Below are 63,245 nucleotides of genomic sequence, written 5' to 3' on the forward strand. Positions count from 1 at the left end.
TTTGTAATTGATGATGTACACGATTTTTGTATCTGAAACATATCACATAGCGCCTTCCTTTATAGCTATTTGTATAGCAGTACGCTTCATCAAATAGCCCGCAGAGAGGAATTTTTGACTAATTGCGAAAGGGTGGAGCCTCTTTAAAAAATGTGTAACGGGCGGGGCAATATGCGACAAATTGCAGTTGTTACAGTCCATTCACTGAGGTGTATTGACCGAGTCATGAACAAAAGTACAGTATGAGTACTTATTATCCGCAAAATTGTGACCATATCACTAACAATATAAGTTGTGTCCGGGGACATTACATTATATCGGTAAAGATTACTTACCCCATTTAACTTATCATCAATTTCCTGTAGGAGGTTGTCACAGATTTCAGGGTAGAGGACTAAATGGTACATGAGGAAGCAAAGAGTGTTGGAGGTCGTGTCATATCCGGCAACGAAAAACAGTGTAGCCTGGGCTGTTATCTCCTCCACAGTCAGTGCTAAAACACATAATGAACAATATATTAAGGAAAATTCAAACTAAATTAAATAGAAAATGTCATGGAAGCATTAATTTTACATCGCAAAAATAATAGAATTGTACTCAAAAAATAAAAGTGCTGTAATAATATTAAAACAACACAATGCAGTGCATAAATGCGCTTGGAATATGACTTATCCCAGCATATTTATTAGAAACAGATAATTTCACGACTATTTAAAAAATAGACAGTGTTAATATATTATGCTCCGTGCTATATTTCTATAACACGAAAAAGAATGTTGTTTTTGCTTATTTTTACGTTTTCAATGTTTTATTTGTTTTCATTTCCAGGTTCACAACGCACTTTAAAGTCCTAATTCCAAGGTGTTTGTTAAAGAGGTAGAACAGCCAATGGAATAGCTCACGGAACGTTGCCTCGTGTCTTTCCCCGTAAAAATATAGTTCGTGGAAATAAACATTATAATATCGATACAATCTCCATACTTAAATCAATTCATATATTCAATTCCCATTAAATAATAGTCTTACATAAAACGGTGAATGTCATTGAATTATAGAGGTTTTTGGGTTTTTTTTTTTGCTTATCTGCTTTCTTGTGGGGAGGATGTACTCATGTGTTATTGTCTCATAACACGGAACTGGCCTTGGAAGTGTTATATTGTGGCAATGCAGGGCAAATGTAAATATATGTTTATAAAGGATGTAAATAGAGCCATGTAGCCTTACTCTTGCGCGTCCATGTTGACGATGTTTCACTGGCATCATTTCCTTTGAGTACTCCATCTTCTTTCTCCTCCTCTGTTGTCTCATCACCTTTTTCAGCTTTAACCATTATTCCGAGAAAATCAAAATGCTCCTGCAAAAAAAATTAGTTGATTCTTGTAAATTCTAAATGCAGACTATAAACAAAATCGACTGGTTGTCTAGGTTGTCCTTACAATTAAATGCTTGCTTTGCCATCAAGTTTAATTGCTTCAGTTTTCTAAGTAAATGGTTATATAAGCAGTGATTGTAATGAAATTAATATGATAAAGAGCAAATGAGTATTATTTTTTCTATATTAAAGTATATTGATTGTTTTTTAATACTTTGATATATGAAATTGTAATCTAAAATAACTTATAACGAATGTCTAACGATTATCAATGTCTAACAATCTGAAGCAAAGCATAATCGCTAAAATTGTTTATTGATTTATCTTAGTTATTCTAGTCTTTTTTGTTTGCCTCTTATCTGGTCACTGTAAACGTCAGTACACGTCCTAAAAGAACAAATTAATTAAGTTAGTCGTCAGCTAACATGTCCAATATCAATGGGAAAATATGTCATGACTTTTCCGTTTCTTGATAGCATATTATTGGTGATTGCATTTTTGTCGGTCAATTTGAGACATGGATTTAATAAATGAAATATTTTATTTAAACCTAGAGATCACTGGATATATTTGGAATATTTTAATTGACGGACATTTTCGTAATTTGTCAAATGGAAACATAGAGAAGCAATATCTGACCTTTTCAAAAATGCATATGTGTAAGCATCTGATGAATGATTATGGGGATTTGTGTATCCGATGCAATCAACGCAAGGACTTTATACAATGTGTATACATGATAGGAATGTTGTTCTGAAGGTTGCTCGGATATTGATAAAACGGTTCCTGTCAATGTACATGCATATTTATTATCGATTTATGTTTCTGAGTACAGACGTATTTCTTTTTATTTCCTTTTCTTCCTTAAACTTTATTTTTATGGTTGTCGTTATACATGTCCATAGATTAAGTTGGTGATTGCTAAATATTTGAATAAAAATCCGTTTGTAAAGGCAAGTATACATACATATTGTATGATTGAATAATTATATAATTGTTTCGTATATATGAGGAAAAAAAATCAAACCTACTCCTGGGGACTGCCGTCTTTCCGTTAAAGCTTTGTCAGTCACACGGGCGAAAAAGTTCATTGCAGTTCTCACTTTTGTGAGGTTGAATCCAAGAAACGCAGATAGTCTCAAAATCCACGCAAGAAACGGTAGAAAGACTGAAAGAATACAAAGGCGTGAAATCATGACACCTGCCAAACACAGAATCTCTTGTCTGTGGAGACAGACAAATGCATCAATTAGCAATTACAAAATACGAGAATAGCAATGTCCATACAAATGTACAACCAAAGAGCCAGTGATTAGTATAGCTGTTTAAATACAAGAAAGGTTGATCAATCTGAGTCGATATCGGCACAAAATCATGGCCAACAGTAATCTTGTGGCAAATAACGGACAACAACAAACTAATACGATACATTTGCAAATCTAAAGGCGCACAGAACTGACGTGCATTAAATCAACTTACATGTAAATGCAGAGTTTAGTATTACTTCACACATTACATGTAATGCATGCTTTCCTCAGTAATGACGGGTTCCATTTGTAATGAAGTGAATTGAGAGGGAAGTTATGGAATACATGCATTTGTAATATTTGTTTTTATATCTTTTTATGACACATGACTTTTCTAAAACTTTAATCCGTATGTACGTGACTGGACACCATAATTACATATATGTACATACCCATGCTGACCCATACTGGGTGATTTATCACCACGGGTACCTTCTAACGTGGATACCCGTTTGCTTTAGCACATGTTCAGGTAACACACCAGTTAAGTAATAAATCAGGCATCGGAGGTTTTGATGCGATGATATGATAAACACGGTAGTATTATGACAATACACAAGTGTCGATTATCTACGATTAGGCGTCAAGGTTCCGAAATTTGCATATTTAGAGCCTCAAGTTATAAGCGTCGCGGGCATAGTCAGAAAGACAAATACTAAACAAAATCAACGCAATGGCCTGCAGATATTTGCATGAATTGTCTGTCAAAGTTTTCTGCGATGGTAGCACATCATGATTACAAGTCAACACACCTACAACAAGGACTGTTGGTGTGAACATCGAAATAGCCAAATACCGACAGCAATTAGAGTATTACTTTTTGTGGCCAAAATCTGTATTCGAACGTTCGAAATTTAAGGCTGGGTCTGAAATAAGATGACTGATTATAAATATTTTCAATGTGTTCAAACTCTGCTGATTTGAATAAATAGATGGTTGACCTTTATATCATTAGATCACGGGTTGACCTTTATATCATTACATCACGTTTAAATACACATGCTTTTATTTTAATATCCTTGAAAACTTTAACAAATGAGTTAGAATAACCACTATCATTATTGCGTTTACTTACAAACAATGACCACCATCACTGCCATAGAAGTTGAATCTGAGAAACATCTGGCATGTTTCGTAAAAGGATTATCCGGGTTATTTTGACTGTTAACGTCCAGACCAAATGCAGTGCTAGCAATCACATCCATAGTGAAGCCTCCTATGAACCTGCGTGAGAAACATAATTGTTGGGCTTAACATTACGGAAAGGTAGATCCAGAAATACGTCGCTACAGCTGGATTTGTATTCCTTTTTAATTTGTTTACTTTTATAGTATGTTGAGCTTATTAAACGTATGAATATAGAATGAAAGCAATAATTCATATACCAATATATCAATTAGTGTGTTATCCTGGTTAGGTTAACCTAATACTACACCAGCGAAGGTTTATTATTTTCTAAACAAATAGCGGAGTGATCTCAAATGAGATATGATCTTAAGTTAATGCCTCTCTATCCATTAATTATTCCAACCTTCGTTTTGTGAATATCAAGAGGAGGAAAATTTCGTCCAAAAGTAATGCATGCTTTTTACCCTTTCATATCGATGTCTTCATCTTCTTTGATCTTTTGATCGATGTGTTCCATGAACTTGTCAGCAGAGTTGTTAATTAAAGGTGTCATCTTATACAAAGTAAAATAGAAAAAAAATACATGCCTAGCATTAATAAGACAAGGTTAATAGCAGACATCAAAGTCGATACCAAACCGACATTTAAGCATCCGGAGAGACATCGTGAACTTCACAAAAACTGAAAAGCTTATAGAAGATATAAGTAATCATAACTCAATGTGTATCATGAACGACGTGGAACACTGGATGAGGTGATCAAATATATATAATAGGTAACATATATTACAGGGTAACATGATGCATTGTTTATCCATAGCGTCAAACATTACAGCCTACTTAGATTGATGCAACATTGTTTGAACGGCATATACTGTACTTTATTCGCTAACGTATCACCGTCTCATGTTTCATACTTGATTTTATGCAATGTATTAGTGACCTATGTAAAATATACTGCCTCTCATTTTGATAACATTTCCCAAAGTTAACCATTCAACGTAACTGAATGCATTCCGCAGATGACGTACATTATTTGCTTAATAGATATTCTCTGTTTACTGTTTACTTTCAACATCGTTAGACAGATGTTTATTATAATAGAGACCCTTTTTTTAACTACGTGTAATATTTATGTCGGGTAATTGCAATGAAAAAGTATAAGGATAGAAGTGACGGGAGTAGAAAGACGATTGATGAATGGAGAGGGATAGAAACAAAGGGCGATGAGGGGTTCAAGGGACGTGGAAATAAATGGAGGCAGGACACAGATTAAATATGAAACACAGGAATGAGAAATAGATCGATGGGGAGAATAAGATTGGACAGGGTAAGGAGGTGACAATGAAAAAGGATTGGAAACGGAAGGTATTCATGAGGAGGGAAAAGACCGGGGTTATTCAAGTAACTTAAGATATGTGAATGAACAGGATAGATAGAAAAAGGTTGAGACAAACGGGAAAGGGTGGCTGGAAACAGTATGGGGTGAATAGTTTGTTGGAAATGTTAAGAAGTATGAAGAACTTATAATATAATGAAGGAAACTGAAAGGGAAAGAATAATTGTAATTTATTATTGAAGGCTTAATAGTGTTTCTAGGTAAATCATGTAACTCGTGTGTGAGGGTACGGAGCTTGAGAATCGGAATATCCCAGGAGATCTTACAAACATGTATGATATAGCTAGACTTATTTACCTGTCGCAACTTCTTGCCACTAAACGTTGGGCTGATGGTATTTCGAACAAAACGCCAATGGTCATCCTGTAGTTGCGTGAGCATGGAATTCATTTTGGAATCGGAAAATTTCTTAAATGTGTCCTAAACGTGAAAAAAAGAATAATTTAATCTTCGTTTTGTAAGAGGAGGCAACTTGGTCATACTGCAAAACTCCAACAAATGCTTTTATCAATCCAACAAGTATTCACTCAAATGACATTAAATAGGTTTTCAGTACAAACTCTTGCTTTCCGCTATCGTTAATTATAATTAACAGTGCATTTTCTGTCATTTGTATCGCTCGTGAACGAATACTTCCATAAAAGATAAAGTTAAGAACGTAATTAGGTACATGGAAATGATGTTTAATTTAATAATGCATACCCTCCTGTTGACAAAGTTTTTGAAGTCTTTCACCATAATATCCTTAAGAAGAGCGGGATCAGCGATGTACAGGACCGGGATATACGACTCATACATTCTGTGTCATAAAATAAAAATTATTTGATATATTCACGATACGTAAGAAAAAATCAACATATGTGCGTATGTAGTATGGTGAAATATATAACTAGGGAGAGAAAATGTTGGAAAAAATAATGAAAATAATTAACGAAGACTGCTTATGTCTCGAGTTCATTATTTTCCTATCATTTTTGAATCCCGAGTTATATTTTAACTGTTATAGATAAACATATATTGATATTATCTATCCTTCCACGTAAAATATAATGAAAGTCTTTTCCGTATCTACCTCAATGTCCAAACGCTTTGACAAGAAGGTGACCTAGATAATATAATCATTAAAATTAGGCTCTTCTTTGTCATGTGATGCCTTTTGTCTTAATTTTACAATAGGTTTATATTTCATTTCTAACTGTGTGGGATCAATTTCGGAAGGACGAAAACAATGAACATTGACTGACGTCATACTTTATGCCAGGTGTTTATTTTACTCAATCCAATCCACCAATCTATCGACATCGCTCATCAACACATGACATTAGCATTTGACAAATATACAAACACTGTTTCAGGGTTTTTCGCAGTCAGCCTGCCAACTTTTTAGATATAAATGAGGTTAACGTCAGCCGCGTGCGGAGACCCGTGGAGTGATTGGCTGGAAGTGCAGTTATTTATTTCGCTTAACCAACCAACACTGTATGTTTCGGCAAGCGCTGTCCTCAACCTCATTATTATTCAAAATAGTGGCAGGCTGACTGCGAAAAATTTTAAAACTTTGAAATGGCGTGTTTTTTGAGAATACATTTTACGTGCATATAGGAGGTTTCTAAAAAATGTATCCATCTTTCAAACGGTATTAAGCATTTTCCCGTAGATCAGCTAGAAATGTTTTTTTTGATACAAGATAGTAAGGTTGGGTCGACATTTCGACATCGAGAGCTTTCCTCCATTCTCGGTTATATGGCCATTGGGGTGTCATTTTTACCGAAAGTCGATCTAAACCCCTAAAACATGTCAAATTACTCTGAACACGTTAGTTTAGGTCCAAATATAGCTGTAAAAAATTCTCAGGTCCTGTGGTTTAAAGTGGATCTAGAGGTAAAACAGATTTTTTTGTGTTTGTCCACTAGCAAATCTTCAATACCATACAATAGCCTATGGTAATTAACCAGTGTAAAATGTTGTTACACCGAAAGTGTGGCAGAATTAAGCTTTAAACATGTAATAAACTAGCTAATTAATGGAGATAGGGAAAACCGAAGTACACTGTTCTCCTAGCTGCAAAGTGGGATCTGGTTGTCAGTATTCGTGGTGTATTCAGTATACTTCACGCATCAGTTTATCCATCGATTGACATAGACGTTAACGTGTGTGTAACAAAATGATGTCTACTAGTATGATAAACACATAGTTACTATAGGTAAACATGGGCATTTAGCTTAATAGAAACACAAGAGAAAAACATATTCATTGACAATGACTCGATTCCCTTCCCCGCCATCCTATATGACAGCACTGTTCGACTCCCTAATGCATTAACGTGTAGTAATGCATCAAAATACATGTGTTTGCTTAAAGTAACTGAACATATCAATAAACAAAATAAATGAATAACAAATAGCTTAGTTATATCTTCATTTATGTCAATACGCATCAAGGGACAATAATTCGGTTTATAAAATTATAATCAATATTTTCAGATAATCGTAAATTATATTCATAAACGAATTATGCAGTCTGCATAAAATGAATCAAGTTCAGAGTATAAGTTTTTTATTCAATCATTTGTTTTTACAAAGACTTACCCAAACACTTTGCCATATTTGCGGTACATATCTAGCTCTGTTTTAATAATCCCCTGGAATATAAAACAAGATGACTAGTTAAACACAAAGCAATTTCTTTAGTGTATAAGCCCATTAACCCCACATAAAAAATATAAAACTAATAACACATACTTTTAGATCCCTCACTACTAACCACAATCACCACGGTTTTTTGTTACGTTTGAATTTAGAGAAACATTTCAATAAAAGACATGAACCAGAAAGTGAGAGATTCAACTTTATAACCCCATGTGATTGGAATGAAAGAATCACACCTGATTGTTTGGCAATGCTAAGTATTATACATTGTTTTAAGGTAGGTGGGATACGTCCATACCGATCTTGATAATCATTGGAAAGTAACCTGCAAATGGAATGAAATCAAAATCTGACTCGAAACAACCCCAACTCAATCAAGACCCAACTCTAAACCCCACAGAAACGTTAGCTATTATTTGTCTGGTACAGGTAATTCGGTTCGATTAACAACCAAGTTCAGGATTAAGTAAAACTGTTTTATCCTGATTTCAATTATTTAGTATAAAAATATGTTTCAAAGCTTCAGAAAAAGCGGAAATAATACTTTTTCGCGCAACACGCACTACTTAAGTCGAATTTCTGCCATGTACACAAATACTCTCCTACCCTTATTGCCATGTACTATACATTAGTAGTGAACGGGGTTTACTTATTGTACATTGGCCATTGTCATCTCTCATTATGATACATTATTGGTGAAGGAGATATATTTCATGTACATAAACACTTTCCAATTTGTACCTTCATTCTGTTTCACTTGTGTAGAGGGATTCATTTGAAGTACATTAAGACTTTTCAACTCTCATTATAAAACATCCTTAGTTAATGGCGTATATTTCATGTATATCAAAACTTTAAAATTCCTATTATCATATTTAACTAGAGTAGGTGATGTTTTAATGCACATTAACATTTCCATAATACACATTAATATTTCAATATCTGACACATCAGTAGTATAGGGGATATGATATGCACAGTTAGACTTGCATTATGAAACTTTTTAAGTATTACATCATTACCCGACATTAATGAAGTGAAATAAAACGCTCACGTGGTTATAACTACTTATTCAGTGTATATTCGTGTAAAATCAGACATCGGGAGATACAACCCATTGAAACAGCCTTTCGATGCTATGCTAGAATGGATTAAACACCGAACACAACAATTGAAGTTATACCCATTTAAAACAATTGCTCGAACAAAATGATGTAAACATGTAAAACACATGTGTATAGAAATACGTATAAGATAGTGACCGTTTATTCACCAAGGGTCATTAATGGATATGGTTCAAGTGTACTACAGCACAAATCGACAACTGTATGGGTAAAATGATCAAAAGTGTTAACAAATATACAAAAACATCTCTGATTGTACATCATTATTTATAATCACATTTAACACAAGTGTTTTATATTCTTACCTACTGGTTGTTTAGATCAAAAACAGTTGACTGATGTTTATAAGATTTTTCTAACTTCAAAGTTTCAAATTTTAAGAGAAACGTGCTTTAACTTTTTTGGTTCCTTTATGAATAACTGACAAGATGAACATAATCACGCTCTAGAGCTGTCACGAGATTTGGACCTCCCTTCCACATAACTTTGTTATTGAGTAATCGATACGGTTGTTTACAAATGGGACATGCCTCCTAGTAATATTTTAGGAGTGATACCCACGCTTGTTGATGGATTTGCAAAAAAATAAATAGCAAAATTAAAATCAAATTAACTTTGTCACCAAATATCGCGAGACGTAAAGTCGACAATGATTTACCCATCAGAGCTTCATAATATAAACGTATTCAAACATAAATTTAACATGGAGCGTGCACGTACATCCTTGATGAACATCCTCATGTTTCCAAATACTGGATTAGGCTTAGGACCGTCAATTCCCATCTTCTTAAATGTGTTATGATCCCAAGACATGTATCTACAATTTATCAAACAGAAAATATGAATCATAGAGTTCACGCATAACAAAACGTACGGTCACGTGTTCTTTCGTGACCTATGATATGACCGCAGCTTAACACTGATAACTAAATCACTCGGATGTCAGCAGTAAAAACATTGTTTAGTGACACTAACGTTATACCCAGTAAAGAAAAATGTCCGTATAATACAGTTCACACAAAAAAGATAAATAAATCAGATATATACATAATGAAAGTAATAGGAAATACTATTCACAGGGGCATGGATCGCTTTACTTGTAATATAAAAAATAGGGGTCTCCTATACTAATATATACAAAGGGATATAACGACAGACTGAAATCCGTTACCCCCTTTTCTCTTTCAGCTTGTGTCAATCACAAATCTTTGTCCATATTGGATATACCTCGATTGAATATTGAAGACAATTGATTTATTTACAAAATGAAACCATAACTACGACTGTCTGACACATCGTTATCCACTGACACCGCTTTAAAGTCGCAATTACATCATTAAATTGCGACCGAACCAAATTCTATACTCACGAGAAATGCCCAAGTTTCGCGGATAATCTCTATGAATATATCCAAGGAATGGTTTAAATCCTTATTTAATATCCTCAAACCAATACATGATGTCCCGCCCTATCTTTGGCTACCTGTATGTATGCGAAAGGGAAGCTATTCCAAAAATGTTACCTCATTTGTTTTCCGCCACTGATAGGGCGGGACATCATTCTGTGCGGAGCGTAAAATAATTCGAAAGAAAATGGAGCCTATTTGTCGACTGCTGCTGTGTAATGCAGGTGTGCGAGGGGGAAAATCCCCATATACCACTTGTCATGTGTAGAAACTGATCGACGTAGTATTTCAGAGAAGCTGGCAGCACATATATTGGATTGAGAATATTAATTATAAGGATTTATCGAGATTATCCGCGAAACTTGGTCATTTCTCGTGAGTATAGAATTTGGTTCGGTCGCAATTCAATGATGTAATTGCGACTTTAAAGCGGTGTCAGTGGATAACTATGTGTCAGACAGTCGTAGTTATGGTTTCATTTTGTAAATAAATCAACTGTCTTCGATATTCAACTGAGGTATATCCAATATGGACAAAGATTTGTGATTGACACGAGCTGAAAGAGAAAAGGGGGTAACGGATTTCAGTCTGTCGTTATATCCCTTTGTATATATTAGTATAGGAGACCCCTATTTCTTTTATATTACAAGTAAAGCGATCCATGCCCCTGTGATACTATTGTCAAAACGCCACCATTGTAAAGTAGAGCCTTGAATCTACCTTTTATACCCAACAACAATTGTTTACATCGTGGTTTCACTTACAGGGACCTGAACATTTGTTACATTTATATTTGGACCTAAACTAAGGTGTTCAGAGTATTTTCACATGTTATGGGGGTTTGGATCAATTTTCCGTAAAAATGACACCCCCAATGCTCATATATACGAGCTTTCGGTAAATACGATCATATATACGAGTTTCTCGTAGATATGATCATTGGGGGTGTCAGTTTTACGGAAAGTCGATCTAAACCCCTAAAACATGTAAAATTACTCTTAACACCTTAAATAAAGTCCAAATATAGCTGTAACAAATTAGCAGATCCCTGTGCACATATCCTCTCCTGTGGGTACCAGCGCCCACAGACCTGTTCATGGTGACTAATTTAACACTATCAATCAATACTTACATGACGTAGGTCACCACCAGCCCGACCAACAACATCACCCATTGAAGCCATGTCGGAATATCCACCAACCCCAGCACCTCCATTGCCTCCAGTTAAGTTCAGCTCACAGGGCTGGAGAGACACAGTGAAATACTAGGTAAACAATTAAAGGGACAGTTAAGGGAAGTAAGTTTCTTATAACGTTGTGACAAAATTCTTCATGATTGTATAGGTTGATACTCCTTATTAACAATTCATGTCGAGAAATTGGCAAGAGACAATGTTTTCTTGGCGTACAGTTGTACGTTTTAGCGGCAGCAGTCGTGAATTTCTAGCTAACAAAAATGTCTTTCCAGCCGAGGAGAGATTTCTCGCTTTATTAGTCTAGCCTGTCTGGAATACAAGTATATGCATTTATTTTGAATAGAAATCATCTTCCAACATCATCTTAATCTCAAACATCGTTATAAATGATCGAGTGAGCTATTGATATCGTACCTTCCGCGGTTTGAAATTCTCCCTGCAGCACCCTCTCAGTGTGTGCATGCTCTCATTAAAGCTGTTCGTTTTTATTTTAATCCAAATATGAACAGAAATATCTAATTAGAGGTATATATTATGATACTTATAATTCTTACTTGCGATATATTGTGTACGCTTCTAATTGAATATTACGCTATTTTCTGTCGTAGTTAGTTTTATCACAGGCTTTCCCAAAAGATGAATCTGACCACACTGGACGTTGAATTCAGGTCATGTCATTATCAACTACGTGCACTTTCGTTAGGAGATATCGACTCGATATTCAGGTTGTCACTTGACTAAATAGCCCCTTTAAGGTCATACATTGTACAGGTATGCACATAGTGGTACCAGCAATGTTTGCAAAGTCTCATTCAGTACATTATATCTATTGGAACAGAATGTGTATCTGTATTCAAAAGTCATCGGTTTTGAGTTAAAATAACGTTTCTGCTTTCACTTCAGAATTTGCAGTTCGGCGGTGGGTAACGAAATTACTTCCTCTGCAATATACCGATTTATGTCGTCAAATTATGGGATGTTTTAGCAGTAATGCTGCCTTAGAAAAGAAATCGACCGGAAATGAAAACTGCAAACACAATAGGATAACTAAGATTTAACAAAAACGCTTTGAGAGACCTCAAAACTGACAGACACGCAAGTGTGACCCCTATCGCCCCTATCGTCGACTATTATCAATGATTAAAGCTTTTACGTAAGCTATTGTTTTTAATGATATATTCTAACGATCTCGTACAATTGCCAACAAAATATCTAGTTATGCACATATTTCTTTTCTTATACGACTATACAGCTTTGAAAAAACGACAGCAAATGAAGATTTTCAAACAAAATGACACATTTAAAAAAATTACGGTAGCTGCATGATATACTGCCGTTATGACTGTCCTCCTATCATCGAATAAAATTGATGTTTTATGAGATAAAGTAGACTTTTATCGTATGACACCATATTTTTATTGTTCTGTTTAAAGAGTCCCCGTACTATTGTTTAAAATGTAACTGTGTATTTGGAACTTTTTCCGGCATGGCTATAGCTAGGGTATGATAGAAACCATTAACTTGTGGAACTATACAAAGTTCAGTCATTTCATTGTAACAATACAGTGGAGCAGTGCGTTGTCACTCGAACCACCTGACTTATAACTGGTCAATGGTAGCATTCTCGTCCTCTCGCGCTTTATTAATAACCAAAACGAAATTACGGGAAGGTTACTGAAGGAACGAAAAATACAGCGGAATAATCTAGTCCTTCGCCAGCAATGGGACAGGGACCCTTAAGTGTCACCCTCGCTAATTGTACCGTACTTCCTATCTGCTGCCGAGTCGACTAGGGCAGACTGTGACCGCTGTTAGGACGAGCACTATAACCAATAGGTTTACATTCAATCAATAAAAGCACATAGCAGGTACACAATGTACTTGTCAATTGAAAATCCTAGGCATAATATGTTGACAGTGACTGTAAACTTATAACCTGCCCGTATCTGTATGTACATGTAAGTAGACTGCGTTATATGCACACACTTGCGTTCCTGTCAATACTGCATAACTATACCTGTACATGTTCACGATATACGTACCTCGTACCTACCTTGATCTCCGCCTAGCTTGTCTGTCAAAGTGAGAGATTTACGAAACTGCTTTCTAAGCTATATTGCGCGAGAAATTGAAATATCCTTCAGTCAACAGCTCGTGATTACTAAGCCGTATGTCAAGGTCGAGCTTACTGAGTCAGCAATAGGGTGTTTCTAAGGAGACTCCTGGTCAGTATCTAGCACGTCCGGGTCTATCTATATATACCTATATGTTATACTCCACAGAGACCAAAATGGCTTTGATGCGGAGGGGTCTACAGCATACACATTTCGAATATTATCAAGGGTCGTATTTCAACAAAACTTTTTTTTTTCAAGAAATTATTAAGGTTTATATAGCTATATCGTAATATTTCTCTCGTTCTTAACGTGCGTTTTAAAGGACAAACTGGTTACCGTACATGATAACGACCCGAGCAGAGGAGCAGGCTAAGCAAATCGATCAGATGAAATAAAAGGTTTCTTATATTATGTTGGCTTATATATGACGTTTCTCACCACACGACAGTATAATGTATGGCCTACGGTAGATTTTGTATTGTTGATGATTGGAGGCTAAGAACAAGATAAAGTATACGAACTATGTAATCTTATACACCTACTATCCTAGTGAAGTATAACATGTGCGTCAGACTCACAGCACAATTCTGTTCGGCTCGTAACAACTACATTTTAGGAAAAGCACATTTTTATCCACAGTACAAAATACTTAATATATGTAGAAAATATATATGTCTGTTTTGTCCTTGTCATAATATGTATAGCTCCGATACATAAGAGGCTGATCAATAACTTAATGTATTTATTTATTTTATAAATTCTTATTTTCATTTTTTACATTATGGTAAATGTATTAGAGAAATAACCTCATTGTTAATAATAATACTTCATCGATGATTCATACATAGAAGATAAAAGATACAAGAAGCTTTATTTAGTGTCGTATATGGCATAACATTGAACATCAGCTCTGTGGAGCTATTTTTACGACAAACGTAAGTATAAAAACAGAGGAATAACAAGGTAAAAAGCATTAGTAGAAAAAAGCAGGATTATGCAGCAAAAACTATATACATAGAAACAACAAAGATAATCAGAAAACAGTTTGATGATAGCACATGCATGTTAAAAAGGAAGTGTTCTTATTATAACATAAGCAAAAATATCATAAGCATAAAACATATAAAACCATATCAGATTTAGCAAGCACATATTTCATATAATATCACAGATGGTTAATACGATACTTTATTTTGGAAAATGATGGAATTAAATACTCAGACAAATTAAAGTTAAGTAAGAAGCAAAATACATGTATATCTGGCAAAAATCTGTAGATTTTTGTCATTGTGTAATAAAACAGTATTAAATGGAATTTTTCTAAAAAAAATAACAAAACTTTGTAAACATATACAAGTGTCATCTTTTGATAATGTATCATGCATACTGTTTTGTGTACTTGCCATCCATTATGTCTTTACAAATGTGTATTATTATACTCTGATACCTTATGTTATGTATTGTAATGTATCTGAAGAAACCAATAAGCTTAAAAAACCTTTAAATTTGAAAAGAATATAATAGGGTGAATAAATCATTTATCGGTGATTTATCCTTTGGTTATCTATATATGTTTGAATTTTCATTGTTAAACAACATAAGGCAGTTTGACGCAATATGGTTAACTTCCGGTAATTAGAAAATCAAATAATCTAACTCAGGACATGATCGTCCTTATCTGGTCTGTCGTACATGATTCTTCTTATATAGGTTTCAATTCCAGGATTAATAAATACCTGTCACTACAATGAAGACTGCATTGGATACTGTATAATCACAGAACTAAACTACCCTGTAGTTGTCTGCCAGTAGACCATCTCACAAATGACCTGTGACCAGAGTATAACACCATCCTAATAATTGATACTGATAAAAGAGTTCTTTACAATGAGCAATTTGGATATTTGTACTCAATAACATAATTGTTTATCTAAACCTACGTCAAAAAGGGGAACAACAACACATAAATAAATTGTAAAGCATTTTATTCATGTAAACTATATTGCGCGAGAAATTGAAATATCCTCCAGTCAACGGCTCGTGATTACTAAGCCGTATGTCAAGGTCGAGCTTACTGAGTCAGCAATAGTGTGTTTTTAAGGATAGTCCTGGTCAGTATCTATAGCACGTCCGGGTCTACGGCATACACACCTCAGATATTTTACGAAATATGTAATCGTATACACCTGCTATCATAATAAAGTATAACATGTGTGGCAGGCTCACAACACTCAAGTTTCGGGTCATAACCATGCCATATTTAGTCATCAATAAAAACTACATTTTAGAAAGAGCACATTTTGTATCCAAAGTATAAAATACTTAATATATAATGTAGAAAATATACATGTATGTTTTGTCCTTGTCATAATATGTATAGCTCCGATACTCAAGAGGCTGATCAATAACTTAATGAATTTATTTCTTTTATACTTTTATATTTTCAATTAACATTATGGTAAATGTATTAGAGAAATAATCTCATTGTTAATAATAATACTTCATCGATGATTCATACATACAAGATTCAAGAAGCTTTATTTAGTGTCGTATATGGCATAACATTGAAAATCAGCTCTGTTGAGCTATTTTTACGACAAACATTAGTATAAAAAAGGAGGAATAACAAGGTAGAAAGCATGCTAGTAGAAAAAGCAGGATTATGCAGCAAAAACTATATACATAGAAATCACAATAATAATCAGAAAATAGTTTGATTATAGCACATGCATTTTAAAAAGTAGGAACAGTACTAATTATAACATAAGCAAAAATATCATAAGCATAAAACATATAAAAACATATCAGATTTAGCAAGCACATATTTCATATAATATCACATATGGTTAATACGATACTTTATATTGGAAAATGTGGAATGAAATACTCAGACAAATTAAAGTTAAGTAAGAAGCAAAATACATGTATATCTGGCAAAAATCTGTAGATTTTTGTCATTGTGTAATAAAACAGTACTAAATGGATTTGTTTCTAAAAAAAATAACAAAACTTTGTAAACATATGCAAGTGTCATCTTTTGATAATGTATCATGCATACTGTTTTGTGTACTTGCCATCCATTATGTCTTTACAAATGTGAATTATCATACTCTGATACCTTATGTTTTGTATTGTAATGTATCTGAAGAAACCAATAAGCTTAAAAAAACCTTTAAATATGAAAAGAATATAAAAGGGTGAATTATTCATTTATCGGTGATTTATCCTTTGGTTATCTATATATGTTTGTAATTCATCGTGAAACAACATAAGGCAGTTTGACGCAATATGGTTTATTTCCGGTAATTAGAAAATCAAATAATTTAGCCCAGGACCTGATCGTCCTTATCTCGTCTGTCGTACAGGATTCTTCTTATATAGGTTTCAATTCCAGGATTAATAAATACCTGTCACTACAATGAAGACTGCATTGGATACTGTATAATCACAGGACTAAACTACCCTGTAATTGTCTGCCAGTAGACCATCTCACAAATGACCTGTGACCAGAGTATAACACCATCCTAATAATTGATACTGATAAAAGAGTTCTTTACAATGAGCAAGTTGGATGTTTTTTATGTAATCAATAAAATAACTGATACTAATCAAAATGGAAAAATAACCACTGTTTTCCGATATTCAATGGAATTCTCAAAAGTAACTTTCAACTTTCCCAGGAAAACGACCAGCCCTTCAGGGCCTTTGTAAGTGCTATAGGGTCATACATTGTTTCCATAATTGTATATATGACTTGTCAACAACCTTAGTAGTATTTCGAAATAGAGCAACACAATTCAGGTCGGGTTCGCTAACGTTACGCGAACGAACTAAACTAAGACCATGGTAAGTCGTAACAGTACAAAGTCAGTGACTGCGACTTCTTAATATATTTTGACCTTGACATACGACGCATTCATCATCCAAGTTATTGACCGAATAAGGTTCCCCATGCTTTCACAATACATCCTACATTGGCTGTTATCATAAAGCTGGGAGATCACGGTACGTATTACTTAATTATAGATACTGTGTATATATACAAAGCTTACAGTAAGGGGCACAGAGTGTATATATACAAAACCTACAGTAACGGGCACAGAGTGTATATAATGTATATATATATAACCTACATACGTCTAGATACGTACACATGTAGTCTAAAACGTTCTAAAAGTATATCTGCCTATCCAGACGAATCTTCCCAGGACCTAAACTATTCTGATTACCTGAATTACCTGATGTATATGTTTGTGAAGGTAACTGTGTTGTTATGGTTGCTATCAGAAGACAACTAGGTCATATAGGTGTACGTACAGCATGTCAACACACTAGCATCGTTAAAGTACGAGACATTGCTGTCTGTTCCATCTGTTATTCACAAGATGTCTATGTCGGCTATAACAATATCAATAATACCCACTGCGATGAATTTATACTTGTCGTCACTCTAAGTGCGTTTTGACAAAAGTTTACTGCCATAACCACACGTACCTGACTACTGTATTACCACAGATTATCATATGCTACAACTCAAACTATATTATATAGAAAGGGTAGAACTCAAAAACACAGTAAAATAAAATATACCGAACTTATTCTTACTTATCTGTTATTCTGTTTAATTCACCATGTCTTTCCAGACCTGGGAGCTGCAATATTAGTGTACTGGTGTATGCTGCAGTTGACCATGGAGGTGCTGGGGTTTGCGTATATTCCTACCTGGCTCTAATGGCCGGTGTTGTTGCTCGGACTGTTTGTGACCTACGTCGTGTAAGAATCTATACATAGTACACGGTTTAGAAGATACGTGATTTTCATTCTGTATTAGTTATCGTGTAGGCATTTGTGCCATTCCGAATCATTTTCAGAGTAAAACCGTCCATCAGTCGTGATATGATCTTGTAATGTACCAACTGCTTTACATTGAACTTCGTCGTTATGGAATAAAGGAAAATGTCGCAACGTCAAGTTCAGTTTAAATACGATTAATCTTTTGTTGAGTCGTTTGAAGCTGCGCAATGGTATTGCTCATGCAATTGAAACCACGAGGAAATTGCTTTGATGTCGAATATCTGCTCAAATTTACCGGAACCGCTTGAAAGTAGGCCAGTTAGGACCTGACCCAAGAATTGACTGATGAATGAAATAACGTTGCTGCTCACGTTATCCGACGTTTGGAAAAATGCATTGCGACGAAACTGCAACGCCTTGTTATGCACAAATGGTGGTCATACACTGAACTAAACACGTGTCTTGATTATTCGACCTACGACGCGCTAACGTCTTATCGAATGAATTCACCGCAGCGATTTATGACAAATCAATGAAAATATATAAAAAGATAACTTAATTTCAGCTGCATCTAAAATGATTGTATCCTAAATTCAAGTGAGTGTTAACCTTTCTTTTGTTAATGATAATTGTAAATGAGATACTCTCCAACTTTCCGAGATTGTCTGGTGTTGTCGGTATCGTCTCAGATAGGTACACTGACTAAAATTGTCTCTTGTCTAGAACCGCTTACCTGAAAACACAAATGCCAGTCTGGGTGATTTTCGTGATTTTTTTTACCCAACTTGGACACGTAATTAACTTCTGTGTTTGAACGGATACAACTCATTATCGTAATATTATCTCGACATGTATTAAGTAAATAATAATCAATTATGCTTCTTTTATTATTGTTAACTTTTCCAATCAATTTTGAGGTAGAATTTTGTGTTTGCGTGTGAGTGCCTTGATTTTCATTTCTGGATATGTTTACAAATTGAAGTTACATGTCTTGGGATCACAACACATTTAAGAAGATGGGAGTTGGCGGTCCTAGGCCTGACCCAGTATTAGGCAATATGAGGATGTTCATCAAATACGTAAGTCTACATTCCATTACCTATAGTTAATGTTTGAATGTGTTTGCACAATGTAAATTTGCTGCAAACACATATTGCTGTGCTTATAGGTGCACGGGGATCACGATCGGTCGTGATGTAGATATAAAAACAACAGGTCATTAATTATGAATGCTTGACTGAACGATTCGGCATAAGAATATATATATATGTAATCTTAGCGTTTATCAACCGACGGGTTAAGATATACTACTGGTTGGGATGGCATAAGCTGAGTGCAATACTTCATTTAAACCTCACTCATATAATATTACGTGTGAAGGTAAACGTTTGGGTTAAAAAACAAATATGAAATTATCTTCCAATAAATCATTCCTAATTATGAATAGTCCTAACTCTAGCAAAGATAGGCATGATTCTGAAAGGTTTTGTCAAGGACCTAAAAATGATGTTTCTGATAGAAATATTGTTTTTTTTATTACAAAAAAACTACCATAATAATGTACGTATTGTTTTGTGTCCCCGGTGCCTGATTTTGTTTGAACGATCTTTGTTTTAATTTCACAAGTAAAAAGTTCGATTCTGATAGAATTTGTCAAAATAAGGGTTGACATCCAGGATTTCATTTTGTTTTAGTAATTTGTCTTGTCGCACTTAACTAACATATATGATAAATAATTTACAACAAAATATACTTTTATGCTTAAAAATAAAAATATAACTGTCAACAAACATTTTTATCCGTATTGCTACATAAAAAAAAGACCGGTGTCCATTTGGCCTTTTTGTTTGGTTTAGAGCGTTATTGTGTGAGTCCTACACTGTAACACACTTCACTACACCAAGCGTTATTGTGTGAGAATGTCAAGGATAGTACCTATTAGTCCTACACTGTAACACACTTCACTACACTAAGCGTTATTGTGTGAGAATGTCACTGTTATTATCCATTAGTCCCACACTATAACACACTTCACTACACTAAGTGTTATTGTGTGAGTCCTACACTGTAACTCACTTCATTACACTAAGTGTTATTGTGTGAGACTGTCAATGATATAATCCATTAGTCCTACAGTGTAACACACTTCACAACACTAAGCGTTATTGTGTGAGACTGTCAATGATAGTATCAATTAGTCCTACACTGCAACACACTTCACTACACTAAGCGTTATTGTGCGAGACTGTCAATGATAGTACCCATTAGTCCTACACAGTAACACACTTCACTACACTAAGCGTTATTGTATGAGACTGTCAATGATAGTATCCATTAGTCCCACACTGCAATATACTTCACTACACCAAGTGTTATTGAGTGAGTCCTACACTGTAACACAATTCACTATACTAAGTGTTATTGTGTGAGTCCTACACTGTAACACACTTCATTACACTAAGTGTTATTGTGTGAGACTGTCAATGATATAATCCATTAGTCCTACACTGTAACACACTTCACAACACTAAGCGTTATTGTGTGAGACTGTCAACGATATTACCAATTAGTCCTACACTGTAACACACTTCACTACATTAAGCGTTATTGTGTGAGACTGTCAATGATATTATCCATTATTCCTACACTGTAACACACTACACTAAGCGTTATTTTGTGAGACTGTCAATGATATCACCCATTAGTTCAACACTGTAACACACTTCACTGCACTAAGCGTTATTGTGTGAGACTGTCAATGATAGTATCCGTTAGTCCTACACTGCAACACACTTCACTACACTAAGCGTTATTGTGTGAGACTGTCAATGATAGTATCCATTAGTCCTACACTGTAACACACTTCACTACACTAAGCGTTATTGTGTGAGACTGTCAATGATAGTATCCATTAGTCCTACACTGTAACACACTTCACTACACTAAGCGTTATTGTGTGAGACTGTCAATGATAGTATCCATTAGTCCTACACTGTAACACACTTCACTACACTAAGCGTTATTGTGTGAGACTGTCAATGATAGTATCCATTAGTCCTACACTGTAACACACTTCACTACACTAAGCGTTATTGTGTGAGACTGTCAATGATAGTATCCATTAGTCCTACACTGTAACACACTTCACTACACTAAGCGTTATTGTGTGAGACTGTCAATGATAGTATCCATTAGTCCTACACTGTAACACACTTCACTACACTAAGCGTTATTGTGTGAGACTGTCAATGATAGTATCCATTAGTCCTACACTGTAACACACTTCACTACACTAAGCGTTATTGTGTGAGACTGTCAATGATAGTATCCATTAGTCCTACACTGTAACACACTTCACTACACTAAGCGTTATTGTGTGAGACTGTCAATGATAGTATCCATTAGTCCTACACTGTAACACACTTCACTACACTAAGCGTTATTGTGTGAGACTGTCAATGATAGTATCCATTAGTCCTACACTGTAACACACTTCACTACACTAAGCGTTATTGTGTGAGACTGTCAATGATAGTATCCATTAGTCCTACACTGTAACACACTTCACTACACTAAGCGTTATTGTGTGAGACTGTCAATGATAGTATCCATTAGTCCTACACTGTAACACACTTCACTACACTAAGCGTTATTGTGTGAGACTGTCAATGATAGTATCCATTAGTCCTACACTGTAACACACTTCACTACACTAAGCGTTATTGTGTGAGACTGTCAATGATAGTATCCATTAGTCCTACACTGTAACACACTTCACTACACTAAGCGTTATTGTGTGAGACTGTCAATGATAGTATCCATTAGTCCTACACTGTAACACACTTCACTACACTAAGCGTTATTGTGTGAGACTGTCAATGATAGTATCCATTAGTCCTACACTGTAACACACTTCACTACACTAAGCGTTATTGTGTGAGACTGTCAATGATAGTATCCATTAGTCCTACACTGTAACACACTTCACTACACTAAGCGTTATTGTGTGAGACTGTCAATGATATTATCCATTAGTCCTACACTGTAACACACTTCACTACACTAAGCGTTTTTGTGTGAGACTGTCAATGATAGTATCCATTAGTCCTACACTGTAACACACTTCACTACACTAAGCGTTATTGTGTGAGACTGTCAATGATAGTATCCATTAGTCCTACACTGTAACACACTTCACTACACTAAGCGTTATTGTGTGAGACTGTCAATGATAGTATCCATTAGTCCTACACTGTAACACACTTCACTACACTAAGCGTTATTGTGTGAGACTGTCAATGATAGTATCCATTAGTCCTACACTGTAACACACTTCACTACACTAAGCGTTATTGTGTGAGACTGTCAATGATAGTATCCATTAGTCCTACACTGTAACACACTTCACTACACTAAGCGTTATTGTGTGAGACTGTCAATGATAGTATCCATTAGTCCTACACTGTAACACACTTCACTACACTAAGCGTTATTGTGTGAGACTGTCAATGATAGTATCCATTAGTCCTACACTGTAACACACTTCACTACACTAAGCGTTATTGTGTGAGACTGTCAATGATAGTATCCATTAGTCCTACACTGTAACACACTTCACTACACTAAGCGTTATTGTGTGAGACTGTCAATGATAGTATCCATTAGTCCTACACTGTAACACACTTCACTACACTAAGCGTTATTGTGTGAGACTGTCAATGATAGTATCCATTAGTCCTACACTGTAACACACTTCACTACACTAAGCGTTATTGTGTGAGACTGTCAATGATAGTATCCATTAGTCCTACACTGTAACACACTTCACTACACTAAGCGTTATTGTGTGAGACTGTCAATGATAGTATCCATTAGTCCTACACTGTAACACACTTCACTACACTAAGCGTTATTGTGTGAGACTGTCAATGATAGTATCCATTAGTCCTACACTGTAACACACTTCACTACACTAAGCGTTATTGTGTGAGACTGTCAATGATAGTATCCATTAGTCCTACACTGTAACACACTTCACTACACTAAGCGTTATTGTGTGAGACTGTCAATGATAGTATCCATTAGTCCTACACTGTAACACACTTCACTACACTAAGCGTTATTGTGTGAGACTGTCAATGATAGTATCCATTAGTCCTACACTGTAACACACTTCACTACACTAAGCGTTATTGTGTGAGACTGTCAATGATAGTATCCATTAGTCCTACACTGTAACACACTTCACTACACTAAGCGTTATTGTGTGAGACTGTCAATGATAGTATCCATTAGTCCTACACTGTAACACACTTCACTACACTAAGCGTTATTGTGTGAGACTGTCAATGATAGTATCCATTAGTCCTACACTGTAACACACTTCACTACACTAAGCGTTATTGTGTGAGACTGTCAATGATAGTATCCATTAGTCCTACACTGTAACACACTTCACTACACTAAGCGTTATTGTGTGAGACTGTCAATGATATTATCCATTAGTCCTACACTGTAACACACTTCACTACACTAAGTGTTATTGTGTGAGACTGTCAATGATATTATCCATTAGTCCTACACTGTAACACACTTCACTACACTAAGTGTTATTGTGTGAGACTGTCAATGATATTATCCATTAGTCCTACACTGTAACACACTTCACTACACTAAGTGTTATTGTGTGAGACTGTCAATGATATTATCCATTAGTCCTACACTGTAACACACTTCACTACACTAAGTGTTATTGTGTGAGACTGTCAATGATATTATCCATTAGTCCTACACTGTAACACACTTCACTACACTAAGTGTTATTGTGTGAGACTGTCAATGATATTATCCATTAGTCCTACACTGTAACACACTTCACTACACTAAGTGTTATTGTGTGAGACTGTCAATGATATTATCCATTAGTCCTACACTGTAACACACTTCACTACACTAAGCGTTTTTGTGTGATACTGTCAAGGATATTATCCGTTAGTCCTACACTGTAACACACTTCATGCAATATATTACACGTGAAATATTGCATTATAGATATATCAGGTAAATGTCAATATAGTGCATTTAGTGCGTTATCTAAATTCTAATTCTGCATGATAAGTGGAAATGCACAAAATACTTTTTGTGATTTTCTGCAATTCACACTTAACACTACACGCAGAATAAACAATCGTATATAATGTGATACTTCACACATACAACAGAAACACTGTTGTACACGCCCAATAAACAATCGTGCAAGCCTACATAATGTGATACTTTACACATATAACATAAACACTGTTGATACTTGTTTCAATGTAATAGTTCACATGCTTTCGGCAGAGCCTCGGGTTAGACAACCAAACACATCACCCCTCAGGTTGGATATTTCTCTGTCACACCCTCAAGGTAGGGGAATTTTCTATTAGTTATTATTAAATTGGATCACTCTCCCTGGTATAACGAACATTGCTAAAGACAGAGTAGGAAAATCATAAAAATGCCAAATTCTTGTCACAAGTCATTTATAAGATGGTCTAAGGGTAGACAACTCCAGGGGACTTAATCTCAAGGTAGAAGATGGAAATTTAGGTGAAATAAATTCTAAAGGGAACGCAATATCAGATTATTTAACGAAAATATACCAAAAAAGTTTCACGAATAAAGAAGATATTACACCTAATATGCTGCAATTATTGAAAATATGACTTGTCAACGACTTGAGTAATATTTCTTGACAGAGCTATATACATCTGGACGATGTTCCAAAATACAGACCTCTTTTGTGCAACAGATATCGCTAACGCGAACGAACTAAATTCTGTCCTTAGAGACCAAAATCAGCGACTGCGGCTTCTTAATAAAGTTTGATCTTGACAAACGACGCGATCCTCGCCAAATGTTATTGACTGATTGTAAAACTCTACGTTCACACGATGTGGTTAAACAACAAAATGTGAATGCCCCACATTGCCTGACATCAAAGACCTCGGATATCAAGGCACGTACTCTTAATACAGAGCGTATGTGTACGACTACCGATAAGGTATACAAGGCCTAAAATAGCAGTCTAGATTCTTCTAGATATAAAGACATGTTTTACGTTCTAAAAGCCTATCTACCTAGACCATTCGCCATATATTGCAATTCTACCCCAGAGCTTAACGTTTATCAATACCTGTTTGATGTATATGTCTATCGTTTGAAATGGGCTGTGTGCCAACAGCGCGTTACTACATTAGCATTTTAATGTAGTAAAGCTTGTTCGTACACAGTATTGTTGTCTGTACATCATATTTTTTGTGACGAATATGTTATCTGTAAATCACAAGATGTGCTTGTCGGCTAACGAGAAATTAATAAAATGCATTTGTGTCGTCTCTTTATTGCATCTCAGCAACAAATATGGTCCATGGCTATGATCTAACCTCAGATTACCATGAACAACAATGCTGACTCCTATGTAAACATATTACTTCAAGTCTACGAATTAAAACGCTCTAACATACACTATCATACTGTACTTATACTTGCTGATTTGTTTTATAGTGTTATTTCACCTTCTTGTTTTTCAAGCTACAATATTGGTGTTTTTCTGAATTCAGTGGATAATCCGAGCTGGCTCTAATAGTAATGTTGTTTGTCGGGCTGTCAGTAACGTCGTGTAAATATCAATAAAAAGTGTCTTCCGATATATCATTATGTATCAGTCACTGTCAAAAATGCAATTTGCGACTGACATATCTCGCAAAGCATATAGAGTAAAATGGTCGAGTATTCGTGATTAAACTTTTTATGTACAAAATACTTTAAATTCAACTGCATGGTTCCGAGATTAAACAGTTTTGACTCAAATGTATCAGTGTTTTAATTGTTTTGTTTACCGTGAAAACATTCACAGAAAAAGGCATTGAAAAACACACACTGTTTTTCAAATTATCTAGAGGACAACCTCTTAATCGGTGAAAGTAAATCAACAGTTTTGTTGTATACGTTAGCGACGATCGAAGGTTATCTTCTAACGATTGTTCGCAAATATAACTACGGAACCAGTTACCGTTCAAAATTTCAACGAAGCAGTTTATGTTAAAATTGTTTCCCAACCAAAGCAGTATTCAAACCTTATATTTCAATCAACGGGTTTTTCAATAATTGAAACTTGTGAAATCCATTCTGATCGTTTGTCGTATGTTCTGGAGCTTGTGCAAGTCTACGTATTGACGTAATGTAAAAAGAATATAGTCTGTCATTGAAGGAACATCGTACAACATGATGGTGTACGTTGATAGTTCAATCCAGACCAAATTACTAAATGTAGAAACAAACACAAAACCATATTTTCAAAGTCGTATTTTATTTTTGTTGAAGAATTCATAACATATCAAATTTTCTGATGCGTCACCGCGAAAAACAAATGTCCAGATGCGGTGCGCAGGCTTAGCTGCAAGTCTATGGCAGCCATTTTTTCCCTAGCTCGAAGTAGAGAGCCGGTAAATTTCGAGGTTCTACATCTTCTGGGAAGTGAAGCTGCAGTAATTGAATACCGAATTAGACAGGAAACCAGACGTGGCTTGAAAAGACGTAACATTTGATATGACATTTTGCTGTTCGACTGTATTTAATATAAGACGGAGCCATATTAATCTACCACAGGGGTTCGTTACAAATGTCCTAAATACACATATGAGTCACAGCACACGTAAACATACATTTATATTTTATGTTTATGTGTAATGTGACCTATATCAGTTAAAGCATGATATGCATATTTCAGACTCCTGTAGATCTACGTTGTCCAACTTGAGTAGGAATGGAAATGTTTGATTGTGAAGTATATTTCAACTAACAAACAAGCATTTTTACACAGCTAATACATGACAAGTTATTGATCATTTGAAACAAATTCAAATCGAAATCTTTTTGTACGAATAGCAACAACTTTTCGGTAGAAATGAGTTTTTTTATTCGAATTAACCTACAATAAAAATGGGTGTCATTAAAGTCAGTATTATCCTAGTGCAGAAAGAGTCCGTCGAAGCTACCATACCATTGTACTTAGAATCCTTCCTTACTTTGAATACTAACATGTACTTACATTGTAACATCTTATTCTTAATACATTGTGTCCAAGATTCTCAACTACAAGCAACAAGCAAACGCCTTAGCAACTGAATTTAGATGACTCCCGATAACCTACACCTTCCTCCACGTTATTGCAGCACATCGCCATATAGCCATTTTTATCTAGATAAGAGAGCTATATTGTCTGTTGGAATGTTAATTTAGAGATGCTGATTGATTTTGTAGAAGACTTTGCCAGCCAAACTTGCATAAAACAAGCTTGCTACCAATACTTGTTCGGTTTTGAGTAATACTGACTTCTTACATGTGTTTGCATTGCAATAACAATAGTTCGTCCAGCATAGTTTTGTTATTTTTTGAAATTAAAATATTTGTACATGTCAATTTACAAAAATCAACATTTTTCGTTTTACCAGTATACTTTCGCGGATATCCTTTATTAACATACAGTAGACACGTGTATCATTCAAATTCGTTGCATTTATATTCGTGGTTCAATAGCAAACACGAAAATCACGACTTTTTATACATAATGAACATGTTATGTTATACAATATAAGTAACAATACCGATGAACAGTATGACATTGTACTTTTTCAGTCATTTCATTATTACGATAATACTGTGTCGCTTTCTGTTCAGATTTCTTCCTTTATTCAATTTACTGTTAAACATTAAGCACTGAATTGTTGCCAGATGCAGTATACAGTCGATATGAATGCTATTTGGGTGAAAGATAAATAGAATGTCGCCTGTTATACTGCATCTGGTAACAGTTCAATGCTTCTATTTACATTTATACAGTTGTTTGGTATAGTAACTGAAGCAAAATTACGTTTGAATTTCCCGCTTATCATATCAGTGACGTCAGAACGTTCAAATCCCAGACCAGCCGAATTTTCCAGAGAAAATAATAGAGTCCCTCGTCTCATTGTAAACCACACGCACATAAAATGGTTTGAACTTAAACTTAATTTTATTAATTATTTTATATGAGTGTGTATATGTTGAAAAATTGTTAATAATTGCATAACTTCTGCTGGTTTAAAATTAAAGTTGTTTTTCGCGCATTGATAGATTACATGTATTTGGAAGTGATGTGGCGCTGAACGGACTTTATTGTTTCCTCGGAAACGCTTATGTTTCCATCGACTGGGATATTACGTTATTTTCAAAAACATATATACTCAGAGATTTTTTAATTAAAGTGGTCCTTTCAGTAGGTGATAACGATTCAAAGGACATTTCGTTTGAAACAGATTCTATGCCTAATCGGTCAGATTAGCATCGCTAGCAGACGACGTTCACAGGGGATCGGTTTCGTGATTTTGAGTAATGGATGACATCACAGAAGAACCACAACACTTAAAAAGGTATTTATACACATTCTAAAACCTTGTCGATACCCTCGACTTTTACAAGGTTTTATAAATGCTGAATTTAGTGTTGTGGTTATTCTCTGATGTTATACAAAACTCAAAATCTCGAAACCGAGCCCCTGTGTAATGACGTTGACAAACTTGGTAATTTCGTATCTAGAATGGCGCTTACAATAATGTTGTGGTACCTACACATCTGATAATAAATTTATATTGTCACAATTTGTCAAGTTCCTTTATTTTTTGCGATGACCTACATTGCTAAACGTTAACGAACACAGAAAGTTCTCTGATTATAGGCCTATTGATACCGAAAGTATCTGGTGGCCATGTATGTTCCTACACTGACCTAATCACTGTAAATTGCAGAATACAGTCTCATATACTGGAATTTAGTTTACTAACGACATATAGGCAAATGCAACACAGAATGTAAATATATGATGATGACATGCTAGATTGGAATTAAGAATTTAACAAAACACATTTTAGTTGGATGTTAAAGCTCTTCACTAGCGGTATTTATTGAAGTTGAATTAAATTTCGACAATAACGAAATTATAAAACAGAACAAAAAAACCAAGGTATGTGTTCTGCATAAGCATCAACTAGTATGCAGAAACATGGTGAACTATTGCTTTGTCATCGGATTATAATAAGTTGAAAGCAAACAGAGTCCTATATATCACTGATGTAACAATAAAGACATAAGCCTAAATAATAAAATGATCTAGAATTAAAACTGGGAAAATTACAGCAGGAAGAAGATAGGCAGTTGGGGGCTATTGAAGAAGTAGAAAATGAGTTAAAGTTGATTAGAGACAGTAAAATTAAAGGAGTTATTTTGAGAGCAAAAGCAAGATGGAAAGTTGAAGGTGAACGGAGTTCCAGGTTTTTTTGCAATTTAGAAAAAAGACATTATCAAGAAAAGTTAATTCCAAAGCTTATAACAGAAACTGGCGAAGAAATAACAGATATACAAGACATTTTAGGAGAACAGAAAAAATTCTATCAGACACTCTATACTAGCTCATGCACAAATGAAAATGTAGCAAATGACTTCTTTTTTGATAATGACAATCCCTTTATAAATAAACTGTCCCTGGAACAAAGTAACCAGTAAGAAGGAAAAATACATTACCAGGAATGTCTTAAATCCCTAGAAAATATGAACAATAATAAATCTCCTGGAATAGATGGATTTACTGTAGAATTTTACAAGTTTTTTTGGACAGATATCAATAGGTTTTTAATTATTTCACTTAATCAAGCATATGACGAGGGACTTCTATCTATAACACAACGTCAAGGTATGATTGCATGTATTCCGAAAGAAGGTAAATCTAAATTATATGTAAAAAATTGGAGGCCTATTACCTTACTTAATGTTGACTTCAAAATTATTTCTTCAGTTATTTCAAATAGAATTAAAACAGTTTTAAACAGTATAATAAGTGAAACACAAAAAGGCTTCCTTAAAGGAAGATATATTGGAGAATGCACTAGACTAATTTATGATTTAATAGAAAATACTGAAAAAGAAAATATCCCTGGATTATTGTTACTTATAGATTTTGAGAAAGCCTTCGACTCTCTAGAATTTAATTTTATCTTTAAAACGCTTTCCTTTTACGGCTTTGGTCCTTCTCTTTTACAATGGATAAAAACTTTCTATAATGAGAATTCATGTTGTGTAATAAACAATGGACACTGCTCCAATTTTTTTAATGTATGCCGTGGAGTTAGACAAGGCGACCCTATTAGTCCATATATCTTCATCCTATGTGTAGAAATGTTAAGTTCAGCAATAAAAGTAAATCCTAATATTAAGGGTATTAAAGTAAATAATTCAGAATACCTAATAAATCAATTTGCAGATGACACTTCCTTTACTTTATCTGATGATCCATATTCCTTAAATTCTGTTCTTGAAATTTTAGATGATTTTGGTAATGTTTCTGGTCTTAAGATAAATATTGAAAAAACACAGGCAATTTGGATTGGGGCAAAACGGGGTTGTGGAGAGGAAATACTTCCAGATAGGAATTTGAATTGGAATCACCAAGGAAATTTTAAATTATTAGGTATCTCTTATAACTTTCAATTGGAAAATATTTTGGAAGATAATTTCAGACAAAAGTTAGTCACTGTCAAAAAGCTACTAAATGATTGGTCATTTAGAAACCTTACATATATTGGCAAAGTAACTGTTATAAAAACTTTAGCTCTGCCCATTTTTATTCAAACATTTACTGTCTTACCAGACCCACCCTTAGAAATGGTCAAAGAGCTACAGAAATATTTCTTTGAATTTTTATGGAACGAAAAGGTAGACAAAGTAAAACGTACAGTTATGTATGGGGATTATAATGAGGGAGGTTTACGTGTACCACACATTATATCTTTTTGTCATGCCTTAAAAATGTGCTGGATTAAAAAAATATTGGATCCATTAAATACTTCACCTTGGAAGACACTGATATTAGATAAAATTGAACCATATGGGGGAGATAAAGTTTTTAAAATGAAAAAAGAAGGGCTTTTAAAAATTTCCAAATTCTTAAATATCTTTTGGAGAGAAATATTCACTATATGGGCAGAGTTAACTGGTGATGAACTCCCCACAACCCCAGACACTGTTGCTTCTGAGCCGATCTGGTATAATAACTTCATTAAAATTGATAATAAGATTTTTATTTATAAACATTGGTGTGAAAAGGACATTTTTTTTATTGGGGATCTTGTTGAAAACAATAGTTTTTTAACACATGAATACTTTTGTGAGAAATTCAATTTGGCTGTTAATTTCATTGAATTTTTGGGAATTTTAAATGCAATACCAAGGTCATGGAAACTAATTTTATTTCAAAGAAATGAACCAATTGAGGCAAAACAAAGTAAATTTATTCAGTATTTGAAGAAACATGAAAAGGTTACAAACTATTTTTATAAATTTATGCTGAAATCAGTCACAGAAATACCAAAGAAAAGTCAAGATGCATGGCAGGAAATTTTACATGTAAACATTCCCAAAGAATCCTGGTGTAAGTTTTATTCAATTCCGAGATATATTACAGATGACACTAAACTTCAGAATTTTCAGTTCAAACTCTTTCATAGAATTCTATATACTAATACCAAATTAATGCAATGTAAATTGAGTGAAACAGAAAGATGCACATTCTGTGGTGTGGGAAGAGAAACATTAATACATTTATTATGGGAATGTTGTCATGTACAATCTCTTTGGTCATCCTTTATGTATCTCTTAAGGTCACAATTTGAAATAGACTTAGCAAGAGACCCAGTAACCATGTTGTTTGGTATTTTTGAAACTGAAACTGAAAATGAAATAAATTTCTTGATTTTAATATTAAAATATTACATATATATGTGCAAATTAAGGAGGAAAACCCCTACAATTACTGAATGGAAAACTTACATGTTTTTTTTATAAAAAAGTAGAAGAGTGTGGACTTGATACATATTCAAATAAAAAAAGATTGTGGTAAATCAAAAATGGATTTTCATTGACAGAATGCTAAATATGGATACATGATTGTATCTTGTAATTTTTTTTTTATACAATCTTCAGAGTTAAATCATTCATGAAATATGTCAAAATTAATGTAGCAATGTAGCAGTATGAATTTTTATGTTTGTATTTGTTGTAATAAAATTTTATAGATGCAAGTTCTGTTCAAAGATATAGATAACATACGTACAGTGGCCTTTCATTATTCTTACTGATATTACATATTTTTGTATGTTTTGAATGTGACAACAAAAAATTTTGAATAAAATAAAAAATAAATAAAAAATGGAACGAATTAACTTCACCAAACTCAGGCAAGGCATAAACAATAAAAATGTTTAAGCGATTAGGGTCATATCAATAAATTTGTTTTTAGTTATTTGCATAAATATGATAACATATTCACCGCTCTATCCATTATAGTCCAATAACGTTGATGTTTTTTACCCAGCTTGCTGTCCAACACCGAGTTTTTTCAATTTCGTCACGTGAAAAGCTAAGAAAACAACAATACTTTGATACCATAAAGGTAACAGCTTATCTAACATCTAACCCTTGTTCACAAGGATTTATAAAAACAAGATATACATCTTACATGTTAAGCATATATAAACAAAAATGATGAATATGTGTTTACATACATGTATATAAAAAAAAACTTTTAATATATCATACACAAGAGTACCGCGGGGCGGAACAATATACGCCCGTCGAATGCCATAAAGTGCAATATACTTTTTTACATTGATATTAGATCTGCATCATTCTAAGATTGGTTAGTTGACATGCTATAAAAAATGTAGGAGAAAATCTCGGGACAGAAAATCAAATACTGAAAAAAACAAAGGGCAATAACTTTTGCAACAATTATCGAATCAAAATTCCTTTCAAGGAAACATAACAACATATCATGATTATTGAGCCTTTGAAGTTGCAAAGAAATCCGTCAAAAAATGTAGCAGAAAATCTCCAAACAAAAAATCAAATACTTAAATGAACAAAGGGCAATAACTAATGGGAAAAAAATTCGAATCAAAATTCTTTTAACGGAGACACAACTACATATCATGATTATAATGTATTTCAAGTTTCAAAGAGATCGGTCGAAAAATGTAGGAGGAGATTGCGTGCATCCAGGTGTCAAACCATGTGTGATACTTTATTCTGTAATACACTGTATTAATCAGTCTGTAATATCAAGGCAGCAGAAAACAATATCGTGGGGTGGAAATGTTCTATCTTCTTTATAACATTTTCAAGGATTTATTTACAATCATCAACAATGGATATGATTTATTCATTAACATATGATCTTACATCACATGCTTTAACAGAAACCTTGAATTAATTTGCTATCTGGCATACTTCCCATTAATATAAATCAATTTTCACTGAACGCAACTAGGTTCGTAATATTAACATTCGATTGTTTTATTACATTTTTAAATCTAAAATATCAGCTCTATGTGTAATTATTAAAATTACATCTGACACTAACGTTATACTCACGATCAATGGTATAATTACCGATAACGAGCGAATACAATATATATATATATATACCTTGTGTTGTTAATCTACCGATCAATAAAGTTTTAAAAATACGCAGATATGTGTATAGAGCATATAAATGTACATTTTATCACTAGTAATGTTTTTTGACTTTACTAGTTACTACGGAGAAATTGTAGCAGTCTAATCCTGATACGATGTACATTGTTTAACTTCTCTTCTCAAATGAACATTGTTTTAAGTCCTCTTCTCAAATTTTAGGTACAAACCCAATGGAATGTTCCCCATCTTTGAAACATTGATCGGAATCTGAAATGATAAAAGTTATGTGTCTCTAATGAAAATAAATTTTGAAATTTTAAGTTCTAAGGTGAGTTCTTCACAAATCTTACTAGAATATATATTTGATCCTTATCCTGTCTCCCTGCCAGTTGAAAATTAAAACAAGCACATATCATGGCAGTTTGTTTCTTCTGTCCATCTATGAATCATACCAAAGATATGAAGTGTTTCTAGAAAAAAAAATGTATTCGAATGGAAGTGCATATAACTGGCAGTACCCAATAAGTTATATAGAAATACATTACCTCTGTCTTTGGGCTTTTTACAGGTCGATAATTCTGCAGGATTCTGACGATAGCTATCTTCATTGCAAGGAGAGCAAGCCTCATCCCGACACAGTTGCGGGGTCCAGCGCCAAACGGCATGAAGACAAACGGGTCTCTGTTAGCTTTGGCCTCTGGTGTGAATCTAAGTTAATTTTCAAGTAAGGTATAACAGTATTGCATTATAACATACACAACACTCTCACTAAACTAAAATTACCTGTATAGCGTTCAGTTTCAATATACTAATGTTCAACTGACCTTATAACAACTATCCATTTTTTGTTTCATTTTGCATGTTTTTAGAAAATGCTACCTAAATGTTAGTTCTGCCAGTTTTTAATTAAACTCATGTCTTTGAGATGGAAATGTTTGTAGTAATATCTCGTCCCCTTCCAGATCTGTCCGGTCATACCTGTTCTTCATCCTCATTCAAAGTTATTGATGGTAATAGTTCTGACGGTAAATATAAATAGCGTGCAGTCCGTGATGTAAACAGGTTGTGATCTGGTCGTTTCCATATTTTATCCTCAAAACAACCCGAGAACTATATGAGCCATCAGCTGATATTGTTGTTTCGGACTGATAGGATAAGATATGAAAAAATAACACACGATTGCATCTAAAGATAGTATGTCATAAATTACATACAAAGAGACAATGCACTACTTCCTTCAAATATACAAAACCAATAAGTGTTTATATAATATTTTTTATACTGTTTTCAATTCATCTTTCGCTCCCGTATGAGAACAATGTTTCGGAAATTCGTCATATCGATGACCATAATCTAGTTGAAAATACTATCTAAATGATTAAATATGATCCTGTTATAAGGATGGTTCAATATTTGTAACAGGAAAGAGAATTAATAGTATGCTTCCACCGGGGATCGAACCCTCGATCTACAGGTTCCTAGTTGGACGCTCTACCACTGAGCTAAAGGGAAATTCCCTCTAGCTCGAAGCTAGAAGGCGACCTTAATCCTATGTACAGTTGAACCCTGCCACAATATCGAAGCGGTACATGATACGCCCATCAGATGTCGAATGAGCAGTTTGCCACAAAGGGTCATAAGTGCATAAATTTTGGAGATATAAGCTTGGTTTAATAACCAAGATTATCTACCAGGAATCTACAAACTTATGGTTGCTTGTTGAGTAGTGCTCTATAAGGTGACTAATTGTGTAAGGCTGAATGAGCAGCTTTGGAGGAAGATTTATTTTACCTACAATCTTTGACAAATTCGATAACCAATAGTATCCGCCGGAAATTTATGGAGGTATGGGCATTTGTTGGAATGTCAAAATGGTGTACATAAGGATAGCATATTGCACTGGGGGAAGGGAACGGGTCTATTATCTGATTAACGCAATATAGGTGAGATTTTGAGTCTACAACTCCAACCACTGAGCCACAATTTATTCCATAATTAAAATACTTTGCACATTAAATGAGTGAAACTATTAGTATTACCATATTATAATGCCATCCAAATAATCTTGTGATCCTAGTAGCAGGGTTCAATCACTCCCGTTGGTAGTACATTAACAGTATTGGAAAACACTAAGTCAATGGTTGTGCTTAAGTCGTTAGTAGGCTTAGTAATGAGTTGTTGATAACTCATTTTTTTACGCAAGTGACAGAAGGCGTTGTCGGTTAGTAGACTTTTTACTGATATCGATATTGAAGCCTCCCATGATGATGCCCTCGCAGCCTTGTAGATGGTTATCGAACTTGTGCAAGCTTTCATAGAAATAAACCTTCCTATGAAGTTTGAAATGAATCTATTTAAGATTACTGAAGTTATTGAGCGGAAACTGTTTCTACAAAGGGCCATAATCTGTAAATAACCGGCGAATAATTTTGGTCCGAACGCCCGGCCGCCCGAACGCCCGCCCGCGTAAAAACATAATACGTCCCGTCATTCGACGGGCGCATAAAAACTGACCTAATAATTGACGTTTCTCGTATATCATCAATATGATAAACAATGCTTGGAAGATACCATCCAACTTATACACGTTTTATCACTATACATAGTAAACCCTGTTCTCGTACCTTTCCGGGTCAAATTTCTCTGGTTCAGGCCAGTACTCGGGATCCATATGTATGGCACCCACCGGTATATTTATAATCATTCCTTTCGGGATCCTGATATTTCCGATGGTGACGTCATTTTTAGCCTCACGATCAAGTCTATATTAGTAAAGTAAAAAATATTCAGATATTTAAATTCATATATATTTGGATAGATAATGTAACTTGAAATATACCAAAATAATTTTCAGCGTAATTTTTCTTACTCTGTTACATATGAAATTTACAATTAGGGTTCATCCATAATAAATATTATTTCATTATTTATTAATAAGGTTTAAGAAATGACTAAACAGATGACTGTTTAACAGGGGCAATGAAGACAATATTTAAGATAGAAAGCCGAAACGGAAAAGAAAAGAAAAGTCTAGCATTGCAATAACTGCAGGTAGATGATTAATGTTGCTTACTATAACATCCTTTTATCAAAAGACTCAGAACAAACCAGCAGGAAGTCTGACATTAACGACTAGTTAGCAAGGAACACGACAACGCGTCATGATGTAGACACAGTATAGAGTGATAAAATAACTCACCTAGACGCGGCAGGGAACAGCCTCATCGTCTCATTAATACACATTTCCATATAAGAGAGTTTAGCTACATTATCATAATTCGGTGCTTGCTGTAATGTTAAAAAAAAACATTGTGAGAATCGGTACATGTACTTGTTGTTCCAAATCAGTAATAAAGCATGTGCATATTTTACGAATGTATGCAATCGTAGTAAACTTAATAGGGTAATGTATAATTAACCAATGATATTAAAATGTAGTATAATGTATCCAAAGCTCTACCTTATCTTAAAAAACCTATCGTATTTTCTAGTACATTGCCCACTCCGTTATATTGCCCACGGGTTACTTTAACACACATTGAATTCCTGGATCACTTTTTTTTTTATGTATATGTAGGTCTCACTTTATACATGTATATTCCTGATATACTAATAAAGGGTGGATTGGTCGAGTGTAAATACTCCGGCCTTCCACACAGACAGATGGTTTTCGATCCCCGTAGTCGTCGTATGCATGGACTATTCAGAGGAAATGTTATTCTCCTGCCCACACAACTCCAACAGCCAAGGTGGAGTATAAAATAGTCTGTGGTGGATGTTACGCCGAAGCATTCAAGTACGGTGGCAATATAAAGGATACCGTTAGAAGAACGGTCCCACTACAAACAGAACACAATACATCTCCAGCATATAGGTAGGCATATACGTATAGGGAGATATCAGCCAGGTGTCATAGTTCTAGTAGTAAGCGCCTGATAAGGCAGCTCCTGCACATTCCTCAAAATTGTATTGGTTAAAGGGGCTGGTCTGAGAAAAAATGTCATATTTGCTAGAAGGGGATACACATGTTTAAAATACCTTCTTATGAAATATACAGACTAAAATTTTGCTGAAATTCACTCCCTAAGAGTAAAAATTATAACTATATTACAGAAATCCTAAATCGTCACCTGACAGTCTAAAACTCTCAATTGACCCAGATCAGTGATGTAATTTTACCGCACGCGCGTCATCAACAAGGCCAAATGTAAACATCTAGGCGAAAGAAAAAGATGCATGCAAAAGTCATGACAGGCACGAGGTGTCAATACCGTTATATATAACAACATAAAGGTAGGAAAACTACAACAATTATTTTCGTATAGTAATGCTGTCTTGTCCACTAGTTGAGTCCGACATTGCACATGACGGCGTGCTATTGTTGTTATCTTCACTGCCTCATTTTCGAAACAACCACGTGACATATATAAAAAGAACTGCGCTAAATTAACGCGGGGCTTCCCCGAGATTTCAGTGGTCAAAACTGAACATTGCAAGCAGATCTCGACCATCATATTGCCGTGGTATAACTTTTGGAAGGCCAGAGAACGCATTTAGACCCATTTATTTTGTATTTTTTTCCCCGGCCAGCCCCTTTAATGTATATGCTAATTGTATTGATTGTATAAATTGTATATCTATGTAATGTAAAGCGCTTTAGAGTGGCTTATTCTAGCGAGATAGGGCGCTATATTAAATGGTGTATATTATCATTAAAACTCCTTTCACTTTCATCTCGAATTACTAATCTAACTAGACGATATGATACAGTGTCGGTAATATGATAAAACTTGAGAATTTCTGTAATTTTGGTATTGTTCTTTTGTAATTGATGATGTACACGATTTTTTATCTGAAATATATCACATAGCCCCTTCCTTTATAGCTATTTGTATAGATTTTGTGATACAGAACGCTTCATCAAATAGCCCGCAGAGAGGATTTTTTTTACTAATTGCGAAAGGGTGGAGCCTCTTTAAAAAACGTGTAACGGGCGGGGCAATATGCAACAAATTGAGGTTGTTACAGTCCATTCACTGAGGTGTATTGACCGAGTCATGAACAAAAGTACAGTATGTGTGCTTATCAAATTGTGACCATATCACTAACAATATAAGTTGTGTCCGGGGACATTTCATTATATCGGTAAAGATTACTTACCCCATTTAACTTATCATCAATTTCCTGTAGGAGGTTGTCACAGATTTCAGGGTAGAGGACTAAATGGTACATGAGGAAGCAAAGAGAGTTGGAGGTCGTGTCATATCCGGCAACGAAAAACAGTGTAGCCTGGGCTGTTATCTCTTCCACAGTCAGTGCTAAAACACACAATGAACAATATATAAAGGAAAATTCAAACTTAATTAAAAAGAAAATGTCATGGAGGCTATAATTTTACATCGCAAAAATGATAGAATTGTACTCAAAAAATAAAAGTGCTGTAATAATATCAAAACAACACAATGCAGTGCATAAATGCGCTTGGAATATGACTTATCCCAGCATATCTATTAGAAACAGATAATTTCACGTCTATTTAAACATTAGACAGCATTAATATAGTATGCTCCGTGCTATATTTCTATAACATGGAAAAGAATGTTGTTTTTTGCTTATTTTTACATTTCAATGTTTTATTTGTTTTCATTTCCAAGTTCAAAACGCACTTTAAAATCATAATTCCGAGGTGTTTGTTCAAGAGATAGAACAGCCAATGGAATAGCTCACGGAACCATGCCTCGTGATTTTCCCCGTAACAGATATAGTTCGTGGAAATAAACATTATAATATAGATGCAATCCCCATACTTAAATCAATTCATATATTCAATTCACTTTAAAAAATAGTCTTACATAAAACGGTGAATATTATTGAATCATTTCTTTTCTTTTTCTTGCTTATCTGCTTTCTTGTGGGGAGGATGAAAGCATGTGTTATTGTCTCATAACTGGCCTTGGAAGTGTTATATTGTGACAATGCAGGGCAAATGTAAATATATACTGATAAAGCGTGTACATTTTGTATATAGAGTCATGTAGCCTTACTCTTGCGTGTCCATGTTGACAATGTTTCACTGGCATCATTTTCTTTGAGTAATTCATCTCCTTTCTCCTCCTCTGTAGGCTCATCACCTTTTTCAGCTTTGACCATTATTCCGAGAAAATCAAAATGTTCCTGCAAACAAAAAATTGTTGATTTCTATAAATTCTAAATGCAGACTTTAAACAAAATCGACCGGTTGTCTAGGCTGTCCTTACAATTAAATGCTTGCTTTGCCATCAAGTTTAATTACTTCAGTTTTTCTAAGTAAATGGTTATATAAGCAGGGATTTTAATGTAATTAATGTGATAAAGAGCAAATGAGTATTATTTTTTCTATATTAAAGTATATTGATTGTTTTTTAATACTTTGATATATGAAATTGTAATCTTGAATAACTTATAACGAATTATCAATGTCTAACAATCTGTAGCAAAGCATAATCGCTAAAATTGTTTATTGGTCTATCTTAGTTATTCTAGACTCTTTTTTGGCCTCTAATCAGGTCCCTGTAAACGTCAGTACACGCCCTAAAAGAAGAAATTAATTAATTTAGTCGTCAGCTAACATGTCCAATATCAATGGGCAAATATGTCGTGACTTTTCCCTTTCTTGATAGCAACATCCCCTTCATTTGGTCATCAATAATTTTTCCGAATATCATGATTTCTGTAAAAGGTATCGACTGTTGACGATTTACCTTACAACACAGATTTCACAAGAAATGCAGGTACGTAGAGCAACTGTTCAAATATTGCCATAAATTTATAATTTGGAGTTCGAAATACGTTTTTTTTTGGCATTCCGATATTCTATTGCTGTCTTTTTTTATACATAACTGTTAATCAGCTTGTTGACTTCCTTTACTTCCGCTACAGTTCGTGGATTTTTGCACTTTGAGCCCATGCTCTTTTATTATTATGCTTGATGTAGCGCGATCATGGATGTTTATTTTTTACCAAATAGTTAGATCCATTCGGTATTATAACAAAACCATTATTACTGTACGTCGTATCATATTATTGGTGATTGCATTTTTGTCGGTTAATTTGAGACAGGGATTTTACATATGAAATATTAAACACTGGATATATTTGGAATATTTTAAATGCCGGACATTTTCGTAATTTGTCAAATGGAAAAACAGAGTAGCAGCATCTGACCTTTTCAAAAATGCATACGTGTAAGCATCTGGTGAATGATTAGGGGGATTTGTGTATCCAATGCAATCAGCGCTAGGACTTTATACAATGTGTATACATGATAGGAATGTTGTTCTGATGGGTGCACGGATATTGAAAAAACGGATCCTGTCAATGTATATTTATAATCAATTTATGTTTCCAAGTACAGACGTATTTCTTTTCATTCCCTTTTTTTATTAAAACTTTATTTTTATAGTTGTCGTTATAAATTTCCATAGATTAAGTTGGTGATTGGTAAATATTTGAATAAAAATCCGTTTGTAAAGGCAAGTATACATACATATGGTATGATTGAATAATTATATAACTGTTTCATATATATAGAAAAAAATCATACCTACTCCAGGGGACTGCCGTCTTTCCGTTAACGCTTTTTCAGTGACACGTGCGAAAAAGTTCATTGCAGTTCTCACTTTTGTGAGGTTGAATCCAAGAAATGCAGATAGTCTTAAAATCCACCAAAAAAATGGTAAAAAGACTGAAAGAATACAAAAGCGTGAAATTATGATACCTGCCAAACACAGAATCTCTTCTTTGTGGAGACAGACAAATGCACCAACTAATTATAATTAGCAAATATTAAATACGGGACTAGCATTGTCCATACAAATGTCCAACCAAAGAGCCAGTGATTAGTACAACCGTTGAAATACAAGAGAGGTTGATCAATCTGAGTCGATATCGGCACAATTCATGGCCTAAAGTCTTGTGGCAGATAACGGACAACAAAAAACTAATACGATTCATTTTCAAATCTGAAGGTGCACAAAACTGACGTGCATTAAATCAGCTTACAGGTAAATGCAGAGGTTTGTATTACTTCACACAATACATGTAAATGCAGAGGTTAGTATTACTTCACACAATACATGTAAATGCAGATGTTAGTATTACTTAACACAATACATGTAAATGCAGTGGTTAGTATTACTTAGCACAATACATGTAATGCAGAGGTAAGTATTACTTCACACAATACATGTAATGCAGAGGTAAGTATTACTTCACACAATACATGTAATGCAGAGGTAAGTATTACTTCACACAATACATGTAATGCAGAGGTAAGTATTACTTCACACAATACATGTAATGCAGAGGTAAGTATTACTTCACACAATACATGTAATGCAGAGGTAAGTATTACTTCACACAATACATGTAATGCAGAGGTAAGTATTACTTCACACAATACATGTAATGCAGAGGTAAGTATTACTTCACACAATACATGTAATGCAGAGGTAAGTATTACTTCACACAATACATGTAATGCAGATGTTAGTATTACTTCACACAATACATGTAATGCAGAGGTAAGTATTACTTCACACAATACATGTAATGCAGATGTTAGTATTACTTAACACAATACATGTAAATGCAGAGGTTAGTATTACTTCACACAATACATGTAATGCATGCTCTCCTCAGTAATGACGGGTCCATTTATAATGAAGTGAATTGAGAGGGAAGTTATGGAATACATGTAGTTGTAATATATTTTTTTCTATCTTTTTATGACATGTGACTTTTCTTAAACTTTAATCCGTATGTACGTGACTGGACACCATAATTACATATATGTTCATACCCATGCTGACCCATGCTGGATGATGTATCACCACGTGACGAACGTGGATACCTGTTTGCTTTAGCACATGTTCAGGTAACACACCAGTTAAGCAATAAATCAGGGATCGAATATTTTGATGCGATGATATGATAAACACGGTAGTATTATGACAATACACAAGTGTCGTTTATCTACGATGAGGCGTCAATGTTCCGAAATTTGCTTACATGTATTTAGAGCCTCAAATTATAAGCTTCGCGGGCAAAGTCAGAAAGAAAAATACTAAACAGAATCAACACAATGGGCGGCAGATATTTGCATGAATTGTCTGTCACATTTTACTGCGATGGTAGCACATCATGATTACAAGTAAACACACCTACAACAAGGACTGTTGGTGTGAACATCGAAATAGCAAAATACCGACAGCAATTAGAGTATTACTTTTTGTGGTCAAAATCTGTATTCGAACGTTCGAAATTTAGGGATTTGTCTGAAATTAGATGACTGATTATAACTATTTTCAATGTGTTCAAACTCTGCTGATTTGAATAAACAGATGGTTGACCTTTATATCATTACATCACGGGCTGACCTTTATATCATTACATCACGTTTAAATACACATGCTTTTATTTTAAAATCCTTGAAAACTTTTAAAGATTTTAACAAATTCCCACTATTATTATCGTGTTTACTTACAAACAATGACCACCAGCACTGCAATAGAAGTTGGATCTGAGAAATATCTGGCATGTTTCGTAAAAGAATTATCCGGGTTATTCTGGCTGTTAACGTCCAGACCAAATCCAGTACTGGCAATCACATCCATAGTGAAGCCTCCTATGAACCTGCGTGAGAGACACAAATGTTGGGCTTAACATTAAGGAAAGGTAGATCCAGAAATACGTCGCTACAGCTGGATTTGTATTCCTTTTGAATTTGTTTACTTATATAGTTTGTTGAGCTTATTAAACGCATGGATATAGAATGAAAGCAATAATTCATATACCAATATATCAATTAATGTGTTATTCTAATTAGGTTAACCTGATACTACACCAGCGAAGGTTCATTATTTTCTTAAAAAATAGTGGAGTGATCTCAAATGAGATATGATCTAAAGTTAATGCCTCTATATCCATTAATTATTCCAATCTTTCGTTTTGTTAATATCAAGAGGAAGAAAATTTTGTGCAAAAGTAATGCATGCTTATTACCCTTTCATATCAATGTCTTCATCTTCTTTGATCTTTTGATCGATGTGTTCCATGAACTTGTCAGCAGAGTTGTTAATTAGAGATGTCATCTTATACAAAGTAAAATAGAATAAAATACATGCCTAACATTAATAAGAGAAGGTTTATAGCAGGCATCAAAGTCGATACCAAACCGACATTAAAGCATCCGGAGAGACATCGTGAACCTCACTAAAACTGAAAAGTTTATAGAAGATATAAGTAATCATAACTCAATGTGTATCATGAACGGCGTGGAGCACTGGATGAGGTGATCAAATATATATAATTGGTAACATATATTACAGGGTAACATGATGCATTGTTTATCCATAGCGTCAAATATTAGAACCTACTTTGATTGATGCAACATTGTTTGAACGGCATATACTGTACTTTATTCGCTAACGTATCACCGTCTTATATTTCATACTTGATTTTATGCAATGTATTAGTGACCTATGTAAAATATACTGCCTCTCATTTTGATAACATTTCCCAAAGTTAACCATTCAACGTAACTGAAGGCATTCCGCAGATGACGTACATTATTTGCTTAATAGATATTCTCTGTTTACTGTTTACTTTGATATCGATAGACAGATGTTTATCATATTAGAGACCCTTTTTTAACTACGTGTAATACTTATGTCGGGTAATTGCAATGAAAAAGTATAAGCAGAGAAATGACGGGAGTAGAAAGAAGATTGATGAATGGAGAGGGATAGAAACAAAGGGCGATGAGGGGTTCAAGGGACGTGGAAATGAATGGAGGCAGGACACAGATTAAATATGAAACACAGGAACGAGAAATAGATCGATGGGGAGAATAAGATTGGACAGGGTAAGGAGGTGACAATGAAAAAGGATTCGAAACGGAAGGTATTGATGCGGAGGGAAAAGGCCGGGGTTACTCAAGTAACTTAAGATATGTGAAAGAACAGGATAGATAGAGAAAGGTTGAGACAAACGGGAAAGGGTTGCTTGAAGGAGTATGGGATGAAGAGTTTGTTAAAAATGATAAGAAGTATGAAAAACTTATAATATAATGAAGGAAAATGAAAGGGAAAGAATGATTGTAATTTATTATTGAAGGCTTAATAGTGTTTCTAGGTAAATCATGCAACTCGTGTGTGAGGGTACGGAGCTTGAGAATCGGAATATCCCAGAAGATCTTACACACATGTATGATATAGCTAGACTTATTTACCTGTCGCAACTTCTTGCCACTAAACGTTGGGGTGATGGTATTCCGAACAAAACGCCAATGGTCATCCTGTAGTTGCGTGAGCATCAAATTCATTTTGGAATCGGAAAATTTCCTAAATGTGTCCTAAACGTGAAAATAAGAATCATTTAATATTCGTTTTGTTAGAGGAAGCAACTTGGTCATACTGCAAAACTTCAACAAATGCTTTCATCAATCCAACAAGTATTCACTGAAATGACCTTAAATAGGTTTTCAGTACAAACTCTTGCTTTCCGCTATCGTTAATTATAATTAACAGTGCATTTTCTCTCAATTGTATCGCTCGTAAACTAATACGTCCATAAAAGATAAAGTTAAGAACGTAATTAGGTACATGAAAATGATGTTTAATTTAATAATGCATACCCTCCTGTTGACAAAGTTTTTGAAGTCTTTCACCAAAATATCCTTCAGAAGAGCGGGATCAGCGATGTACAGGACCGGGACATACGACTCGTACATTCTGTGTCATAAAATAAACATTATTTGATATATTCACGATACGTAAGAAAAAATAAAAAAATCAATGTGCGTGTAGTATGGTGGTATATATTACTAGGGAGTGAAAATGTTGGGGAAAAAAAAAGAAAATAATTAACAAAGGCTGCTAATGTCTCGAGTTTATTATTGCCTTTTGTCTTCATTTTACAATAGGTTTATATTTCATTTCTAACTATGTGGGCAGTTATCCAATTGTGTCTTTTCAACCTGGATATATTGGGAAGGACGAAAACAACGAACACTGACTGACGTCATACTTATGCCAGGTGTTTATTTCACTCAATCAAATCCACCAATCTATCGACATTGCTCGTCAACACATGGCATCAGCATTTGACTGATAAACAAACACTGTTTCAGGAGTTTTCGCAGTCAGCCTGCCACTTTTTTTTAGATATAAATGGGGTTGACGTCAGCCGCGTGCCGAGACCCGTGGAGTGATTGGCTGGAAGTGCAGCTATATTTTCGCTTAACCAACCAACACTGCATATTTTAAATATACCCAAAAGTGTTGTTTCCCTATATAAACTATAGTAAACTTTACCCCCTCCCCAAGGGGGAACGGATAGCTCGGGGGTCCTGAAATTTACAATTTAAAGAAAGCCCCTGATGATCTTTCCATCCATGCAGAGAAAATGATTGTAATACCTATGAGTCTGGAGAAGAAGATTTTTGAAATATTGGTTAATTTTCCCTTTTGGGCCCCGCCCTGGCCCCTAGGGTTGGGGTAGGAATCCCAATTTTACAATTTAAAACCATCTTACTCCTCCAAGGATAATTCCCACCAAGTAAAAATAATTTCCAACAGAAAATTGTCAAAATATACCCAAAAGTGTTGTTTCCCTATATAAACTATAGTAAACTTTACCCCCTCCCCAAGGGAGAACGGATAGCTCGGGGGTCCTGAAATTTACAATTTAAAGAAAGCCCCTGATGATCTTTCCATCCATGCAGAGAAAATGATTGTAATACCTATGAGTCTGGAGAAGGAGATTTTTGAAATATTGGTTAATTTTCCCTTTTGGGCCCCGCCCTGGCCCCTAGGGTTGGGGTAGGAATCCCAATTTTACAATTTGGTAGCCTCATATACCACGGATGATTCTGACCAAGTTTGAAAAAATTCCATCCCCTGGTTCTTGAGAAGAAGTTGATAATGTAAAAGTTTACGCACGACGGACGACGACGGACGAAAAGTGATTGGAATAGGTCACTTGAGCAAAGCTGATCAGGTGACCTAAAAAGAATACACGCGTGTACATGGTCTATCGTCCAATAACCCATGGTTATGAACCAGTGTTAAGCGTTGTTATACCGAAAATGTGGCAGAATTAAGCTTTAAACATGTAATAAACTAGCTAATTAATGGAGAGAGGGATAACCGAAGTACACTGTTCACCTAACTGCAGAATGGGATCTGGTTGTCGGTATTCGTGGTGTATCCATGTGTAATTCGCATATCAGCGTATCCATCGATTGACATAGACGTTAACGTGTGTGTAACAAAATGATGTCTACTAGTATAATAAACACATAGTTACTATAGGGAAACATGGGCCTTTATCTTAATAGAAACACAAGAGAAAAACATATTCATTGACAATGACTCGATTCCCTTCCCCGCCATCCTATATGACAGCACTGTTCGACTCCCTAATGCATTAACGTGTCTTAATGCATCAAAATACATGTGTTTGCTTAAAGTACCTGAACATATTAATAAACAAAATAAATAACAAATAGCCTAGTTATATCTACATTTATGTAAATACGCATCAAGGGACAATAATTCGGTTTATAAAATTAAAAACAATATTTTCAGATAATCGTAAATTATATTCATGAACGAATTATGCAGTCTGCATAAAATGAATCAAGTTTAGAGTATAAGTTATTTATTCAATCATTTGTTTTGACAATGACTTACCCAAACACTTTGCCATATTTGCGGTACATATCTAGTTCTGCTTTAATAACCCCCTGGAATATAAAACAAGATGACTAGTTAAAAACAAAGCAATTTCTTTAGTGTATAAGCCCATTAACCCAACATAAAAAAACCCAACTAATAACACATACTTTTAGATCCCTCACAGCTAACCGCAATCACCACGGTTTTTAGTTACGTTTGCATTTAGAGAAAAATGTCAATAAAAGATAGGAAACAGAAAGTGAGAGATTCAACTTTATAACCCCATGTGATTGGAATGAAAGAATCACACCGGATTGATTGGCAATGCTAAGTATTATGTATTGTTTTAAGGTAGGTGGGATACGTCCATAATGATCTTGATAATCATTGGAAAGTAACCTGCAAATGGCGAACTCAAAAGATAAAATAAAATCAAAATCTGGCTCAAAACAACCCCAACTCAATCAAGACCCAACTCTCCTACCCTTATTACAATGTACTATACATTAGTCGTGAACGGGGTTTACTTATTGTACATTGGCCATTTTCATCTCTCATTATGATACATTATTGGTGAAGGAGATATAGTTCATGTACATAAAGACTTTCCAATTTGTACCTTCATTCTGTTTCACTTGTGTAGAGGAATTCATTTGAAGTACATTAAGACTTTTCAACTCTCATTATAAAACATCCTTAGTTAATGGGGTATATTTCATGTATATCAAAACTTCAAAATTCCTATTATCATATTTGACTAGAGAAGGTGATGTTTTAATGCACATTAAAATTTCCATAACACACATTAATATTTCAATATCTGACACATCAGTAGTATAGGGGATATGATATGCACAGTTAGACTTGCATTATGAAACTTTTTAAGTATTACATCATTACCCGACATTAATGAAGTGAAACAAAACGGTCACGTGGTTAATAACTACTTATTCAGTGTATATTTCGTGTAAAATCAGACATCGGGAGATACAACCCATTGAAACAGCCTTTCGATGCTACGCTAGAATGGATTAAACACCGAACACAACAATTGAAGTTATACCCATTTAAAACAATTGCTCGAACAAAATGTTATTAACATGTAAAACACATGTGTATAGAGATACGTATAAGATAGTGACCGTTTATTCCCCAAGGGTCATAAATGGATATGGTTCAAGTGTACTACAGCACAAATCGACAACTGTATGGGTCAAATGATCAAAAGTGTTAACAAATATACAAAAACATCTCTGATTGTACATCATTATTATTTATAATCACGTTGAACACAAGTGTTTTTTATTCTTACCTACTGGTTGTTTAGATCACAAACAGTTGATTGACGTATAAGATTTTTCTAACATCAAAGTTTCAAATTTTAAGAGAAACGTGCTTTAGCTTTTTTGATTCCTTTATGAATAACTGACAAGATGAACGTAATCACGCTCAGAGCTGTCACGAGATTTGGACCTCCCTTCCACATAACTTTGTTATTGAGTAATCGATATGGTTGTTTACAAATGGGGCATGCCTCCTAGTAATATTTTAGGGGTGAAACCCACGCTTGTTGATGGATTTGCAAAATAATAAATATCAAAATTAAAATCAAATTAACTCTGTCACCAAATATCGCGAGAAGTAAAGTCGACAATAATTTACCCATCAGAGCTTCATAATATAAACGTATTCAAACGTAAACTTATCATGGAAGGTGCACATACATCCTCGGTTAACATCCTCATGTTTCCAAATACTGGATCAGGCTTAGGACCGTCAATTCCCATCTTCTTAAATGTGTTATGATCCCAAGACATGTATCTACAATTTATCAAACAGAAAATATGAATTATAGAGTTCATGCATAACAAAACATCTTAATAACAATAGTGAAGACAAAAATTCACTAAAAATACGATGAAAAAAAAAGATATTTGAAAAAAGAATGAGTAACAAAATATTGAACGGACCAAAAGTAACTATCACTTAAGCCGCGGTTACATCTTACGGTCACGCAAGTAGCTGGCCGTAGTGGGGGATGACCGTAGCTGATTGAAGTAGACCGTAGGTGACCTTGGTTAAACGTATCAGACGTCGTTAGACGTAGTTCAACGTACTTATAAACTTAACATTACTTACCCCTAGATGACCCTAGTTGACCCTATTTAACCCTTGTTAACCCTAGTTAACCCTAGATAACCCTAAATAACTCTAGTTAACCCTAGATAAGCATAGTCTACCCTAGATAACCTAGTTAACACTAGAAAACACTAGTTAACACTAAATAACCCTAATTAACACTAGATTGCCCTAGTTAACACTAAATAACCCTAGTTAACTCTAGATAACCCTTTTTAACCATAGATAACCCTTGTTAACCCTAGCCATTTTGCTCGTAGTTGAACGTTTTTGGCCGTATTTACACGTAGTTCACACTACCTTCTTATTATTTCCCCTTTTGCCAATTTAAAACCTACTTCAACCTAGTACCGTAGTGGCAATACGGTCAACTACGTCTTCTTGAACTACGGTCACGTGTACGTGCGTGACGTATGATATAACCGCAGCTTAACACTGATAACTAAATCACTCAGATGTCAGCAGTAACGACGTTGTTTAGTGACACTAAAGTTATACCCAGTAAAGAAAAATGTCCGTATAATACAGTTCACACAACAAAGATAAATAAATCAGATTTATACATAATGAAAATTATAGGAAATACTATTGGCAAAACGCCACCATTGTAAAGTAGAGCCTTGAATCTACCTTTTATACCCAACAACAATTGTTTACATCGTGGTTTCACTTACAGGGACCTGATAATTTGTTACATTTATATTTGGACCTAAACTAAGGTGTTCAGAGTAATTTTACATGTTTTGGGGTTTGGATCAATTTTCCGTAAAAATGACACCGCAATGATCATATATACGAGCTTTCGGTATATACGATCATATATACGAGTTTCTCGTATATATGATCATTGGGGGGTCATTTTTACGGAAAGTCGATCTAAACCCCTAAAACATGTAAAATTACTCCGTAGTTTAGGTCCAAATATAGCTGAAACAAATTATCAGGCCCCTGTGCACATATACACTCCTGTGGGTATCAGCGCCCACAGACCTGTTCATGGTGACTAATATAACACTATCAAGCAATACTTACATGACGTAGGTTACCACCAGCCCGACCAGCAACATCACCCATTGAAGCCATGTCGGAATATCCACCAACCCCAGCACCTCCATTGCCTCCAGTTAAGTTCAGCTCACAGGGCTGGAGAGACAAAGTGAAATACTAGGTAAACAATTAAAGGGACAATTAAGTGAAGTAAGTTTCTTATAACGTTGTGACAAAATTCTTCATGATTGTATAGGTTGATACTCCTTATAAACAATTCATGTCGAGAAATTGACAAGAGACAATGTTTTCTTGGCGTACAGCTGTACGTTTTAGCGGCAGCAGTCGTGAATTTCTAGTAAACAAAAATGTCTCTCCAGCCGAGGAGAGATTTCTCGCTTTATTCATCTAGCCTGTCTGGAATACAAGTATATGTATTTATTTTGAATATAAATCATCTTCCAACATCATCTTAATCTCAAACATTGTTTTAAATGGTTGAGTGAGCTATTGATATCGTACTTTCCGTGGTTTGAAATTCTTCCTGCGGCACCCTCTCAGTGTGTGCATGCTCTCATTAAAGCTGTTCGTTTTTATTCAAATCCAAATATGAACAGAAATATCTGATTAGTGGTATATATTATGATACTTATAATTCTTACTTGCGATGTATTGTGTACGCTTCTAATTGAAAGGCCCCGATATTACGCTATTTTCTGTCGTAGCAATTTTTATCACAGGCTTTCCCAAAAGATGAATCTGACCACACTGGACGTTGAATTCAGATCATGTCATTATCAACTACGTACACTTTCGTTAGGAGATATCGACTCGATATTCAGGTTGTCACTTGACTAAATAGCCCCTTTAATGTCATACATTGTACAGGTATGCACATAGTGGTACCAGCAATGTTTGCAAAGTCTCATTCAGTACATTATATCTATTGGAACAGAATGTGTATCTGGTACCAAAAGTCATCGGTTTTGAGTTAAAATAACGTTCCTGCTTTCACTTCAGGATTTGCAGTTCGGCGGTGGGTAACGAAATTACTTCCTCTGCAATATACCGATTTATGTCGTCAAATTATGGGATGTTTCAGCAGTAATGCTGCCTCAGAAAAGAAATCGTCCGGAAGCGAAAACTGCAAACACAATAGGATAACTAAGATTTAACAAAAACGCTTTGAGAGACCTCAAAACTGACAGTACTGCAACAGTGACCCCTATCGCCCCTATCGTCGACTATTATCAATGGTTAAAGCTTTTACGTAGGCTATTGTTTTTAATGATATATTCTAACGATCTCGTACAATTGCCAACAAAATGTCTAGTTATGCACATATGTTTTTCTTATACGACTATACAGCTTGAAGTGTTAGGTGCAATTTGAGGCTATATATGTCATTGATTTATCTGACAATCAACGTATTTAAACAGTCGATAAATGACAAAAAGATAACTATATAAACTAAAAAACAACAACTTATTCATAATCATATTCATTAATTAATCAATATTACAATAAACACACAAACTGTCTCCGACCTCGTGATATGCTGATAGATGCAAGTCTTTATACAAATCACTGTATTGGAGCGTACACGTTGGATTGCTCAGTTGTTTTCGACATTCCGAAATGGGTTTGAGTTAATCAGGAAACACATCCACATTTATAGACCTCAATGACACTTGACATCTCCTCAACCCGACGTACTCAACAATAATTATCGTATTGTTACTATAATCTCTCAATTAATTATCAGTGCCATACAAGCTCCTGTAAAAACATAAACCAACGAACCAATCCTAGGTTGTGATTTTTACTGTGGAGCTTATTTACGCATGACCGCACACTGTGACCCATTTTCCGGTTAGAATGTGCCGGCAGCTTTGGTGTAAATAAAGTGCTACTCAAATTGTTTACGGGCTCGCAGTGAGTACTAATTGTTGTTAATCAACATTGATTAAGTTTGTTTCTTCAAACACATTTTAATGTCATAAATTTAATCGAGGTAATTATAACCGAGCGTAAGCTGCTGAATGAGAAGGTTGTTACCGTAGCACTGCGTCTAATATGTATCAAATAATTAAAGAATATATGATAGACTTGTGAATCTTAAGAAACTTCGAGGTAGGAGATATTTTTATGTAGGATTTACGTGGTTGGGACCGATGTTTCACTTCGGGATATCCGAGCTTTTCGACTTTTCAGAGTTCGAATTATCAGAGTTTTTATTACTAAGATTAAGAAGTGTTTTGGCCGGGACCGATGAAATACTTCGAGTTAAACGGGGTCTTCGAGTTATACGAGTTCGAGATAACGAGGTTCGACTGTATGTTTTTCTTATACGACTTTACAGCTTTGAAAAAACGACAGCAAATGAAGATTTTCAAACAAAATGATACATTAAAAAAAAAGATTTCTGAGTCCGTAGAGAAGAAAGATTTTGGTCTACGGTAGCTGCATGACATACTGCCGTTATGACTGTCCTATCATCGAATACAATTGATGTTTTATGAGATAAAGTAGACTTTTATCGTACGACACCATATTTTTATTGTTCTGTTCAAAGAATCCCCGTCCTATTGTTAAAAATGTAACTGTGTATTTGGAACCTTTTTCCGGCATGGCTATAGCTAGGGTATGATAGAAACCATTAACTTGTGGAACTATACAAAGTTCAGTCATTTCATTGTAACAATACAGTGGAGCAGTGCGTTGTCACTCGAACCACCTGACTTATAACTGGTCAATGGTAGCATTCTCGTCCTCTCGCGCTTTATTAATAACCAAAACGAAATTACGAGAAGGTTACTGAAGGAACGAAAAATACAGCGGAATTGTCTAGTCCTTCTTTTTTTTTTAATTCGCCAGCAATGGGACAGGGACCCTTAAGTGTCACCCTCGCTAATTGTACCGTACTTCCTATCTGCTGCCGAGTCGGCTACTGCAGACTGTGACCGCTGTTAGGACGAGCACTATAACCAATAGGTTTACATTCAATCAATAAAAGCAGGTACATAATGTACTTGTCAATTGAAAATCTTCAGCATATTATGTTGACAGTGACTGTAAACTTATAACCTGCCCGTATCTGTTTGTAAGTAGACTGTGTTCATATGCACACACTTGCGTGCCGGTCAATACTGCATAACTATACCTGTACATGTTCACGATAAACGTACCTCGTACCTACCTTGATCTCCGCCTAGCTTGCCTGCTAAAGTGAGAGATTTACGAAGCTGCTTTCTAAGCTATATTGCGCAATAATTGAAATACCCACCAGTCAACACCTCGTGATTACTAAGCCGTATGTCAAGGTCGAGTGTCTAACAGCTGAGCTGCCCTCACTGGAACCGGGGCTGACGGGGACCGTCGCTGACCACGACCGTTGCATATTGTGGCGTTTCCATCAATATGTGACTAATGTTTAGCATGGAGAAAATATCAGCATCAAATTAACAAGACAAAGTGATTATGATCATTGTTTTTAATACAAAAAGTGTAGCAGAACTCATAATGCGGAGTAGGAATATAGCAGTTACCTCCCTTTGATCATGTAACAAAGAAAATACACGGTCCAGAGCAGGGACAACCTTATCAGGAAATCAAATGTTAAATATATCCGTTGTGAATCTTCTCATAAGTAAAGTCAGCAGCAATGAATCGGTCAAGCGATGTGTCATGATTTAATAATAATTTTTAAATAAAAATAAGTAACATGAACGTCGAAATACTAAATATATACATCCAATATCATACACGGTCCTGTGTGGGGACATTCTGATCAGGAAATCAAATGTTAAATATATCCGTTTTTATTCTTCACATTAGTAAAGTTAGCAATGAAAATGGCCAAATCATGTGTAATAGTGACTTTTAAATGGAAACATTTGAACATGAACCACGAAATACTTAATACATACATCTAATAACATACACGGTCCTGTGCGGGGACATCCTGATCTGGAAATCAAATGTTAGTTATATCCCATGTTAGTCTTCACATGAATAAAGAAAGCAATACATACGGTCAAAAGAAAAGTAATAATGACTTTTAAATGTAAAAAAAGACATAAAAAACACCACCAATTACTAAATATATATCTAACAACATTCACGGTCCTGTGCGGGGATATCCTGGTCAGGAAATCAAATATTGAATGTATCCGTTTATTTCTCGTCATATCAGTTAAGTTAGGGATGAACACGGTTAAAAGATGTGTCATTATGATTTTAAAAGGAAAAATAGGTAGCATGAACGACGAAATATCTAACAATAAACACGGTCCTGAGCGGGGACATCCTGATCAAGAAATCAAATGTTAAATATATCCGGTCTTGTTCGTCATAGAAGTTAAGTTAGTGATGAATACGGTAAAAAGATGTGTCATAATGATTATCAAAAGAGAAAGATGAAACTCGAACTACAAAATACTGAATGCATACATACATCTTACAAAAAACACGGTCCTGAGCGGTGGCATCCTGATCAGGAAATCAAATGTAAGATTTATCCCTTATTATTCTTCACATTAGTAAAGTTAGCAATGAATACGGTCAAAACAATTGTAATAATGACTTTAAAATGGCAACATTTGAACGTGAACGACGAAATACACGTCCTGTGCGGGGACATCCTGATCGGACAATCAAATGTTAAATATATCCTTTATCATTCTTCACATTAGTAAAGTTAGCAATGAAAATGGTCAAAACATGTGTAATAATGACTTTTAAATGGAAACATTTGAACATGAACGACGAAATACTTAATACATACATCTAATAACATACACGGTCCTGTGCGGGGACATCTGGATCAGGACATCAAATGTTAAATATATCCTTTATTATTCTTCAAATTAATAAAGTTAGCTATGAATACGGTCAAAACAATTGTAATAATGACTTTTATATGGAAACATTTGAACATGAACGACGAAATACACGGTCCTGTGCGGGGACAACCTGATTGGGAAATCAAATGTTAAATATATCCTTTATTATTCTTCACATTAGTAAAGTTAGCAATGAATACGGTCAAAACATGTGTAAGAATATTAATGACTTTTAAATGGAAACATTTGAACATGTACGACGAAATACTTAAAACATACATCTAATAACATACACGGTCCTGTGCGGGGACATCCTGATCAGGACATCAAATGTTAAATATACTTTATTATTCTTCGCATTAGTAAAGCTAGCAATGAATACGGTCAAAACATGTGTAATAATGACTTTTGAATTGAAATATTTGAACATGAACGACGAAATACTTAATACATACATCTAATAACATACAAGGTCCTGAACGGGGCCATCTTGATCAGAACCGTAAACTTTAAATACTTTTTGTTATTCAGCACATAAGCAAAGTTAATAAAGAACACAAAAATAAGTAACATTAGCGATGAAATACTGTAACGTTTTGTAATAATACCATTGCTGTCGCCAGTATATCTTTTTTTTTTATTGCTGTACTAACTCAGTACAGCTGTCATAAGTGTTACATTTCTAAATATCCCTACTACTGGACACAAGGTTTTAGTAATCCAAACTCAACTAATAGTCACCAGTGTTACGTTCTCTTTTGTATTACGGATCCTTTCTATTCTCAATTTCCACTGTCACCAGTTCAAATTAATTTAACAACAAAATAAGTACATTTATATTCACATTTTATTTACAAGTAATTTTATCCGTCACAAAAAGTCTTCACCATTGTGAACTCACTCTCCCCACTCAAAACTTATCTCCAACTTTAAACTGTAAAACTACAAAGATCTACAAAATACAGCCAAAACTACTTTTCTTACTAACTTTCTAATTATCATTCTATCTGTAGCTTTCTAACCCTCCTCTATGTCTCTAGACCTCTCAACTCTGTCTAGACTCCTTAGCTCAAGTATCTACTCAGACTCCCCAGCTACATTTATTCGGAAGGTAAATCCAGCTACATTTGACCCCTTTACGACTAGGTGAAACTGGCCATAAATCCTGCTAAATTTGACCTCCTGGTCAAATCAGCTGGAGGCACAAACTTCCTGTCACAGACTAGAACTCCTTTCACCTAGAACGTTCACACTAATCTACAGATATCTACGGCTACTTAGCTACTATCTTCAAATAAAAATCTGACACTGACCACGAGCCAAGGCTCATTTAATTTGAAAACTTTCTAGGAATATATAATGTTCTTAGCGGGGACGTCCTGATAATGAAATCAAATGTTAAATATATCTGTTGTTGATATTCATCTCATCAGTGAAGTAAGCAGTGAATACGTTCCAAAGATGTGTCATAATGATTTTAAAATGTAAAACAGGTAACATGAACGACGAAATTATATATATAAACATCTTATAACATACACGGTCTTTGAGCGGGGACATCCTGATTAGGAAATCAAATGAAAATAATTCCGTAAGGTTATTTTTTATCAAATACATACATTCGTCAATGTTCAAGTTCAAGGGATGTGTCATAATAATTTCCAAATGGTAAATCCTCTTAACATTTAAATCACAATGAAGGAATACTCCATAAGATAATTGAACACCATCAAAAAATACGACATTGTCATTTTTAAATGGATATATACATTACATCAATGATGGAATACATTAGTTTCTCGTCATAACAATTTTTAATTGATATATATATTACATCAATGACGAAATAAAAGTACATTATAATCCATCTTATAAATTTACGGTCCTGAACAGGGACATCCTGATCAGGAAAATCAAATGTTAAATGTAACTGTTGTGATTCATCACATACGGAAAGTTTACAATGAATACGGTCAAAAGATGTGTACTTATGATTTTAAAATTAGAAATATATTACAACAGTGATAAAACACATGATATAAACATCTGATAACGTAAACGGTTCTGAGCGGGGACATTCTGATCCGGAAATATCCTAGAAGAAATAAAAGTACTGAAGACTCGTTGTTGATAATTTTTCTTTTATATTATATATAGATATACATATATATTTAAAGGTAACATGAACGATGAATATGCTATTAACATATTATAGCATATACGGTCCTAAGTGGGGACATCACGATCAGGATAATTATTTATTGTTTTTTTCCGTAGATTTTGCTTTATCAAATACTTGCAGTTATAGATGTGAACAATGAAGAACGTTGCAATAATGATTTTCAAATGGTTAATCTACTGAACATTATCTCAATGGTAAAATATTAAGAACGTGCATGGCCCTGCGCGGGGACATCCTGATAAGGAAATCAAATGGAAATTATTTCCGTACTTTTTTATCAACTACACAAAGGTAATAAGGCGAACGGTCAAGACAGGTGTCAAGATATTTTACACATTAAATCAATGGTAAAATACATTATTCATACATTTCATAACGTATACACTCTCGAGCATTGCGCTGAGGTAAGAGATGAATTAATCTGATTTTGAAATAGAAAATAAACTATGTCTATAATATAATATCATTTTAATGTCATATAATAGTGTATACGGTTCTTAGCAAGGACATACTGATCAGGAAATTAAATGCTCAATATATCTGTTGCTATTTATCACATATAAAAAGGTAGTAATGAATAAGGTCAAGATAAGTGTCATATAATCATGACCGAGGACATACGATCAGAAAATGAAATAAATACTGAATTGATAGTAATTTGTCAAATGCATTCAGACAGATATATATAGAGTCTAGAGACAGGTAAATACGATTGAGAAGCAAATTGTCTTTCATATAACTGCTTTTGATAGTGTATACGGTTCTGAGTGAGGACATCTTGATAAGGTTTTCGAAATATCAGCACGTATTATTTTCTTCCTTGTTTGAGTGACGAATTTTCATTTCCTGCCTTATTGAATAAAAAGGTCCTACTGACTTGAGATAGAGAGGGTCGCCTTGAGAATGCCAGACGGAGGTAATTTATTGGCTCTTACCAGTTACCTTAGCGACTAATTTGATAGGGTATTGGGCGTTTTCTTTGTGATGGTGACTGGAATTTAAACATTGACTGTGCATGTATACCTGACTAGTATGCAATTTTACATTTACATATGTTATTTCGGAAAAAATCGACCTGAACGCGAAGGAGTTAAGGGGGAACTTTTCGCTTATTTACATACATCATACATACATCACGTTTACGATTCATCTACATAGTGTTTTCGCTTCTTCGTCATCCTGCAATCCTAGTTTTCTCTTCCTACTTTCTCTTCATCATGATATAGAAACATTTCATGGTTTCCCAATGAATATCATATATATATGTCACGAGTTCTGCGGAATAAGGATATTTTTCACGAGTGCAAATATCGATATATTCTGCCACGAGTGAAATGTATATGGTTTTCAACGGAAAACTATTTAATATTCGATTTCTGACTTTTTACGAGGCAAGTACTACTGCATCAAAAAGAAATAAGAGGCGTTAGATTTATGCAGTGAAGATAAAAGGTTTTATGAAATTGATAATGATTAATATTTTACTGATGAGAATGTATTAAATTCAAATATCATATACTTTCTCATATTTCGCATATTATCGAATGAATCTTTATATGTTATTACTTTTATTATTATTACATGTAATGAAGCCGATTTGATAATATGTTTACTTGAATAGTGTTCAATTTCAGATTTTCCCGTTGTCACGTAGTTCAAAGATATAAACATATTTGATGGCTGTCAGTACACCAGTGCTGACCGTACAATTAATTGTCATATGTCAGATAAGGCTTAGTTTATGACTTGTCTGAGACAAGGGATGCTGAACTGTAGTTCATGTGTTTTAAAGGCCGAGATTCAGTGCAATTTATGTATGTTGGTGTTATCTGGGACATTGACAGTATCAATTAATTTTGTCCCGGCATGGCTACAGAGCCAGCTCCCTAAGGTCTAGTTTTGCGGGCAGCACACGAGCGTACACTGAAGGTATTTTGACCACTCATGAATGGTGTGATCCTATAACCCCTACTCTTGGTTGATACAAGAAAATACATGAAGAAATTGTTTCATTATAAAAAAAGTCATACATGTATTTACTTGAGCAATAAATGGGATAAATGTATATAAAGACATATATAACAACATTATTGTATGAATAAAGACGTATATGGAATTAATAGCAGATACATTATAGAACATCTTACATAGTGTATTCCATAATTGACTTTCCATATATTATGTATTGTATATATATATGTCTTTTTTTAGAAAGTATGATTAAAAAGCATACATACATATGTTTTCATGCAGCATGATAATAATAATGTCTTATTTTATTTCTATGCATTATTTATATTACACTTTTAGTGAAATAATATCTGGTATTTATATCATTATTTTCTAATAGCATATATTATTGCTGTTGAGGCAAAAAATAAATAAATCCACTTCCAGAGGCAATGAATAATATATAAACTCCAAACTCGAAATACAAATCACTTTTACATGTATGTATCAAGTGAATCAACATCAAAGCCAAAGTTGAGATCACAAAAATTCATCCAACAGTGTTTCCGTATTTGAAATGTAGGATTATAATCCAATTTGAAAAACAATTTGTACCCAAATCCTAAAGGACAGACATACATGGGACATAAGTGGGAATAGTTGTGAATAGAATGGAGTTTATTGAATAATACTATTTAAAAAAAAAAATATCACATCATTAAAACCAAAATTATAATTCTGAACGATATTGTCTGTTAATTGTTTTTGTTTTCCACGGCTTGTAAATATAAACACACACACAGTCAATTCATAATAATCATGAGACATATAAAGTTGCACATAACTGTACAGAGCAAGACCTCTTCTCACACAAACTGAGTTTGGCTACTGACCTGTCACATACATTTTGTGTAGAGATTAGGAAGCCAGTGGTTTGCCTGGATAATATTTCACCTGATAATGATTTGATATGATATTACACTGTAACAATGTTATTTGTCAGTCCTAGATCAGGCCTTTGAGCTAGGCACACGTCTATGTTAACCCATGAGGAAAAAATAACATTAATACAACTATTGGCCATTATTATTTGTATCCGAGAAACAACACATAAAAATGCGTGCGTTATGCACAATATTGTCGGGCATGGTTAAATTTATAACCTTGAATAACCTAACATGTGACGCTAATCTTTAAGTTCCTGCTTAGGATCTTATACTAGTATGCAACTCGAAGATAAAATATTATAGGCATAGTTTAATTTCTATTTCTCAATCATATTTACTCATCTCTTGACTCTAATAACTGTCACCTTTATGTATTTGATCCATTAATACGGATATAATGAGTACTTGATATCTTGATATGGATGTCCCTGTTACCTGTAACCGATTACGTTCCAATATCAACATATATTTAAAGAGATTGTATTTTTTTTCTATTTCAAAATCACCTCTCTTGACTGCAAACTTGGCTGCCTTTATATATTTTATGGCCGTCGCTTTTACCCCCCGAGTGTCAATAGCCACTGCCGCGCGGCGTGTCTATTGACACTCGGGGCATCTTCTCTGGAAAGCGGATACCGGGTGCATGGTTCCGGATTTCTATACATTTTTCTCGTTGCTTTGCAATAAATGTATCCTAGCATATATGTAACCTTTTTGTCATAACTTGTACATTGCATTTATTTTTATTTAAAATAATATATTTTTTAGATGTATGTCATTGCCCATAACTCTCTAAACATACTTAAAATGTTTGTAAACAATCGTATATAATGGACCGTTAAATACTTAATTAATAGCTTCATTAATTACACATAAGTAGTATGTTTAACTAATTGGTGTATCTATTTAAATCATATTTGTGCTTTACATGTATTTAATAAAAAATATTTACGATAACATAGATACTGTGTACGACGTGACCAGTTCGGATGCGCGGGCCCAGTAATTATATTATACATCTGGCAATATGGCAGCGTGAATTTACTTTTGCTTTTTGTGTTCAAGGCTTGGGTTACGCTATGCTTTTAATTATTCAATTTTTAAGTGAAATACCGTAGAAATTATTATATCACTTTATTCTTCCGACATTGATTCATAAGGTATAGAGTAATTATGTCATGCTACTTGGACAACTAAACCATCTGTGAAGGCAACAAATGGGAAATAAGTTACATGTGAGTGATACAGGTCCTATGATTGGATACTTGATCACTGTGGCATTGAAAGTAGTTCATTCAGGTTTTAATGCAGCTTTTGCATGTCTCCATGCCATATCTCCTCACCTTGTTGAAGAAGTTAATCGAATGCTGTTTAAACAATGGAAATGTTTCAAGAAGTGGTGTTACAGATCCAAGACCATAATTTTGCAAGTCTTTCACATCTCAAGTTAATTTGTTACAGAGCTGGGCACATGCACTTCTGCTTGGAGTCAAACCTCGGACACATACCTAACACCTATGCATACCTAACATTCTAACACCCGTTAAAAATCCTACAATTACCTAAAATCCTACACCTACAAAATATCCTACACCTACCTAAAATCCTACACTATCCTAACCCCTACCTTACATCCTATGCCGACCTTAAACCCAACACCTAACTAACATCCTACACCTACCCAGCATCCTATGCCTACCTAAAATCCTACACCTACAAAATATCCTACACCTACCTAACATCCTGCACCTACCTGACATCCTGCACCTACCTAACATCCTGCACCTACCTGACATCCTGCACCTACCTAAAATCCTACACTATCCTAAAACCTACCTAAGATCCTATACCTACCAAATATCCTACCCCTACCTAAAATCCTACACTATCCTAAAACCTACCTAAGATCCTATACCTACCAAATATCCTACCCCTACCTAAAATCCTATGCCTACCTAAACTCCTACCCCTACCAAATATACTACACCTCCCTAACATCCTACACCTACCTAAAATCCTACACCTACCAAATATCCTACACCTACCTAACATCCTACACCTACCTAGCATCCTATGCCTACCTAACATCCTACACTATCCTAACACCTACCTTACATCCTATGCCTACCTTAAACCCAACACCTACCTAACATCCTACACCTACCTAACATCCTACACCTACCTAACATCCTATGCCTACCTAAAATCCTACACCTACCAAATATCCTACACCTACCTAACATCCTACACCTACCTAACATCCTATGCCTACCTAACATCCTTCACCTACCTAACATCCTACACCTACCTAACACCCTATACCTAACATCCTACGGCTACCTAACATTCTACACCTACCTAACATCCTGCACCTACCTAACACCTACACTATCCTTCTACTACCTAACATCCTACACTATCCTAAAACCTACCTAAGATCC

The 63,245-nt window shown here is 34.6% G+C and overlaps 2 protein-coding genes across 4 annotated transcripts in view; both read right to left on the reverse strand.

The window, feature by feature from the left end:
• The window catches only part of LOC110448726 (cytochrome P450 3A24-like), a 20,775-nt gene extending 5,320 nt beyond the window's left edge, over positions 1-15,455 (reverse strand). Inside the window, exons 1-11 of one of the 3 annotated variants that reach the window (XM_021495116.1) lie at positions 15,431-15,455; positions 11,515-11,625; positions 9,698-9,794; positions 7,794-7,846; positions 5,908-6,004; positions 5,503-5,625; positions 4,272-4,360; positions 3,755-3,903; positions 2,404-2,540; positions 1,225-1,354; positions 336-493 (exon numbers count right to left, since the gene is read on the reverse strand). In XM_021495116.1, the coding sequence (XP_021350791.1) occupies positions 336-493; positions 1,225-1,354; positions 2,404-2,540; positions 3,755-3,903; positions 4,272-4,360; positions 5,503-5,625; positions 5,908-6,004; positions 7,794-7,846; positions 9,698-9,794; positions 11,515-11,597 (1,116 nt within the window). In that variant the 5' untranslated portion in view covers positions 11,598-11,625; positions 15,431-15,455. Of the gene's footprint in view, positions 1-335; positions 494-1,224; positions 1,355-2,403; positions 2,541-3,754; positions 3,904-4,271; positions 4,361-5,502; positions 5,626-5,907; positions 6,005-7,793; positions 7,847-9,697; positions 9,795-11,514; positions 11,626-13,619; positions 13,777-15,430 lie in introns of those variants that run through there. The other 2 variants (XM_021495115.1, XM_021495114.1) reach the window with 2 other exon arrangements.
• Positions 15,456-33,532: 18,077 nt separating this feature from the next.
• Positions 33,533-54,166, reverse strand: LOC110448727 (cytochrome P450 3A18-like). Its single transcript, XM_021495117.1, has 15 exons — positions 54,070-54,166; positions 50,927-51,037; positions 49,480-49,576; positions 47,771-47,823; positions 45,712-45,808; positions 45,307-45,429; positions 44,079-44,167; positions 43,561-43,709; positions 41,624-41,760; positions 40,082-40,211; positions 39,198-39,355; positions 37,237-37,325; positions 36,662-36,799; positions 34,583-34,745; positions 33,533-34,304 (listed from the first exon to the last, which is right to left on the reverse strand). The coding sequence occupies exons 2-15, from the start codon at positions 51,007-51,009 to the stop codon at positions 34,233-34,235; spliced, it is 1,578 nt and encodes a 525-aa protein (XP_021350792.1). The 5' UTR covers positions 51,010-51,037; positions 54,070-54,166; the 3' UTR covers positions 33,533-34,232.
• Between the last annotated feature and the right edge of the window lie 9,079 nt (positions 54,167-63,245).

Source organism: Mizuhopecten yessoensis, unplaced genomic scaffold (assembly GCF_002113885.1).
Source record: "Mizuhopecten yessoensis strain PY_sf001 unplaced genomic scaffold, ASM211388v2 scaffold4223, whole genome shotgun sequence".
NCBI lineage: Eukaryota > Metazoa > Mollusca > Bivalvia > Pectinida > Pectinidae > Mizuhopecten > Mizuhopecten yessoensis.

Excerpts from the sequence above, each read along its gene's own strand:
- LOC110448727 (XM_021495117.1), bottom strand. The coding sequence starts at position 51,009 with ATGGAGGTGCTGGGGTTGGTGGATATTCCGACATGGCTTCAATGGGTG. Across the intron at positions 45,809-47,770 it reads AAATATGGCAAAGTGTTTGG|AATGTACGAGTCGTATGTCC; the intron begins GTAAGTCATTGT and ends TTTATGACACAG. Across the intron at positions 41,761-43,560 it reads AGTGCTGGTGGTCATTGTTT|TCTTTTTACCATTTTTTTGG; the intron begins GTAAGTAAACAC and ends GTATTCTTTCAG.